This window comes from Amborella trichopoda, chromosome 10 (genome assembly GCF_054954075.1).
Source record: "Amborella trichopoda isolate Santa Cruz 75 chromosome 10, AtrichopodaSantaCruz75HAP2 v2.0, whole genome shotgun sequence".
In the NCBI taxonomy this organism is placed as follows: Eukaryota; Viridiplantae; Streptophyta; class Magnoliopsida; order Amborellales; family Amborellaceae; genus Amborella; species Amborella trichopoda.
Window position 1 is genome coordinate 12,787,087 of NC_142345.1, and position 72,089 is coordinate 12,859,175.

Consider the following 72,089-nt stretch of genomic DNA (forward strand, 5'->3'; position numbering starts at 1 on the left):
GAGGAGAGAGAAAACCCCCACCCATTGTTGAGAATGAAAGAAGAGGAGAGAGAAACCCCACCCAGCATTGAGAATGAAAGAAGAGGAGAGGAAAGCCACTCGGTGCTGGGTACCCAACACTGAAAATGAAAGAAGATGAGAGAGAAAAATTCAACTGGTACTAAGCTTCACCGACTGTGACAGAAGAGAGGAGATTGGTTGGAGGTAGAGATGAGAGAGGAGAGAACAAGAGATGGAGATGAGAAGAAGAGAGAGAAAGAGATAGAGATGAGAAGAGAGGAGGAGAGAGAAGAGAGAAAGAAGAGAGAGATAGAGATGAGAAAGAAGGGAGGAGACATAAAGAAGGGAGGGGAGTAAAGAGGAGGGGAGGAGAGAGAAAGTTACCTACCCGAAAGGTACCGACCGTTTTCTTCTCCCTCCTCTCTCTCTCCAAGACGTACCCACAAGCTCAAGCAAAAATCAGAATTTTATTGATTGATCTAAGAAGAATGAATCCTTCTTTTGTATAATGAGGCAGTGCTTGTTTCTATAGAATTGGGCTAAAACATGTGTGTATGCTAGAAAACTACCTAGAATTGAAGATAATTCTAATTTTATTGAATTTAAAGAAATCCTAAAAATGGGTGCAAAATGAATGTTTTTCCCTTGCCTAACAATATGTAAAATTTTAGAACATCCCTCTTACTGCACGAGAACTTGCATGATCTTCCGTGGCTGACCCGAGGTCGTTTTGATGCCTATTTGATCGAAAGATTATTGTTTTCTTGTAGGACTCGGCATGACGATCATTTTGATACCAACTTTGAGCCTTGAATAATTTTTTTGAGCCATGATCATGAGACTTGAATCTTGGATGAATCTTGAAAATTTCGGATCGATTGTGTACTCGTTCCTTGATGTTTCTTCTTGATTTCTTCATTGAATCACACTAAGCATGCTATCACGATTATATTGCAACGAACGTAGCTTGATTTCATGTCCGGATGAAGATTTTGTTGTCTTGAGTTTTGCCGAAATCTTGAAATTCATTGGCTGGAATTTACAGAAGTTTTGACGCTTCGTGTGTGAAATCCAACCATTCATCATACGCGACGTTCGGACTAAAGATAGCCTCAGACCTCACGCACCTAGTGCAATTTGTTTCGTGCCAATCGAGTACATGAGCGTCATGATCTGGCTGCTCGAATGAGGGGTTCTGCTGCAGACTTTTCTACAACTTCCTTCATGGATCAACGACTTTCATTTAGTTTTTCTCTCTGCTAGGGCGTCGTCACGGGGCGTACCATATATTAAATTGTTCGTCTTGATGAGATGAACACACTCACCAAAGTTGGGAGCGATCCATCTTGGAACGAGTGAGATACATGCCCCAAAATTGACTGCTTGTGACTATGAAAACAGCCACCTTTAATGGTGTTTTAGTGCAGGGTGGCCACACAGAAATAGTGTGCGGCCTCCCCCTTTTTGGTATTTTACCTATAACTTTGTCTTGGAGTGCCCGATTAAGCCGAAACATGACCCATATGAGTTTTCTAATGGTGGTGGTCCCACAGCTATTTAACACACCAAAAGTATGGTTCTAGTTACAGGGTTTATTTCAGGGTGCTAGACACCAATTTTTCAGAAATTGTTTCTTTGTGTTCACTGCGTTAGACATGTTTGATCATGATGAAACTCGATAGGTGGTCTTTTGAAGTGTTGATGACAATGCTAACCAATTTTGGGGCCATTCTGAGACTGTGGAGAATTTCCACTGTTTTGTAGACTTTATTGACCTGCTTCCTACCTGGGACCAAGGTGCTGAAAAATACGTTCAAACATGAAGCGCTAGAGAGAGAAAGTGAGAGTTGAGAAAGTTGAGAGAATGAGGGAGGCAGCAGCACGAAGGGAGGGAGAGGGCTAAACTACTCAAGGGTTAGGTGAAGGTCACTATAGCAGACGTGTACGGTTCTGACAAGCACGGCGCTGACACGTACGGCACTGACAAATGCGGCCCTGGCAGCAGTCATATCTTTCTTTTTCACGTGCGACAACTCTTTTCTACCTTCATCCGCGGTAATATCTTCATTCACACGCAGCGATAGCCCCTTGCGCTTGCGGCGATAGTCGCTTACACACGAGGTGATAGTCTCTTATGCGCGAAGTGATAGTCTCTTACACACTTGGCGATACCTTCCTTCGTGTGTGGCAATAGTCCTTTACGCACTCGATGATACCTTCCTTCGCATGTGGTGATAGTCCTTTACGCACGTGACGATAGTTTCTTACGTGCGCGGCTATAGTCTCTTATGCTCGTGGCGATAGTCCTTTACGTGTGCGGCGATAGTTTTTTATGCGCACGGTGATAGTCTCTTAAGCATCCAGCGATAGTCTCTTATGCGCATGATGATAGTCTCTTACGCGCGTGGCAATACTTCCTTCGCACGCTGTGATAGTCCTTTACGCGTGCGACGATACCTTCCTTCGAGCGCAGCAATAGTCCTTTACGCGCACCATGATAGTTTCTTATGCGCGCAGCGATAGTCTCTTACGTTAGCGCCGGGTGCGTTCCTACACTACTACACACACGATGCTGACCCTCTACTGACGCTATCACCATGAGCGCCACATGACCAGGGAAAATTTGTGGTCCTTACAAATCAGGTATTGATTTTGATGAGATTTTTTTCTCTTATTGTGCGTATGTCCATTATTAGAGTTGTTTTAGCTATGGTTATTGTTCTAGATTTAAAGTTGGAACAATTAGATGTAAAAACTACATTTTTGCATGATGACTGAAATGAAGAAATTTATATGACCCAACCTGAGGGTTTTATTACGGAAGGTAAAGAGAATTTAGTTGGTAGGCTCAAGAAATCATTGTACTGGTTGAACAGGTATCGAGGTGTTAGTATAAATGATTTAACTCTTTCATGTTGAGCTTGAATTTTCGTATATGTGAAGCTAACCATTGTGCCTATTTTCGTGGCTATGGTAATGGAAGTTTTAATATCTTGTTATTATATGTCAATGACATAATTTTTGTAAGACCGAACAAGGAGAATATTGCAACACTTAAAGCTCAGTTGGCTTGGGTATTTGAGATGAAAGAATTGGGAGTCGTTAACTGAATTCTTGGGATGAGTATACTTAGAGACAGGAAGAACAAGAATATCTGGTTAACTCAAAAGAGTTATGTGGAGAGGATTTTGTGGTGCTTCAATATGAAGAATGCCAAACCAGTTAGTACCCCATTTCTCGTGCATATGGAGTTGTCTTCGAAACAATATCCTAGCACCGAAGCAGGGAAGACACAGATGTCACGAGTAACGTATTCATCTGCAGTAGGGAGCCTCATGTTTGTTGTGGCTAGTATCAGACCTGACATAGCATAAGCAGTAGGAGTTATGAGCACATATATAGCAAATCCTGACCATGATCACTGGACCGCTGTGAAATAGATCCTTCGATATTTGAAGGGAACATGCGATGCTATTATTTGTTACAGTAGAATTGATTGGAAAGTCATTGGTTATGTTGATGCAGACTTTGCAAGTGACTAGGATAAAAGAAGGTCTACTACCAGGTATTTTTTTTCTTTAGGAGGTGGTGCAGTTAGTTGGTTATCTGTGGTGGCGTTGTCTTTTACATAAGCTGAGTATATGTCACTTATTCATGCATCTAAAGAAGCAATTTGGCTTAACAGTTTACTTGGTGAGTTTCGAGTTGTGCAAGATGATATTTTGCTTCATTGTGATAACCAGAGTGCCTTGTTTCTAGCAAGGAATTCAGCCTTCATAGAAGGACTAAACATATTGGTGTTCAATAGCACTTTATTAGCGATGTGGTACAAAATGGAAAATTCTATTGCAAAAAATTCATACTAATGACAATCTAGCGGATATGTTGACTAAGCTCATTGGAAAATGGAAGTTTGTTATAGGGTATTTCTCGACACTTGTATCCTTGGTCTTAATAAGGAGGAAGCTATTTGCAACCTAGGCCCCCGGGTTCCAAAACACCTATGGACTACGGAAGCACTGATAAAATAAACCCTAATCTGGAGTGAATTTTGAAGGGTGATGGATTTTCCCCAAAACTCATGTGAGAGTAGCATTTGGCTCCCTAAGAACACCTGTCAGTTTCTTCACAATCCGACAAAGTTAAGGTAGATCAGATGGAAAACCAATTTTCAAATTCGTCTCCTAACATGCTAAAAAAGATCCTCATAACTGCAGCCCTATCATCGGTGTCTCGTATGATGACCAGACTACTTCCGTTGGATTCAAATGGTTTGGAAGCCCCCAGATATAAAATTTCAGCTCATTCTGATACTTCTGAACTATTCTGGGGTCAACTTACCCAAAAAGAGTAGGTTATACACTATTCCGGTGCACCCTCGGTGAACCGCTTTCCATTTATGGAAATTGTGCCTTATGATTTCAATATCATCTTTCAAAAGATATAACTTCTCCGTTTTAAGCCTAATCAAGCTCAAATTTCAAGAGGTTCTTCGTCTTGTCAATGCGCGCGTTTTGATATATCGCACGACCCACGAAACGGCCCGAGACGTAAGAAATTCTAGAGAGAAGTTACTCAAGAAAACTCATGTATTGCAAATTTTTTGCAAGAAGGAGATCCCCTCGATGAAACGGTGATATCAAGAAGCCCCGACCTCGAATCGTCTCAAAAATGGGTATGTTGCGACCATGATATCAAGGGCTTCGGTTTGAAGTAAGCATCACATGTGATGAAAGATCAAAAGTACTGTATTTTGAGGTTGCAAAAAGAGGCATTTTCCAGCAATCGGAATCCATATTCCAGTAATTTCCCCAATTCAGAAAGTGATGATCAGGTCACCAAATCGAGCCATTTTTGTCGCAAAATTATCATGGCAACTTCCTCGTCATTCTATGGCAAAAAGATCGAACCAAAACGTCAAGGAATGGGCAAGATCTAGAATTCAAGATTACAAGTTTCTCATCTTTCATCGGATTTCAAGAAAGGCTTAAAACCTCGATTCACAGATCAAATAATATGTCAGAACGATTGCCTCATCGAGACTATCACAGTTACGATAATATTTTTGATAAAATTTTTCCAAATGGACCCAAAGTGAGCCCCGAACGATCACCATAGCCCATGGTACCTTTTTGGGGACCATTTCACCATTTCCAATATTGTGGGTAGGGGCAAAATGGTCATTTTGCCATTTTTCCAGGATTTAATTTTAAATCTTAGAAAATGTAATTTTTGACAATTAGTTTTAGTTTTGAGCAACCACCCTTGTTTTAACAACATTTTATATAAGCATCACATGATCATTTGTGAAAAAAGGTTGGAAAAAAACTTGATGTAAGTTGCAAATTAATGAGATTCATTGAGCTTCCCCTTTGCTAGTGTGTTTTGCCTCTACGCCTTTACCTCAAAGGGAGGAGAGAGAAAACATTCCCTCATAGGGGACTACCCCTAGAACTTCTCACTCCCAACCTAACACCCTTCACTCCCAACTTAGAATTTTCCACTCTCAACCTAACCCCCGGCCCGGACTCAAGGGTCACACTAGGTAATCACTCACACTCTCTCTCCATCTTTCTCTCTCCTCTTCTTGTCTTTCTCTCTTTCTTTCTCTCTCTCTCTCTCTCACTCTCTCTCTCACTCTCTCTCTCTCTCTCTCTCTCTCTCTCTCTCTCTCTCGATCAGACCGACGGCTAAGTTGCATGTCCCCTCTCTTTTCCTCTCTTTCTTTCTCTTTCTCTTTCTCTCTCTTTCTTGATTAGTTGTCGGTCCCTCTCTTCTCCTCTCTCTCTCTCTCTCTTGGTTGGACCGATGGCTAGGCCGTCAGTCCCCTCTCTTTCTCATGTTCCCTCTCTCTGTCTCTGTCTCTCTCTCTCTCTCTCTCTTTCTCTCTCGATCGAACTGGCAGCTAAGCCACGGGTCTCATCTCCTTTCCTCTCTCTCTCTCTCTCTCTCTCTCTCTCTCTCTCTCTCTCTCAGTTGGACCAACAGCTAAGCCATCGGTCCCCTCTCTTTTCCTCTCTCTCTCCCTCTTTCTCTCTCTCTTTCTCTCCCTCTCATCCAGACCGGTGACTAAGCTGCCAGTCCCCTCTCTTTTTCATTCTTTTCTCTCTCCCTCTCTCACTCTCTCTCCCATTCTCTCTCTTTCGGTCTGACAGGATGCAAAGCTGCTGATCCTTTATCTTTTCCTCTCTTTCTCTCTTTCTCTCTCTTTTTCTCTCCCCCCTCTCTTTTCCTCTCTTTCCCTCTCTCCCTATAGGGTTCGAGACTTTTCTGGCTTGAGAATGCGCATGGCAGTAAGAAGAGAGCACGCACGGTAGTAAGAAGCAAGCACGCATGGTAGTAAGAAGAGAACATGCATGGTAGTAAGAAGAGAACACGCGCGACAGTAAGAAGAGAGCGCGCGCGGAAGTAAGAAGAGAGCGCGTGCAGTAGGAAGAAGAGAACGAGTGCGGTAGTAAGAAGAGAACGTGCGGCAGCAAGAAGAGAACGCGTGTGGCAATATGAAGAGAACGTCATCGCGCACCACTTGTAGAGACGCCGTCATGCACGATAGGGATTTCATGCCACCATGCGTGACTTGGACAGAGAGGAAGTCATCGTGCGTGCAAGGGATGTCGTCATGCGTGACATGGACAGAAAGGAAGCCGTCGTGCATGCAAGGGATGCCACCGTGCGTGACTTAGATAGAGAGGAAGCCATCATGGGTGCAAGGGATTCCGTCATTCGTGACTTGGACAAAAAGAGAATTCGTCCGAGCATGACCTTGTCGTGCGTGTTACTATTGACCATGGATGCCTAGGGAGCGTTTGTGCATGTCTGCCACTTGAACACCACAGTAAGCCACCTGGATGCCACTGAATGCCACTTGTAAGCCCTTGCTTGCCACTTGCCTGCTGCCTTCCCCTCTTGGTCTATAAATACTACCCCTCTCACCCCTCCAAGAACCTTTGCTCTCTCTGTCTCTCACGAGACCCCTTTCCAAACACTTAGAATCTCTACCTCTTGAAGCCTTTTGGGAGCTTGGGAACTTAGCTTGTGTGGGGATTTTGTGACACTTTTGAGTGCATGTAAGTAGAACTAACATTCATGTCTCCATAGTTTTGGCTATAAGTTTGATTTCTTAATAGGGATGTGGTTGCATGGCATAAAATTTATGTCAGATATATCTGTTTTTTCATGATTGTGATTCTTATTAGCATAATGAATTGAGCATTAAAATCAATTCTGTTGGCTATGAAAATTGGTGGGAAGGAACCATTGTAAATCTATTAATGCTTATTTTTGGTTTGGAAGTTATTATTCTTTCCTTAAAGTATGTCAAAACTTGGACATGAATTTCCTGAAACTTTGTACTGAAATTTTCATTGACCAAATCATGTCCAAATTAGCTCAAACTAGTTTTAAATTAAATATGGGTATGTCTACTTCAATTTTGGTTTTGGAACCATGTTGAAATTCTTGATGGTTTGAGAATTATACCCCTATTTGTACGACTATGTCATTGTTACGAGTTGCAGTGAATTTCAAGGATTTTATATGTACTGTACTAAATTGTTTACTTACCAAATAATGTCCAAATGAACTCAACTTTAAATCAAATATGGGTTTGTCTACTTCAAATTTAGTTATACAACCATGTTAAAATTCTTGATGGTTTGAGAATTATACCCCAGTTTGTATGACTATGTCACTGTTGCGAGTTACAGTGAATTTCCATACTTTGAATGTTTTGTATTGAACTGTTTACTGGCCAAACGGTGTCCAAATGAACTCAAACTAGTTTTAAATGAAACATGGATATATCTACTTCAAATATATTTTTTGAACCATCTTTTAAATTCTTGATGGTTTGAGAATTATGCCCCTGTATGTATGACTTTATCACTGTTGCGAGTTGCACTGAATTTGCAAAAACTTTATATGTTTTATGGGAGATTGTTCACTGACCACTATGTCCCTGATTAACACTAAACCACATCTAAATAAAAGGTGGATGAATCTATTTTCAAATATGTTTTGGGACCATGAAAAAACTCTCTATGGACTGGAAGTTAGGACAAATTCTCTAAGAGCTTATTAGACTGAAAACTCTGCTCTGTGTGAATTATGAAATATGCATATTTGAAATGAGGCATGCTTATGATATACACTTGAATAATTGTGATGAGTCATGCTTGAGCATGAACGAATGAATTCTTATGAAATATACATGTGCATACTTGTAATAAGGCATGCCTATGATAAGAATGTGATATGAAAACACTACGCAATGGGACCCATTGGTGGTGGATCTGATATGATAAGACTGTGATCTAGAAACACTATGCAATGGGGCATCCATTGGTGATGGATCTGATATGATAGGATTGTGCTATGAAACATTGTACAATGGGACATCCATTGGTAGTGTGATATAAGATTCTGAGCCTACTGAATGAGGCACTACGCAATGGGTCATCCATTGGTAGTGTAGTCTATTCTGATATAATAAGAATGTTATGCCGGTAGCTTCTTAACTCCCTATAAAAAGAGGGGAGCTAAGAGGAGTGTATTGGGAGGGTCGCACGCCTCGAAAATTCTGTGAAATATAAAAGGCAGAATATCGGGTCTTGCAAGGCATGAGCCTATCAAAAGCCCCAAAGCGCGTTGTGGACTATGTGTATGCGTATGAAGGCATTACGAAGTGGTTCACCCACTTGTCATTGCCTTTCCTCCTAAGTCGGGGTAGAAGTCCTAAGAAACAGGGTTAGCTTGACCTGATTGATAGGACTTCTACTTCGGGAGTAGGCGATACTAGGATTGCTTGTATGCACTATGTGTTCTGCCTAAATTGCTAATCTGCTATTTTAAATGAAAAGATGTGGTAAACTGTTAGTTCATGCGATGTATGATATTCTGACATTTGATTTACACTTCTTCCACCATTACTAAAGAATTGTGATACATGACTCTATGTTATGACACCTGCATTAATCTTGGGGGATGTTTATGAATAGCATTGTATAGGCTGGAATACATGATGTTTGATCTGTTTACTGGGCTTTATAACTCATTCCGCTGATTTTCTATGTGTTGAGTGATAGCCTGTGGTTTTTGAGAACTGACGGCTAGGCACTCGTGGCTGGTGGTTGAAGATCCGAGCTTGACAAGAAAAGTTTTATTCTAATAGTAGGTGTCTGTTGATGGTGACCTTATAGTTGTTTTGTTGAAGTCTTGTATTTTTGTTGTTGCGCCTGTAGTGCCTTGAACATGATTGTATTAAATTTTTAGATCTTGTATATATAAATTGGTTTTATTTTGTCTAGTTCTTTGTATCCTTGTGCTTGGGTTTTTTGTTTTCTTTCGTGCTTTGCTTTGATTCGGTCTTTCTAAAATCGTTGAGCGCACTCTCACCTGAGTGGTGTTCGCTACCTCTGATCATGGTCCCACACTTGGTTACCCTCCGGCGGGTACGGTAGGGGTCAAGGGGTGGGGTCGTGACACTCCCTCTCTCTCTCTCTCTCTCTCTCTCTCTCTCTCTCTCTCTCTCTCTCTCTCTTTCTCTCTCTCCCTCTCAATTGGACCGGTGGCTAGGCCACGGGTCCCCTCTCTTTACTCTCTCCCTCTCTCTCCCTCTCTCTCTCTTTCTCTCTTCCTCTGTCTCTCGGTTGGACCGGTGGCCGTCTATTCCCTGTCTTTTCCTCTCTTTCACTATCCCTCTTTTCCTATCTTTCTCTCTTCCCTCTCTCGGTCTAAGCAACGGCTAGTCCTCTCTCTCTCTCTCTCTCTCTCTCTCTCTCTCTCTCTCTCTCTCTCTCTCTCTCTCTCTCTCTCTCTCTCTCTCTTGATCGAATCAACGACTAAGTCGTCGGTCCCCTCTCTTTTCCTCTCTTTTTTGCTCTCCCTCTCTCTCTCTTTCTCTCCCTCTTGGTAGGATCAGACTCTCTCTCACTCTCTCGATCGGACCAACGGTTAAGTTGTCGATCCCCTCTCTCTCTCTCTCTCTCTCTCTCTCTCTCTGACAGGCTTTGCTCTTTCCCTCTCGCTCACTCTCTCTCTTTCTCTCATCCTCAATCAGACCGGTGGCTCCCCTCCTTTCTCTCCTTCTCTTTTCTTCTTTCACTTTCTCTCTCTCTCACCCATTGGTCGGATCGACAGCTAAGCGTCGGTCCCCACCTATCTCTCCTTTCCTCTTCCTCTCTCTCTTTCTTTCTCTCCTTCTCACCCTCAGTCGAACCGAAGGTTAAGCCACCAGTCCCCTCCTTTCTCTCTTTCTTTCTTCCTCTCTCTCTTTCTTTTCTCTGTCACCTCTCTTTCTCCCTTTCTTTCTCTCTTTCTCTCTCTTTGTTTTCTCTCCCTCTTTCTTTCTCTTTCTCTCTCTTGATTTCTTTCTATTTTTCTCTCTATCTCACTCTTTCTGTCTCAATTCCTCTCTATCCTAATTTCCTCTTGCTCTGTCTTTCTTAATTTCTCTCTCTCTCTCTCTCTCTCTCTCTCTCTCTCTCTCTCTCTCTCTCTCTCTCTCTCTCTCTCTCTCTTAATGTTCTCATGCTCTCTCTCTTTCTCGATATTTCTCATTCTTTTCTCTTTCATCATTGCATTTTTCTTTTACTTACGCACATCATCACCTTCTCTCTCTTTACTCCTTCCATGAGATATTTTATTTACTATTATTATTATAAGTTTGTTTGTTGAGATGACACCGAAAGGCCGTCAAATTAATAAATAGTCCTTCATTCTCTCATTTATCCCCTTCACTTCCCCCCATTACACTCTCGATAAATTTCCCATCTAACAGCAAGTTAGGGTCTTCCGACCCACTTGTCTGGCCATCTTATGCATGTGTGTTCATAAGGCGTAATGTGCAGTAAGGGAGCTAGAGTCGAACCAGCCTCGGGCTGGGGGGCTTTTCGTCGTGATCTAAGAGGGTATCCCCGCACACCCAAGCATGTCATGAACCCACCGTAAGGTAGGTCCCACCTCACACCCTATAATTCTCTCTCCCTAGTTGGCACCTACCTGCACATGTACCACATGCATTGTGGTTTCCAAGAGAGCAATCTTGGGCCGGACCCCACATCTAGGTCCCCGCTCATGATCCCCAGACCCAATGAGATCGAGGCCCAACCAAAGTTCACTTGGTGCAGGACTTCCTTGGGGCTTGTGGTTACTTGATGATTAGTAACTGGTGGACAACAATTTCTTGAAGCAGACTAATCAGAATGAAAACATGTCTTCAAGTAAAAGGATGTTGGATATGTGAATCCATTGTTTCCTATTTCAGGGAACCATACGTGATGTATTTTGAGTCAATATCATCTCTTATATTGTAGGAGAGAGAATATGATAAGCTATATTTCCTAGAAATGTGGCGTGCCCAATCTTTATAGAGTAAATTCCTTATGAACTTGGGAAATCTTGAGCCTATTATTTAGGTAAACCAATCAAGATACAGATAGATCTCACATGGTAGGATATGGGAAATAGGAGTCCAATTCAAATTAGGAATACAGAGTAAATTCCTTATGAACTTGGCAAATCTTGAGCCTATTATTTAGGTAAACCGATCAAGATACAGATAGATCTCACATGGTAGGATATGGGAAATAGAAGTCCAAGTCAAATTAGGAATACGAGAGAGATGATCACATGATTGCTATTGGGTTTCCTTTTTACAAGTAGTATCTTGTAGAGAGAGAAATGACATATGGAATGTATGCAAGGAAAAATCTAGAGAGAGAAGAAGGTTAGTTCTTTAGTCCTTGGGTGGTTATTCTAGTGAGAGAATACCATGTTTTAGGACTTGAGAGAGAGCTTGCAATCCCTTATATACTCCATGGTTGCATGGTGTTTTTCTGATTAGTGGAAGAGAAATGTGTTGCCATGTAGATGTAGGCAACTTGCAGAACCACGTAAATATTTGTCTCTGTTCTTTTATTTTTCTACACCATTTTTTTTCATTTATTTTTGTCAAACCTTGGTTTTTATCCTCTATAAGACCCTCCCACTCGCCAGTGGACTGAGACCCCATCGTTGGCCATTGGATTTCGATGGGTTCTCAAGTAAATAAAAACTTTACGACCCCGTAAACTGGTAAGCGCAATGCCCAATAAATTGAAACTTCTTCCTTGGTCTGTATTCTTTTTCTATCTCATCTTTTCTCTTTTGCTCTTCCTCTCTCTCTTGTACTTTTTTTTCGTTTTCTATCCCATCTTTACCTCCCCCTTTCATGTTTCTCTTTCTCGTTTCAAATACCCAAAAATGAAACCGACTTGTTTTTTCTTCTTTATTGCACTTCTATCTTCCCCTTTTTATCTTTCCTTCACTTCTCAATGAACCCATTTAGGAGAAAAGAATTGACATTTAAAAGCAAACTGGTCAGTGATGAGTTTGAGTGAACATGTGAGTGAGAGAATGGAGAGTGGGCGAGAATCTCATAGGAGAAAGAGAGACATGGAAGATTGGTATTTAGAGGGGGAGAGAGTGAGAGGAGTAGGAGCCTTAGAAAAGAGAAAAAATGAACCAGAAAAGAGATGGGTAGGGCCAATTTGGATGCATGATATAAATTTCTCCTAATAAATAAAAAAGCTTACAAGTTTAGTCACTCTTAATTGAAAATTCTTGCTACTTTATTTTGGATGTGGTTAGCATGCAGCTAAGCCCGTACATGTAGAAATGCAGGGTTGGCAATAAATATGTTTTTTAAATATAATTTGATCTTAAATTTTAGAGAATATATAATCTTTAACATGGAGATCATGTATATAAAAAAAAAAAAAATGAAAACTAAAAATAATAATTATACTAAAAAAACAGTTGGACTATTAGTTACAATTATTTTTAGATGGACCACGTATTTGCATCCATCTTTAAGATGGATTGTTTATACCTCTGAACCACATATGGTAGAAATGCGGACCAGACCACATGAAACAATTGTTCTTTTCTTTTATTGAGTACCATAGCCTGTTTGGGTCTCATAGAAATCGAAAATTGTTTCATGCGAGCTGGACCACATTTCTACAATATGTGTTCCAAAGGTATAAAGCATCCATCTTAAAGATGGATGCAAATAAGTGGTCTATCTAAAACAATTGTAACTAATGGTCCAAATATTATCTTATTATAATTATTGTTTCTAGTTTTCTATTTTTTACTTTTTTTTCATATTCATGATTTCCATTTTAAAGATTATATATTTTAAAAAATTAGGATCAAATTATACTTAAAAATATATTTATTACCAAGCCCGCATTTCTACAATATGAGGGCTGGCCGCATAGAAACCGTATCCCATAGACATTTACTCACTCTTTTCTGAACTTTTTCATTCTTATCTTGTCTTCAATCCTAGGAAGTAAAGAGAAACTCAACATTCCAAAAAACAAAAAAAAAACATAGATAAGAAGAAATCTCATGCCCCTTGCACTCTCTGTTGCCTAGTGAGAGATCCCTAATTCCTCTCTAAATGCTTTTCCGTTTTTTAGAAGAAGCAGTTGTTCTCTATATAAACATGTTGAAATTGCAATAAAAGAAATAGAGAAAAGAGAAAGATAAAATAGATTTGACACGACATATACGTGGTTTAGCAATGGTGTATGCGTCCATAGAGGATAAAACAGTTAAAGAAGTTGTTCTCTACATCTCTCTCCAAGTTCTTCTCTACATTTCTCTCCCCCCATTGAAGGTGCATTTCGACCGCCTTTGATTTAGCATCTCTATTTCATCTTGTGAGTAGAAAGACCTATGATTGAGCATGATTGAGAGATGGGACCGAGAAGTCCATCCTTTGTTGAGATTCTGTGTTCTCCTCGGGAACCCATCTTCGCATAAATCCTATCATGATTGTTAGTCATGATATCATCAAAGAATGGGAAAAAAACATACTTCTTACAGTGACAATCACGTTTAAGAATGAGTTTGATGAGATTGATGCTTTTCAGAAGTGGGTGGACAAGACTTGAGCACCTATTTCTAGTCTTTGGCGATCAGTCCTAAGAGGTAAACTTATGTGCTTTCTTGAATCTTCTGAAGAAGCCAGTAAAGTAGTTTCACAACGTTTTTGGAAGTAAAGAGGTTTAGATCTTGTCGCTAAAAAGTGGGTCCCTGCTTTAGAGACCTCTTTGATCAAGTCAATATCTGCTTGGTTTTCTGTGTCCAGTATTCCAATCATCACATGGTCAACAAAAGTTTTTGGAGAGGTGTCTAATCTATGTGGTCACCTTATCAAAATAGATTGGAACTTGATAAACTATCACTCTCTTGTCGTTTTGGTGGAATTGAGAGGTTTGGATCATCCAAAACATGGTACCCTTAAATTAGGGGGCTTTAATTTTAAATTATCCTTTAAAGAGATATGTGTTCTTAATGGCCGAATTGTTGTCCCACCACATGTAGAGACTCAGATTCCAAGTCAGGAGTACAATCAAAGGACCAAAAGAGATGATCGTCAAAGGACCAAAAGAGATGATCAACCAGTACTTTCATATTCGTATAGCAACAATGGTGTGTTGCACAGAGAGAAATGACTACACCACCGTAGATCTCGAAACTCAAGGAAATCTAACAGTTATTCTAATTCCAAGTCTACATTCCAAAAAAAACGGATCATAAAAAAGTGGATGGTAACCTATGGTGGCAATAAAAGTTTGAATTCAAAATTGAAATATCCCGTCTCAGAAGTTATGCCCATCCCTAGTCATAATAGATACACAACTCCTGAGGAAACGCCTTTTCCCCCTTGACCACATGTTTTGATGTATATTCTTTAAAGAATTACTTTAACAAAACATCTCCTCATCACAAGCCTATTCCTCCCCCTGTCTCTACTCCCTCTCAACATTGTACCACCACTGGTGCTTCATCCTTAAAGCTATCACAAAGAGAAAGCATAGTGAGAAGGAAGAAGAGATGAAAAGACTTCTCACAAAAAGGGCTGCTTCAAAATCTTTAAGAGAGCTGAAGAAAGGTAAAAACTTGAAGATTCCAGTTATGATTTTTTACGGAGAAGAAATTCATATGAGGAAGATTATGTCGTTTTCCCTACTCACATGGAGGATTTTTTGTTAAAGAATAGTCCATCAGCTCCTGAAGGGGAAAACTTTAATCTGAATGAGAACGAGATCATCAATGAACCAGGGAGTATATTTATCGGTGAGCCTCTCGGTGTTCCTTCTATCTCCATGCAACGTCCAGATGAGGCTCGAGAAGTTAATTCTTTCACAAAAGAGCTTGTTGAGTCTATAAGAGATGTTCCTATTGTAGATGATTTTGATGATAATGATAAGGAACTGGCCCTAATAATTCATCCAATGAAAGTGGGAAAGGTTTTGGATGCTATACAAGTCAACTACGATGATTCCTTAGACAACATTACGAATGCCCTGAAACTGAAAAATAAGGAAGAAATCGAAAAAAGATTGTGTCAGAGCAAGGGGAAGAAGAGCAAAAAGAAAGGTCAAGCTCAAAGGGAGCTTGATAATCTCGTAAGCAGTATTAACTATGATAGAGGGGAGATAAACTCTACACTTCGTACTCATTCTGAGCCAGTTAGTTCTATGTCTGCTGATTGGTTTAACATCAACAAACATAGAGAGGGACACTTGATGGAATGAATATCCTTTGTTGGAACGTCAGGGGTCTCAATATTGTTTCCCACAAGACAGAAGTTCTTTCTTGTTGCAAAAAAGAAAGACCGAATCTCTTGTTACATCAGGAAACCAAATTGGAGGCTCTGAGTGCCACTTCTGCTCGTCTGGTTTGGGGTAACAGATTTTTGGATTTTTTGGGAGTGGATGCTTTAGGTGTATCTGGTGGCATACGGTTGCTTCGAGACCCTTCTTTTTTGGTAGCTTCTCAGCATTTTATTACTCAAAGACACATTTCAATTGTTTTTGCAAGGACCTTTGGATAACTTTTCTTGGTGTTTATCTGTGGTTTATGGCCCTAATAGATCAGATGAAAGATGTGCTTTTTTTATGAACTCTGTGCTGCTATTCGTACATTCAATTTGTCATGGTATGTTTGTGGTGATTTTAAAGTGCCCATGTTCTTACTAGACTGGATAGATTTTTACTTACATCTGAGTTTATTAATCTATTTCCAAAGTTAAGGGTGAAAGCCTTACTTAAAATTGTCTCAAATCATAAACCTCTAATCCTAAATTCGGATGGTTTTTCTTTTGGTCCTGCCCCCTTTAGATTTGAGTTGACTTGGCTTTCAGAGCATTCTCTTATTTATTTAGTTGAAGAATTTTGGAAACATACAATAGTAGATGGTTGGAAAGGTTTTCAATTGACCAAAATATTACAAATGCTGAAAGAAAGAACAATTTGTTGGAGAAAACCTGTGTGGGGAAATTTGCTGTCTAAAATTGGTGAGACGAGAGGTCACATTGAGGATATGGACAATTTGCAGTTTATGAGAAACTTCTTAAACCAAGAACAAATCAGTAAGAGAAGTTTATGGGCGGCTAAGTGCAAGGAATTACTCAGGTTGGAAGAGATTCATTAGTGACAGAGATCTTGGGTAAAATGGTTGAAGGAAGTGGATAAAAATATGAAATTCTCCATGCTATCGCTAATGCTAGAAGAATGAGCAATTCTATCCAAATCTGAAAGTTCAAGGGGTAGAATGTGAAGGTGGACCAGCATAGACAATGCTTTGGTAAGTCATTTTAAGGAGGCTTTCTTGGCTAATAATGGGATAAATATATCTATTCAACATTTACCGTTCGTGAAACAAAGCAATTTGGCTAAGAAGAAAATTTGAGGAACAAGAAATTAGGGAGGTAGTTTTTGGTCTTGGGAGAGACAAAGCCCCGGGACCTAATGGTTTTCCCTTAGCCTTCTTTCAAACATTTAGGGATCTCCTGAAAGACGAAGTGGTTCAATTATTAGAGGAATTCTATTGAAGAGGTAGAATTAATGTAGCAATGAATTCCACCTCATTGCCCCTATTCTTAAAAAAAAAGGTAATTGAGGATGTGAAAGATGTCCGCCCCATCAGCTTATTGGGTAGTCTTTATAAAATTATTGCAAAGATAATTTCTAATATATTACAAAAGGTGATCGACTTGGTTATTCGAGGTCCTTAATATACGTTCCTAAAAGATAGACAAATTATGGATAGCATTCTGGTAGCTCAATAATGTATTCATTTCAGAATCAAAGAGAAAAACCTTGATCATCTTTGTAAGATAGATTTTAATTTTAAAAAAGTCTATGATAAGGTGGATTGGAAAGTGTTTCAAATTATCATGGGCAGCATGGGTTTTAGATCGAGATGGAGGATCTAGATTGAGGGATGTCTTTCATCTTCTCACTTCTCGTGAATGGTGAGGCAACTGGTTTCTTTAAGAGTTCTAGAGGCCTCAAACAAGGAGATCCCCTATCACCCTTCTTATATACATTTGTGGCAAAAATTTTCAGTGTTATGCTAAGAGGTGTTTCTTCACAGGGTCTTATTTCAGGCATTGTGGTTGGGAATAATGGTGTGACTGTATCGCACTTACAGTATACAGATGATACTATAATTTTTTGTGATCCAAATGTAATGAAAATCGGTAGATTATGGATATTTCTAAAGAGTGTTAAAATGACAACTAGGCTGAAAGTAAATCTCTCTAAAACCAAATTGGTCGTGATTGGATGTCCTCAAAACATAGTGTCAAGGATGGATGGACTACTAGGATGTGGTGATGAGAAGACGCCTTGAAAATCTATTTGGGATCCAGTGGAAGAGAGATTAAATAAGAAATTAAATTTGTGGAAGGCAGAGACTTTGTCTCTAGGGGGTCGATATACATTTATCAAATCTACTCTATCTAACCTTCTAGTCTATTATGTCTTTATTTATAACACCTACGCAGATGTTAGCATTCTAGAGAGATTTATGAGGAACTTTTTGTGGGGAGATGATGAAAACATGAAAAGGCTTCATTTGGTTAGTTGGGCCAAGGTGTGTGGATCTATAAAAGAATGTGGTTTGGGAATTCGTAGATTGAAAAAATATGAACTCTGCATTACTCTTAAAATGGTGGTGGAGAATACATACCCACCAACATTCCTTTTGCAAGGAAATTTTGAGAGAAAAGGGCCAAGGAATAAGGCCACTCTTTCCCATATTTGGAAGGAGACCTATATATCTTTGTCATTTTCAGAAAGTAATAGGTAATGGAGAATCTACACTTTTTTGGTATGATAAATGGTTTGGTGACTACCCTCTCAGATATCTTTTCCATGATGTGTTCTCTAAAATCTCAAACCCACTAGCTACAGTAAATGAGGCTAGTGGGGATGCTCATACTAATATAGTTTGGTCTATTCATTGCAGGTACAAGATAATGACTGATACTTTTATCCATGAGTATCAAACCTTGTTGGACATGTTAAACAATGCCCAACTTTTCCCTAATCTACAGGATGATGTGATCTAGGACCTTACTACCTCGGGTGATTTATCGGTTAAATCTGCATATGCTCTTATCTTTTGCGATCGATGTAGACAATTGGATCCAGACCTTTACCAAATAAAGCAACTTCATGTTCCACTTAAAGTTCAGCTATTTCTATGGATACTTTGTCAAAATAAGCTAGCCATTGTGGATAACTTAAGGAAGCGAGGCTTCATTATATCCAATGTCTGCATTTTGTGCAAAGCTGACGATGAGAGCGCCCCAACGTTTATCCATCTTTTGCCCTTTCATTTATGATCTTTGGAATTGGGTTCGCCAATGTTTTAACTCATCCATTCCAATTCCAGAATTTTGCAGACTGCTTATCACTCAATGGTTATCCCCTGGTATTCCAAAGGTGGGTAATATATTTGGTGCTCTTTATGGGTAAGTATCTTTTGGGGTGTGTGGAAGGAGAGAAACCGAAGAGTGTTTGAAAGAATCTCTACTAATTTTGTTATTCTAAAGTCTGACATTTTAGCCTTAGCAGCAAATTGGTCTTCCTCTCACAAAGATAGTGGCTCTACACCAAAGAGTACTATCATTAACATCCCCTTAGTAGTCGCGACCTTGGGCAATATGAGATCTAGTCGAAGAGCTGTTGCTTAGTCCCCTCCTCCTTTATACTTAATCAAACTGAACTTTGATTGAAGCAACTTTGACAATCCAGAGGCAGCTGGATATGGTGGGTTGATAAGAAATTATTTGGGTCATATATTGTGCTCATAGTCATGTCCATGTGGTATTGCTTCTACAAATGAAGCGGACGCTAGAGGCCTCCTAAAGGGTTTGAAACTTCTTTCACAATGAGAAGGGCTAAAGATTACTGAAGGAGATTAGGAAAGTGTCATAGCTTGGAGCTGTGAAGAACTCAATATTCCCTGGAGCCTTTGAGTATTATTTGATGAGATTAAGAATGTCCTTTCTTATATCAATGCCAATTTGCATCATTTCTTTCGTGAGGCGAATGAGGAGGCAGATGCCTTAGCCAAAAGAGGAGCAAACTCCACTTCTCTGTTTGTTAATTTTTTATAATGCTTCCTCTTCTTTACTTCTTGTATATCTTGTATTTTGTAACTCTTTTAGATTTAATGAAAACGTTGTGTCAATTTCAAAAAAAGATGGTTCATTCTTAGGGATTTGAAGAAAAACAAGCAAAATATTACAGCAAATTTGGTTTTTATGGGAGAGGTGATTGGCCTTCGAAAAGGAGCATACCACACAAATTTTGATTTTTCAGAGAGATTGTTCCATTTCTCAAGGTCCAAAGCTGATTTTGATGAGAAGGAAAAACATTGATGCCGTGATTCTATTCAAAGGGTTTTGGATGAGAGCAAAAGAGTTTATCTTCCATGTTTTCATTTCTAAAAGAGAAGTTTCCTTTCTTCCTCTAGCATTTAGGGAACGAAAAATCCGACATAATTTTCATAAGGAGACGTAAGACATCTCCACATTGGGTATTTTTCTTTCAAATAGCCCTAAAAGCCTTACCAGATTCAGACCATTTCCATTAGGACACGATTTCTATGAGTCCATGTAGAAATGAGTCACATCTTAAAAATCTATTTTTGAGATAGACTTTTTACTTAATTTTAAATACATGTAATTTCTGAAATGGAGATCATGAATATGAAAAAATAAATAAATTTTGAAAATTAGAAATAATAATTCTATTAAGAAAATATATGAACCACCTATTTGCATCCATCTTTAAGATGGATGTTTATACCTTGGAACCGCAAATTGTAGTAATGTAGTCCAGCCTGAAACAACTTTCTTTCCATTATTTTCTCTTTAAAAATCCCGCTGATTCAAACCCATTCATTCTTTGGGGGAACAACCCATTCCTAATTATCTCTCATTAGAGGTCCAATCCATTTCATGTTTTGGAGAAAAACCCCAAGGTCATTTTTCTCTTATTGCAAGAAAACCCAAAGTAACAAGCGTGCCCCAAAAGCTCAAAAATGAGAAAACATAACAAATTCATTTTTCTGTTAAATTCGCAACTATGGGGATCCAATTCCTGGTATTAGGAAAAGGATTCATCGCCCATCAGTGGATGAATCCTTATATGAAAGATATGGGGAGAGAGGTTGTTAGGTGAGTGTGGCCATGAAAGGCCAGTGCTTGTAAAATAAAATGATATCATGGAACATGAACTCAGTGGGAGTGTGGTCCCTTGTGGATCATACTATGCAAATGATGTTTGCTGATACCAGACTGAGCTTGACGAGCTAGGCCAATCGGTTGGAAAAAACCTATATTACCTGGGAAACGAAAACTATTCGATAAGGGTTCTAATAGGTCATCCCTTGATGATGTCGAAGTATGTGATATCGGACTGAGCTTGAAAAGCTAGACCAGTTGATTGGAAAAAACCTATATTACCTGGGTAATGAAAACTATCTGATAAGGGTTCTAATAGGTCATCTCTTGATGAAGTCGGAGTATGCCGGGATGAGTGAGCCTAGGGACTGTATTACCCTTGTGTGTGATGGTGACCTTCAGAGACAGGAGCCAAAGCCTCGTTCTTGAGTCATCACATAGCATGCATAATGATAGCAATTTCATAAAAACAAATCACCTTTTGGGGTGAAGCTTATACATGTGCGAGAGATACCCCTATGTGCCATAAGAGCTGTGGTCGCATCCGGTCAATGTGACCTTGGTATGTCTCTAGGGGATAAAGGTTCTAGCACCTTCCATAATGTTGATGGCCCATCTATGGAATGGAGGGCTCAAATCTCTCACCCTACAAGTCACCCAAGATCAATGGTTCATATTCAATCTCATAAGAAGAGGCAAGCAAAAGAAAAGCCTAATAAATCCTAATCTTGTTCAAAGCCTATAAAAACGAATTGTCTTTATCCAAAATCTCTATACCTTATCTTTCTATCTCTTAAGAAAGAGATTGTCTCTACCCAAAATCTATGCACCTTATCTTTCTATCTCTCTCTCTCTCTTAAGAAAGTTTCTTTCTCTCTCATGAAAGCTCAAAGGGGGCATGCCCCACTCTCTCTCATCTTTGAAATCTCTCTCTCTCCCACATTGTGAAAGAACATAAGGGGTTAAGGCTTTTGAGAGTTGTCATCTCTCTCATGGTGTCTTTCATGATCTCACATCTCTCATTGGGGTTTTAGACTACAAGGTTGTGACGGAAAAAAGATGTATTTCTCTCAAAGTAGGTTTGCTAAGGGGATTCATCTAAGGGTTTGAGATTTGTAATAAATGAGTTCATAGTTCTATTAGAGGTTTTGGCTTAAACTTGTTTTCTTGGTTGAGATTGAAGGTTGATCGTTGATCCCGCGTCATTGGATGTTGGTGACTCGGTGTGTGAGATGTAATAAGCCCGATTGAGGTAATCTCCGACACTCTCTTTTTATTTCTTATCATATTTAATTATATTGTCTTTATATTCTCAAGCATAAGAATTGTGGATATTTTCTTTGTTTAAAAAAAATTGGTTTAATGGCATCCTGGTTTTTAAGATTTTGGATTTGTTAATTTTATTTTCTTTGAAGCAAAAGTTATTGTAATAAAAGTATTTGTAAATGATCTTTGCTAAAAGAAAAGAAAATGAATGAAAAAAAGAAAAATAAAAAGTACATGCCCCTACAAGATCGCATTAATCTTTCTTTCAGAGGCATGGATGAAGCTGGTTGAGAGAAAGGACTTAAAGATAATGGGTGCAGTAGGAGAGAGACTTGATGTATGGGAGCAGCAGGTTGAGAGAGATTTCGATGAACGGGGTGGAGGGAAGGCAGTAAAAGAGAGTTCATGCCTATACGACTTGAACATTTTTGGAAAGGGTTTTAGGCCTGTGCACAAAAGGCTTTTTATCTTGCGATCTAAAATGCAGGCGGTTGTCGACATTCTACAAGATATTTACATGACGATACAAATATATTTCATTTTTTACCTGAACGTGTGGTTCACCAGTTCGCCGGGTAGCATCTCATCTGCTTGATAGCTATTTGCAATTTGACGGCTTAGGATTGGGGTCCTATTCGTTTCGTTTGGGGTGAGTGACGGTCTCACGGGATCATTACCTGGAAGACCACAACAATGGGTTGGGATCGTTTCACACAAAACTCCTTTGGGCAACTATGAAACGATTGGGGTACCCAGGTTACTCTGCAACATTTTAGCCTTTTAGGGCATGTTTGATAGCAATCAAATTTCTTGATATTCCAAAATAATATAGAATCGAATATGATTTTAATTATAAAAGTTGGTGGACACGTTTGAAAGGCTTAAATCGTAGTAGTTGGTGGACATTTATATCTAAATAACTATCCAATATTTGAATTTCTAAAAATTCAACTCGAAGTTGAATTTTATAAGAAACAAGTTTATACAAGGATGCTACCTTAAAATGTAGAACTACTGATGCCCCTCAAAAATCCATCGAAAAAGGAAGTTTTAATATTAAAAAACCTTTTGATAGATCATCTCAACGTCGAGATGTATGACTATAAAAAATAAAAAAAATTTAAACCTCAAAAATAGTACATTTTACAACGTATTATCTACATCGTCCATTTTCAAGATTTTAATATGTTTATAAATCTACTTGATTTTAACTATTTTTTAAATTCAAAATTTTAGATTTTTAGATAAACGTAAGAACATCAAAACTATATACCACGACAAAATTTGAAGGTGCACCTTACGGAGATGCATCTGTATGCAACCTGCACCCTTTTGTGAGATTCAGGATTTAGATTCTCACTCGCTTTCTCTCACCTCGCCCTTTCTTCACACCCAAGACACCCCTCTCTCTCTCTACAAGCCCTTTCAGCCACTAAGAACACAATTCGTGGGCGTGAAGCTTTTTGGCGCTGCAAGATGCATTTCTTCAAAACTCTCTCACTTGGATAAAAAGCCCCTTATCAATCCATTAGACTCTGAATTTCTATTTTAGTTTCATAGTAAAGAAAAGGAATATGAGGAACACATGTCAAAGCATAATTTTGATTAGAGTCGCATCCTAAGGAATCGCAAGAGAAATTCCTCAGTTTTAGTTGAAAGGGCGAATATCCTCCCTTAACTAGAAAGAACAGAAGAATTTAGAGGAGAACCATTCCAGGGGTTTGCAGATGGGTCATAGCCTACATCAGATATCTCTCTCTTTCCTTACAGCTCCATACTTCCATCGACAACCAACAGTGGAGATTTTGTAAGGCCGCCCTAAAGCCCAGTACACCGGACCATCAGAATCCTTGCTCCAAAAAACTCCTGGGCATAGGATTGACAGCCATTGGAACATTAGAGGCATCCTTAGGAACTTGTGTGTGTTTATGAGATGCCATTTGCTAATGGAACTGATTTCACCATGCAGAGAGAGAGAGAAACGGGGAAAATGAGGGATAAATGAGAAAGAGAGAGATTTTGGGCAGCCATCAAGCCCTTTTTTGAGAAAGCGGGTTGGGGTACGAGTATAAAAAGAGCTAAGGAATAAAATATCAAAATACCACCATGTGAGGGACTCTATGATCATTACTCTTTCTAACTTAAATAATGATCATTACTCAGAACTTAGTATTGTGGATGATCATAAATAAGCATTTTATTGATCACCCACCAAATTGGTACATTATAACATTGATAAGCATTGGATTATTACAGGCATCATATGTGAACATGTTACTTGAGGTGGGGCTGCCACTCACTACGTGATTATAGATTGATAAATTTGTTAGGTAACTTGGCAGAGATTATTATACATGGATTCATCTCGTAAGTTTATAAGATTTTTTAGCTCTCACAACAGCACAATCCTTAAACCCAACTCATGGGAATTTAATTCTATGTTTTTAACCTTGTAGAAAATTGCAACATAACACAAATAGGCTCCTCGAACTCCTCCAGTAACATAGAATTTCATGGAGCTCCTCCAACAACATACAATTTGTGAATGCATTTCATTTATCATTTGTGTTTTAATCATGAATCTATATCATTCGATGTTGATCAAAACATTGTTAAGTGCATTTGCAAACTACATTTTTTCATGATGAGAAACTTGCTTTCAAACAAAATGAATTCACAATTTTGAAATAATTAGAATCAAAGTCTTGCACAGATAGAATCGCAATGTTGTATAGCTAAGAATCACAAAGCCTGCGATATAAAATATTGATTTCAGGCATCCAAGAACCAAGATTCATATACTAAATTGAATCTCATTTCGAGAAACTTAAAAACATGATTCCTTTCTTCCATGATCAAGTTTCATCATGGAAAACACATAATCAAGATTTTGAAACGGAGTCACCACCTCAGTTGGTTATTCGGGGTACTATAAGCTGAACTTTAACAATGAATAGCTTGTGAAACAAACTTATGGGCGAAACCCCTTTCTAGTTAATATTTGCAGCCAAGTTGCTTTTTGCCAAGTGATGCAATAAAGGGCAAGAATGTTTTTTGGGTACTCAAAACTATGAAAAACCAAAGAGGCACCCATGTCCACACCTTAATTTCATCCTACGGTGAAATCCTATCCTACTCGCACCTTTATAACCAGGTCAGAATTAGCCAGCATAATGGCGATTACGTTCGTCACTTGGGTTTTGTAAATCATGCTTTGCACTTGGGGCCCTAAATTGAGTTGCATTGGAAGTGACTCTTGAGATTACCATGGCAGGGAAGCAAGATTGAAATGCCTTCTCTTTCTCTCTCCAATACACTGTGGACACCCAAGTGCTGTAATTACCATCTAGATTATGCAGGTGCTTCACATATGGATGGTTTGGTAGATACAAAAAATATTACAGGGAACAGGATGCAGAACTACAGCACCAGATCATAATGAGCTCACAAACTAACAAAGGAAAACTAAATGGAGCTTGTTTCTCACCCCCAAGATGCAGCCATGAGATTTAAATTTGGATATCATTGAATTATCAATCATTGACTGGAACAGGATGCAGAACTACAGCACCAGATCCATACTGACCTGAGAAGCTAACAAAGGAAAACTAAATGGAGCTTGTTTCTCAGCCCCAAGACGCAGTCCCGAGATTTAGATTTAGAAATCATTGAATTATAATTCATTAACTCTGCTAAACACATACAAAATCCAGCCGAAGATTTGATCACATCAACTAAGCACTAGACTCGCGAGCTTCAGCAGCATAAATTTCAGAATCAACAGTTGCTATGAGTTGTTGAATCAAATGTTTGGCAACAGAAACCATGTCAATGATAATGCTGGGGTCGAGGCCTGCTCCCCCTCGCTTGGTGAGCCCACAGACGTCTCCTTGCCTGTTCACAGACATCGAAACTGCCGAGCTCATTTGTGATTCTTCTTCTATAGTCGCATCAACAACGTAATGCCTCCCAACCTGAGGAAACAACTCATGTTAGAGAGAGAGACATATGCCTACCAAACTGAGAACCACCGTGTGTGTGCGTGTGTGGGAGAGAGAGAGATAGAGAGACTGCTGAATCCCCACCTGTGGAACGCCTTGAGAGCAAGAAAGCAAGACTGCAATGCTTCCAAACCTAAGGAATGGTTGTATGCGTGTGTGTGCATGAGAGAGAGAGATATATTCGTTTGATAGGTAAAACAAGCTGGATTTAAACCAGGGAAGAGAGTAGGGGGTGCATTATAAAGGAAGACAAATTCTACTAAACAAGAGCTCCACCAACAGCGAGAGAGAGAGAGAGAGAGATAAGTCTATGACAAGAAAGTAGGAAATAGTGAGTATTTAACAAGTGGTCCACGAGATAACTCTATGACAAGAAAGTACGAAATAGTGAGTATTTAACAATTGGGCCATTAACTAGGAATTTAGCAATCACCTTAGTAAGAGTCACGATGATGGGAACCTTCGATGAGTCTAAACGAGTGAACTCATCATCGCTGATGTCAATCTCAGGTTCCTCTTCTGCAGAGGTGCCAGGCATTGCTTCAACTTTTGGTATGCCTGTATTGCTCAAGGCAGCCTATTAAAAGAAATGAACATAGTCCTATATCAGAAAATGCAATTGGAAATAATCTTTGTCGAAAAAATACTAATATGGGCACTAAACTTTTGATTATTGATGGAAGCACACAAGGAAAAGAGAAAAAAAAAAAAAAAGCATATTTTTATTCAAATACACTTGGCCTCAATAGGCTCTTACAACTATCAATTTTCTCTCTCTAGAACTCTGTGGAACAATGGCCTCTCTGTTCGTCTCTCTCTCTAATGTACAATGGCATCTCTCTCTCCCTCTCTCTCTCTTTCTCTCTCTCAACTTTCTCTCGTCTACATATACCTCTACCAGGACTTCATGTGACTATTAACTACATATCCCCTAAAAAACATAATCCTAACTTACCTTGCAAGTTAAGTTCTTTCCAATCTTGCTAATACCCAAAAATCAAGATATTCCAAAACAACGTAATATATTCTAGAACTCAATTGATTTTGATTGGATACTTCCCAAAACTCAATAGACTACACATACCTCCTAATTCCATACAAAAATCCCACCTAATTTTCCTATTCAAATAAAGACAACTTGGTAATGTACCATTTTAACACCCTCCTTCATTGCCAAGTAGTTCCAAGTTCCAACATCTTTTATAACCAAGGCTTTGCTTGAACCTATCTTTTTATCATTCTATGATTTGGTGAAGATATCAACCACCTGTTCATTGCTTGGCAGGTATATCAAGTCAACCTCCTCACTTGACACCTTCTCATGAACAAAGTGATTGTCCACCTCAATGTGCTTTGACTAGATTTCATAATAACATGATTGAATTGTTGTTGCTACGAATTGGGACTGTGTTGGCCATAACCTCTCCAAACTCTTTGGGTAACTAGGTCAACCACCCAGCATTGCTCCTCTATGTTCTACTTTTGTGAATGATAATGCTACGTCAGTTGCTTCTTGCTTGTGCATAATACCCTTCCAAATCACAAACTAAAATTGTATCTGGATGTCAAGCAATGGTTGGTCGCCTACCCAATTTGCATCACAGTGACCTACTAGCTTGATAGGAATTTTTTGCTCCTAGAGCACTGCCCCAACAATGATGGTCTTCACATACCTCAATATCAGTTTCACTACATCCATATATGGCTTCCTTTGCTCTTGCTTGGACTGACTTATGATCCCAAGTAGATAAGCTAAATCTGGTCAGCTTTTAGTCAACTACATCGGGCTACTTACCATCTCTCTAATGGCCCGTTATTATCTATGAGATCCACAACATTTTTTGACAACTTGTGGTTTACATGGGCATTCGGCCTTAATTTTGCATAGCACTTTTTGACAACCTGAATTTTGATAGTACTGCCCCATTCATTTCTTGTAATTTCAAATCCAAGAAAATATTCAAGTTCTCCCAAATCTTTGGTAGAGAAAATCCTTTATTCTTTCAAGTTCTTAGGTTGTTGCCTGTAATGATTAGATCAAAATAAAATGAATGCCTTGTAAAGAGAACAAATCCTTGTAATAGAAAAAACTCGCATTAACTTGTCAAGCCATGCTCTAGGTGTTTGTTGCAAGCAATATAGAACTTTCTTTAATTAGCACACATATGGAGACTTAACATGGTTTTCATACTCCTTACACTAATGCATATAAACTCTGTCACTCTCTCCATCCAAGAAGGCATTTTTCATGTGCATCTTATGGAGCCTCCAATCCTTTACTGCAGCCAAGGCGAATATCACACACACTTTGAATCTTTGCAATTGAGCTAAATGTCCGCTCATATCCCCATATGTTTGAGAAAACCTTTTAGCCACCAACCACGCTTATAACACAAACTACTCCATTGGATTAACGTTTTATTTTGTAACTTGCAACCAGTTGCTTTCTATCCTTCTCGCACAAGAACCAAGTCCCTCATTTGGTTCTATGAAAGTGCACTCATCTCTTGTTCCATGGCATGTTTGCCACATTGGATTGCCCGCTACTTCTTAAAAGCTCTTTGGTTCCTGCTCATTTATGGAATGCATGATGCATAATTGATATTAACCGGGTAATTCAACATTTGTGGACAATGCTTAATCCATTCATGAGTCAAAAACTTGAGAGCGCAACTTCCTTTTCTTTTGATGATCTGGGAATGGACGGGTTCAAGGGAGACTCTAAATCCTCAATGGGTGTCAAATACCCCTTTACTTCTCCAACTTCATCTAAAGCTTGATGCCATTGTGCCTGCTCATCAAACTTCACATCTCTACTTTCGTGGGTCCAGATGTACAGGATCAATGCATCAGTATGCTTTCTTTCCAATGAATACCCAACGAAAATGTACTTTATAGCTTTGCCATCAAGTTTTTCACAATCCTCATCACCATGCTCGCATAGGTTATACGCCAACAACATGAAGATGTGCATAAACGGATTTCTTATTATAGAGAAGCAGATATAGCACCTTCATTCCTTCTCTTAACATCATGTGACTGAGTACATATTACCTCAAACCAACATACTTTCAGCAAGTTCCTTCAATTCACAAGATTGTATGAGTGACTTATGTGATATGTCGACTCTTCCTCTCATCAATCCCATTTTGTTGAGCCGTCCCAACACACGTTAGCTAACTCTTGATCCCATTCTTTTTAAGAAATTATCAAATTCCTAACAAAAACCTTTCCACTATCATCTGTCCTGAAATCTTATCTTTAATAGAATCCATTCTCTATTAGTGTTTCAAATTCTTTTAAGTACCCAATTATTCCATTTTATTTCGCATTAAGTAAATCCATGTGTACATGAAATAATCTTCAATGAAAATAACATAATACCCTATGTGTCTGCGTGATTCCACTGGACTTGGACCCAGTCAACACCATGGACAATCTACAATAGGTACTTTACACTGTGGTGGACTTGACAAATCGAAGTTTTATGGCCTTTACAAATGCACATGCATTGCAATGTGATTCGCATCAAATTGAATCAAGGGGCATTCCAGTAACTGGCCTCTTCCTTGCCATATCTCTTAGCCTAGGAAGATTGTAATGACCTAATGTATTTTTCCATAAGTAGGTAAATCCATGTTCATAGCAAATATTATGACCTACTCTTTTTGCACGAGCGACAATTCTCCATCTTCGATTGACAGGAATTCAGAACCTCTTTCACCAATAACAACATGGATGCCTAATCTGACGATTGCCTAGAGATTTTTTTCTAAATTTCAGAACATGGACATTTGAAAGATTGGTGATATTTCATTGGCCACTTGCAATGTAATATTTACTGTTACCTTTTACATCAAGCGTGGTATTGTCCCCTGTCATGACACTTAACAAGTCATACAATGGTTCTTTGGTGGTGAAGAGATCGCATTGTGGTGCCATATGGCTTAAACATGTTGAATCTATGTACAATTGGTCTTTGCTCTCATATGCATCAATGATACAAAGTTCCTCCTGTTTTCTCCACACAAGCTTCTTTTTCCTCAAGTTTTCCCTTGATAACATAATTTCATTGGATATGCCAACAATCTTTGGCGTGATCTCCAACTTCCCCACAAGTATAGCTGGAACGTTTCCTTAATCTAAAGGCATTATGAGGCTTGCCTTGCTCATTATTATGATGTTGCAGTTGTGACCCTTTATTATTTAAGGACCCTTCCCAAACACTGTAACCTCTTATACCATAAGATTTCCCACGAGTGTTAGTAAATAAGGCCTCTTTCAGGTACCCTATCTTCTTCGAATTATTGTTTGACCCCAAATTTCAATGAGTGCTTCCTCTTGAACAATAGGCTTATGGCATTCCATGGATGGCCCGGATTTTTTAATGAAAACCCTGATGGCATCAAACACGGTCCTTAGGTTTTCCAAGATAATTGCAACTTAGGTGTCATTCTACATCTTAACACATATCCGTCCCAATTGATCTCAAAGATCCTTCACTTTACAAGAAAATTCAGCAATTGAGTCATTGTGTAGACCTACTTCTAAGAAGTCCTTTCTTGCACCACTTCACATTGGCCAACTGAAACCAGGCTACTTTCATCATTCTACATCCCTCAAATGAATAATATATCTGATCCACATGAAATTTCGATTGTGCATAGAGCCTTGCCATTCTGCTTTTTCCATGTCATGAACTATCTTGGGCAGTGGGTCTAGGATCTATCTCATCAACTACATCCCATAGGCCTTGCCCTATTAAGTAGTGCTTCAGCCACACCTTCCAATTTTCATATTTCTTGTTAGTGAGGATTTATAAAACTATAGCAATTCATGCTTCAGTTTTCTATCATGGAATTTGGGGCTAAATGTAGTCCACTGAGTTGTGGAAAGCATCTAATTAAAAATCAATTAGTTTCTATTTCTAAAATATATTAGGTTTTAGAATGTCTTTTTGGCTTTAGGTATTAACCAAATTGGAAAGAACTTAACTTGAAAGCCAAGCTAGGATATAATCTTTGGAGTTTATTGAGTCTATGAATAGTTAGAGGTCATGTAAACTCTTGGTAGAGGCATATGTGAGCAAGAGAAATAGTTTGAGGAAGTGTGAGAGAGGCTATCATGTCTGGTTAGAGACAAAACATTGAGTTATAGAGTTCTAGAGAGAAAATTGAGAGTTGTAAAGAGCCCATCTTCCAACCCAGATCACCAAAAGGCTCGTTTTCTTCCTTTTGTGGTTTTACTAAATTCGAATATCGTCTAATCTCATCCTTAATAGCTTCAGGAACTTTTTTACAAGAAGCAGCATTCAAACCTTTTTACAATAAGCAACATTCCCTTTAAGATTAGCTAGGTGTTTCTTGAATTAGTCAATACCCCCATTGGTATCTTTTTCACAAAAATTACACCTTATACAATTTTTATCATTTGGTTTCAGGTTATACCTACACTTCCAACCTGGATCACCACTTCTAAAAGAACCAGAAATAGACTTATCCAAATGACAAGGCTTTTTGTTCTTGTTTGTGTTTTACCGAACTCATATATTGCTTAATCTCCTCTCTAATAGCTTCAGGTACATTTTTACAAGAGGCAACATTCTACCTAATACCGGTAACATATTTTTTGAACTGCTTTATACCCCCATTAGTATTTTTTTGCATTAATTACAACTTATACTATTTTTAACATTTGGATTTGTGCTATAAGTATATCCAACCCGGATCATCACTTCTAGAAGAACCCTAAAAAGACATTGAAATAACAAATAAAATCTAAAATATGAAGATTTTTCACTAAACCTTTTTGCTCGATCTTCTATCTTCAATGTTTGAGATGTTTCTCAATCTCAAATACTTCCCAAGGGCCCTCTAATAAGACTTAAAAAAATCATCAAAAGCAAATCCAAACAAAAAAGATGATGTTTCATCGATTTTTCAAAACTCTGAAATACCCGATCAATCTCTTAGAAACAATGTTTTAAAAAACAAACTACCCAGCACTAAGGAGGCCGCAAAGGCAATCCAGAAGGCCTGGTGCATCGCCTAGGCCTAGGCACCAAAAAACACGGAATCCCTGGGCGACCACCCAGGGTCTACACCCTGCCCAGGGGCGAAAAAGCCACTCATTGGGGCATTTGTGTTTTTTTTTTTTTAATAGTAAAGGGCGAAAATTGTGGGTTTTAGGTTCATTTGAAACCTAAAACACATTACAGCCTATTTTAGAGAGAGAAAACTCCCAAAAAACTAGTTTTTGGTAATTTCTATAGGATCGAAGGGCTTCTCAAAGTTGAGAGATTGATCAAAACATCACTTATTGATATTGGATTTAATTTTGGATGTTTTATAAATCTATTAGATGGTTTTTTAGAAGATTTTGAGTCCTTAGAAACATTTTAGAGGTAGAAGTTTGAAGATCGAGCAATCAAAGTAAGTGATTTTTTTTATTGCTTATATATAAATTTTATTATTTTTAGATGTCTTCTTCGGGATCTAATCGAAATAGTGATCTGGGTTGAAAATATGATTACAACCCAAATCCTTTGAATAAAAATTACATAAGATGCAAGTTTTGTGAAAAGGATACAAAAGGGGGGATAAACCGGTTCAAGAAACATCTTGTCGGTGTCAGGAGAGATCTTGCCCCGGGTAAAAAAACTCATGATATTGTTAAAGAGGAAATAAACAATTTTTTGAGTCGTGTAAAAATGAAAATTGATGAGAGACGTGCCTCCATAATAGAGATTAGGTCTGGGGTTCGGGTCAGTTATGAAGATGATGACAGTCATGAGGACGGGGAGGGATGTCAAGAGGTAGAACAATCCATTATTAGGGAGAATGGAAAGGGAGTTGTAATTGCTTTTGGGAGTTCGGTGCCTAATAAGCCTTGGGTTAGAAGCCCTATGGATTGTTTTGTCACAGTCTGACCCTAACGTTGCAAAAGAGAAAACAAACAACCAAACCACCATTGAAAATAGAATCCAGAAGGAAGAGAGAGATAGAGTTGTTTTTTTGTTGCTACATGGTTTTATGAGGCAAGCATTCCTTTCAATAATGCTCGCCTAAGCAGCTTCTACGCCTTGGTAGAGGCAATTGGCCAATTTGGGCCTCGGATGAAACCCCCAACCCTATATAAGCTTTCAGAGCATCTTTTGAAAAAAGCGGTGAGCATCAAGAAAGATGTTGAAGTTCAGAAGGATACATGGGCTCAATATGGAGTTTCTATTATGAATGATGCTTGGAGTGATAGGAAGAGAAGAAGTGAGATGAATTTGTTGGTGAATTGTCCTTTAGGGACGGTTTTTTTATGTCCATTGATGTCTCTGATCATATCCATGATGCCCCAAGTTATAGAGAAGGGAAGCAAGGAGGTAGGGGAGCAGCTTGTTCTACAAGTTGTCACAGACAATGCTGCTCCTAATATTGTTGCTGCTAATTTGTTGCGCATAACTTATCCTAGAATCTTTTGGACACCATGTGCAGCACATTACATAGACCTCATGCTTGAGGCTCTTGACGGTTTAAGCGAGATTTCAAGTGTAGTGAAGAAGGCAAAGTCAGTTACGAATTTCATTTATAGCCACACTCTCACCCTCAGCATGATGCGTAGGTTTACAAAGAAGAAAGAGATTATGAGGCCTGGGTCACGAGATTTGCAACCTGGTACTTATGCCTAGATAGCATACACTCGAGGAGAGTCTAGTTGAGGCGGACGTTTACCTCGGATGACTAGACAGCATGCAAGTGGTCCAAGGATCAGGTTGGGAAGGTGAGAGAAATTATCCTTTCTAAGGCTTTTTGGCAAAGGGTGAAGGGCGCTCTTAAGGTATTTTTTCATCTTATCAAAGTCGTTCGAATGGTTGATAGTGACAAGGCTTCTACGGGCTACATATATGAGCTATGGAGAGATGCAACAGAGAGAGCCCAAAATTTAGATGATGATGATGAGAACCGCTATTAGCCTTTTTTGGAGATTATTGATGAGAAGTGGGATAGGCAACTACATCGGCCATTGTATGCAGCTGGTTATTATTTGAACCCAGCTTTTTTTTTATGTTGATAAGGATATACACACAAATGACACAATTATGATTGGATTTAATAAGTGTGTAGATGTGCTAGTCCCTGATCCAGATATCCAGGATATTATATGTGTTGATGAGCTGATAAATTACAAGTGTGCATTAAAGTCTTTTGGGAGTCCACTGGCGCTGACGCAAAAGACCAAAATTGATCCAAGTAATAATATTCTTAAGTTCATCAAGTTCAAGTAATCAAGTTTCATTTCTATAATTCTATTATTTATTTATGATTTTATTCTATATCTTTGCAGCCAATTAGTGGAGCCAACATGGGTGTAGTGATCCAAATTTACAAAAATTGGCCATTCGGATCTTAAACCTAATCACTACCTCGTCCGGCAGTGAGCGGAATTGGAGTACTTTTGAAGGGGTAAGGGTAATTTGTATTAGTAATTTAGTACTTTAGTAGTTATTAGTTTTGATTGTTTTGTAGAATTACTATTATATATTTAATTATTTATATTAATTAGTTTCATTTGATTTTGTTAGATTCTTACAAAAAAAAAGAACAAACTTGAATCAAAGAGGCTCAATGACCTAGTCTATGTCAAGTATAATCAATTCTTGAATGACAATTTTGCAACGAGAGACCCCCTTTGATAAAAAAATATGGACAATGCTATGGAGTAGTTGGTTGATGATGATCAGGTCAAGAGGCATGAAGGATTGACATGGGATATGGTCATGGATGCTTCAAGGACATCAACCGACCCTCCTAAGGCCACTAGATCTTCTGCAAAGAGGACGAGGGTGGAGCAAGGGGAGGAAGCAGAGGCAGATTCAAAAGAGACAGAGAAGGATGACCATTATGTCGAGGAGGGGGATGATGACAATGATGATGGCATTGACTAGATGCATATGCAGCTGACCCTACTTTTTCTGATGATGAATGATGAATGCTTATTGAACTTTCAACATTGAAGACTCTTTTGAGTTTTTAAGTGTTTCTTTCATTTTTGTTTTCCTCCTCTTGGTTGTGTATTGTGTGGATAGTGGATTTGTGGTTCCATTGGTTTGGTATTTGGTAACTTTGGTAATTTGATTGGTAAATTTTAAGTTTTAACTATGTGTGGAATGTGGATTGTGGAGTGTGGACTATCAATCAAACTATGGATAATTCATAATTGGATACGGACTTATGGTCATGGTCTTATGGAGTGTGTGCTCCTATGTGTTGTGTAGTATACTTTTGAATTTTGATGTATCTTAAATCCATAATTCTTATGTTTTATACAGATATACTTATACTGTTAAAGACTATAAAGACATTTTTCTTTCTACTGGACCGCCTAGGTTTGGGTGCCCACTTAGGTGTTGGGTGGCCTGAACCCCCCAAGCCGCCTAGGACCCGCCTAGCACCTTTTGAAACGCATCTTAGAAATGTAAAAAAGTGATTATTTTTTAAAAAATATCCACTCTAAAGGTAAACAAAGCGGTTTAGCCGTTTTGGTCACACAATAACTTAAACCCGCCCCCTTTCCCCCTTGGGTAAAAAAGATGAAACTACCCCTCAATGAGGAGGATTTTCACCCATAAGTGGGGAGCTAGCCCTAGGCGGCCACCCAAGGTTGGGCACTGGGCAACCACCTAGGCAGGGTCCCAGGCGCTAGGCAGCTACCCAGGATGCTTGCCCAGACTTGAGCGATGCGCCCTGGCCTGACTAGGCGCTAGGCGGGCTGCTTTTCAAACATTGACCATGAGGATATCTGTGGCCATGGCATTTAGATATTCTTTCATAAAGCATGAGGGGCTTATGTTCTAGTTCATCCTCGCATTCAAGTCACAAGCTATGCTGATGAATCTGCAGATTAAAATAAATAAACTACCACATATGTGTTAATATTAGAATGAAAATAGGGAGAGCATGACATACCGCAAGCTTCAACAAAACCCTTAATATCAGACAGTGGATTGTTTGTTGTTTTCTTCTTAATGATGTTCAGATAAAAAAAGAAAGAAGATTCAAAATTTTGGGCCACTAATAACTTGGTTTAGCTCAGTGAGTGCTTCACAAAATTCTTTACAATTTCCCCAAGCAAATTAATGTGTAAGTACTACGAATATTTTTGTACGCATCTAAATTCCAAAATAAACAAACAAGCCAAAATAAACCGATGTCACAAACTAAAGGACAAGATGATGGCCAGATGAAAACTAGAAAAGATACATAATCAGAAGAGCAGTAAATTTTGTGAAGATGTACCCAAGAAATTTACCTTGATTGCAATACCCAATGCATCCAATAGATTCCCATCCGAACTAATAACAAGCCCGTCAATGTATAGATCCCAACACATCTTGCCCTCCACAATTTTCAAAGAAGAGAGATCGATTCCAGCACCTGAAATAAATCGATTGAGGATGATGTAATCCAGATCACCATAAATAAAGACCAACAGCTCCATCACATTAGATCCAGTCAAGACCCATGATTAGAACACAACCTAAGAAATGCAGGTAAGTGGTACATACCTGACCCACTTTTACCACCCAATAAACATCTCTCCAATGCAACTGAGAGCTCTGTTGAGAGTTCATCCCCTCCCCTACCCTACATACCAGACAACAATAAATTTAAATGATGAGAGGAATAAACTGAACTGCCCATATGTTACTAACTCAGCCTAATGCCGTGAGCCAACCTCATCAAAACGTGAGATCCTGGAAATCTGGATTCACGTTATACAAGCTTGTGGATTATGTCATTGTGAAATAATAATACCATGAAAACTCCAATAATATACAGTTTTAAATATAGAAGCATTAACAAGGTGTAATAGAGTACTGATCCAAAGTAATGGTATCGTTACAAACTAGAGAGGGGATATGATAAAAATAAGAAATAACTAAGTTACAATAGATATATCTTTTCCAATATGTGCATGATAGATAGAGTCCATTAGGAGTATAGCCACATTTCAAAAAAAATAGGTTATGAACTGCTAGCAAGGGGTGGAATCAAATACTCTCATGATATTGGTCAAAATAGTGAACAAAGATGGATCTTATAATGTGAAAATAGGGCAATGTGAATGTTTTCGTTTACCCATTTTGGGCATTTTATCCATCATAGGAAAGAGTAGGTTGGCCCAACAATGTCATCACTCTTCAGTCTTCACACAGCTTACAGCTCAACTCACCTCTTCGACATTACTGTAATAGAGTCAGAATTTCAACCAACATTTGCAAGACTTCAAACAAAACATAAAATCGGAAATTACAAATGTATCCCCTTAAACAAATACATGTCCCTCTTTCATATCATGTTGCCTTTCAATTCTCATAGAGTAATACGGGGGTTCTCTACCAACATCATGTGTTTTCACTTTTGAGAAACCGCGAGACATGAAATCTCCATAGAGAATACCAATTTATCTCATGGAAAAGAGTTTTCTTTTCAAATGAAAAGATATGCATAAAACATCAGTAAACAACTCAGACATCTGATTCATTTCATACATTTAAATATCAGTTCATAAGCTCTTTTTTCTCTTCTTTAGCTGTTTTTTTTTTCTTCGAAAAGTTGATTGTCTTAAATGGAGTTTAATAATCCACATAGTTTGAGACAGTGTTCCAAAACATGCCGGGCCGCACCTAGGCGCCCGAGGGGGTCTAGGCCGCCCAACACCTAGGCGGCCACCCAGAACCTGAGCAGCCAAGGTTCAAAAGGGGACACGGGGTGCTCAGTAATCCTGTTTTAGGTCCTAATTTTGTATAAAAGATGCATATTCATCCATATTTTATAATCCAAACAAAAAAAAAAAAACCAAAAATACCGTACCCGATGGGTATTTTTACACCTAGGCGGGTGCAGTCCCCTGACGCTTGCCCAGGTACCCCGGGCATCCGCCTAGACGGGTACTTGACCAGGCGCCTAAGGTCCCTAGGCGGGCGCCAAGGGACAACCCGCCAAGATCGTCCGCCCCAGCTGCCCTAGCCCGCCAAGGCGCTCGACGGACCGCTTTTTTAATCAATGGTTTGAGGACCAAGCACTACATCAAAATGTGTCTACCCAACTTAGTCTTTACACTTGTTACATTCCTTCATATAACTTTCACTAAATAGAATTCACATCCCTTTCATGGTATTCACTGCATAGCATTCACATTCACTAATTGAATATCATATAACATTCACTAAATAGCATTCATACTTGAGCATGCACAATTTCTGAAAAGTTCTGTCAATAGTGACCCAATCCCTGTAAAATGGGCGTAGCTTTCAATCTAGGCGGTTTTTCACGAAGCCAATAAGAGAAAAAGGTCGTTGGCAGTAAGAGAAGGGAGAAGGGAGTTGGCAATAAGAGAAGAAGGTCGTCATATTAGTACAACATACAGAGTATCAAACCAAATTTTAGCTCATTGTTCCTACCAATGGTTTAAAAATCAGTGAGTCGTAACAGACTCGCTCGAGTCGGCACTAGAATCGGTGACCCCATGCCGATTTTTGTGTAAAACCGAGAATCGCTCAGTTCTAGAGTAGAATCGCCGGTTTTGAGCAGTGAACCGCCCTCATGACATCATAAACCGACAGTTCTCGCCAGTATGATGTCACAAGATCTGTTGTGGCTGACGTCACCATGCTCCACGCGTGTGAATACATCTCGCATGTGTCGCACATGTGAATACATCTCGTGTGCGTCGCGCGTATGCAAAAATCTTACGCGCACCGCACGTGGTTCCCATCCCAGCATATCATTTGGAATAGCTGATCATTCAATTGTTTATATGCCCAAGGTATGTCCCACCTCTGCTCGATGTGGGACAATTCTCAATGCCCAACGTTGAGATGTTAAATCAATATATTGATTTATTATAGCATAATATGCTAAATGTGGTGCAACGGGAAGTTGGCTATCACGTTGGATTTCTATACAGGAGGTCTCAGGTTTGAACCTCCATGGTGTTAACCTTTTTCCTTTTGTCAAATGTCATAAAAAATAGTTTTTCTTTTGTCAAATAATCTCACAAAAAAAAACGTGTTTTACTTTTGTGTTTTATTTTTGTCTTAAATAATATCATAAAAAATAATATCAAGGAAGAAAATAATGTCATAAAAAAAAAAAAAAAAGCGTTCCATTTTTATCTTCTCAAAAAAATATAAGGCAAAAAATAATATCATCAAAAAAATTGAAGGAAAAAAATAATATAAATGAAGAAAATAATATCATGAAAAAAAATAAAGAGGAAGAAAATAATGTCATAAAAAAAGAAAAAAAAAAGCGTTTTATTTTTATCTTCCAAAAAAAAATAAAAGGAAAATAATATCATCAAAAAAATAAAAGGAAAAAATTGAAATAAAAGATAATACAACAAGCATTTCTTGTCAAAAAACAATTTATCTTCTAAAAAAAATAAAAGGAAGAAAATAATGTCATCAAAAAAATAAAAGGAAAAAATAAAATAAAAGATAATACAATAATTCAAGATTTTAGTGGCCATTTTTTCATCTATTTAATCCATTCTTTATTGTAGTCCATGCATCATTATATATTTTATCAATGATGATTCTATGATTTTTCTTGTATGTAATGCAAATTTAATGGTTAACATAAGTTCAAACAGAGAAATAACACCCTAATATTGGCAAATTGATGAAAAAAAAAATGAAATGATAATGTAGTACCCCTATTTCTTATTGGATTGTTAAAAAACAACATTTATAATGGATTTTAATAATTTTTTCGGATTTTTTTTACGGCTTAATCAGACCGATTCCGCCGATTCCCGATCCAAATCGCCGATTCACCGATCCAAGTGGGTTTTTGAGGTGCCCGATCCGTTTTTTAAACCACTGGTTCCTACTCTTTGCCAATGAATCATTCTTGGAATTTGCTTTTAAACGTAAGGCCCCTTATTGCTTCTCAATATAGGACTAGAATATTAACATGAAAACATTGTAGACTGTCCAGACTCCAGAGGATAAAATCAATCTAAAACTTGCCGAAAAAATTATCATGCAAACTAGAAGCTGACAACAATCACAATTTTATAGTAAGAACAAGAAAAATCTCACAATAAAGATTTCAGAATATGAATATAGACAAAGCAGGATGAGAAAAGACCCCCCAAAACTCACATTTCCTCTATCAACATTTACACATAAGTCGTTGTAACTTGATGTATACTATTCTCATTAAATGAACTTTCAATTACTTAAAAAAGGATATGAAAAGAAAAATGGAAATCATAAAGAAGACAAACTAAATTGAGGTGCAATATACTTTAACTAGCGTTTGCCAGAGGACAAACTAAATCATTCGATAATAGTTGCATATGTCAAATTTTTTTTTTCCCCGCTAAGTTCAAATAAGAAGTTACTAAAAGCAAATGGTAGGTTTGAATATAGGATGAAAATGTGCATGAAATATATACAAAACATCAAAGCATATCACAAGAACTCTTTCTTATAATATTTTTTGTGGATCTTTTTTCTCGACCTCGACTGTTTTTTTAAGGTCATTTAAAACATGCAACTATTACTTTGTCTCTCTTTCAATAAACTCCTAAAGTTAAAAAGTGTGGTTCTGTTACAGGCAGTGTTCTAACTATCGAACCGGTAAAGTTCCTGGGTCTGAGTAACCAGTAAATCGGCCGGCAATTCCCGACCGGTCCAAAAAGTGTTAGAAAAACAAAAAAATCCCAAATAATATGAAAAGTATATTTAAAGCATAATTAAACAAGCACATCCAAATGAAGTTGAAAAGTTGAGAAAGGATTTTAAAAAATCGATTTGTGCCCAAGGGTATTTCCAAAATTTTCCAAAAAGGAAGGGAAAATGTAAAAATAAGTATCCATGGCCAAAACACTATCCAGTCTTTGCCAATATGATAAAAACATTAAAAAATACATTACAAACAAATCCCTTATTTTATGGGGTTTTATATATTCTTTTTTTTTAAAAAAAAATAACAGGCCGGATCACTAAATCCGGATCGGCCCATGCCCGGATCCGGTTTGACCGGCAGGTTCCGAGTTGGAGAAGCCGAGTTTGTGAACAATGGTTACAGACTTTCAGCAAGTGCACTTTATCACTAAACGTAAACCATTTCTTATAACCAAGGAAGACATTGTTGCGCGACATTCCATATTTTAGAAAAGATAACAACGACATATCTATCAATCAGTATCTGTCTCCAAATGCAAAACAAGAAAATCTTCTAAGTAACTAAAATAAAGAAAATTTATAATGGTTGTTTTACTGCAAATGATATAATACCAATTAAAGCATTAATTTTTGCAAACCTCAAACATTGGTGCTGCCGTAGGACTACAATCAACAAAAATTGAAACTTTCCCACAATCATGTCGATATGAACTAGGCTTTCCAAGTTCAGCCTGCAATCACAATAAAATCATCTGAAGCCTTGAAACCAATTATCACTCAAAAAAAAAACTGGGATTGTATCTTCCATCCTAAAACATCTAAAAGAAGCAGTAAGTATTATGGGTAACAGATACGTTTTGATTTGTTAATGAAGCTCAGAGATTATTAGGAGTGAGTTTATTCCCATTCAGATTAAACCCATATCCACAATGGAAGGTTAACCATCATTTATCAGGTAAACCCTGTGGAAATTGAGAGGTATGAAGATACCTTCACACTAGCAATAACATCAGTTGAACCCATTCTGACTCTTGCAGAACCATTTGCCTGTCAAGAAGCTCACAGTTGTATCGAATTTAGAGATAAAGCTCAATAGAAGAAGCAATAAAAATAAGTTTCTTTGTGATGGAAGGAACCAGGAAAAATGCTAAGTTCCACTAACTATTCCTTATAGAAATGCACCTCAAAATGACTACTAATGTTAATGCATGTCAAAGACTTTAGATGATAAAATAAGCAAAAAAATTGCCAAAATCCACCTGAGGAATGACTCCAGTATCAATGGCAATTGATCTGTAATCTAATCTCCTACGACCATCACACCGAAGATCATCCGCAATCCCACCCTTTATGTAATTCTTCTCTCCAAGAGACAGACCCATCATGCCTACAAACAATAGCTAGCACTCATATACTAGCTAGCATTCATATACAAGATAAAACGACAATATACCAGAAGTACAGAAACCCGGCAAACTCCTCAGACGGTCAGACCATAACTATATGCCAATCAGTATCAATGAAAACTACAAGGAAATATGGTAAATAAATGGGCTCAACTTAGTGAGTGGAAAGAGGACAGATAAGGTAAAAGGAAAAAAGAAAACCTTTGGGGTCATAAAAGATATTATCACTCTTAGTTACAAGAACATATGACAGCATTTTGAAACTGGGTGATTAGGGCTCTGAGCCACCCAAGTCAATCAGACCTGGCGTGCTACCAAATCTGCTTCAGAAACCTTAAGACTCTCCTGAGTCTCACAGGTATGGACCGCAACTATGTTAATTTCACAGGAACTCAGCCAGGTTGTACAGCTAACTTGGGGACGGGACCCAGAAACTTTGACCCTGAGTCGGGGTTTGAATAAATGATTTATGAATATGCACCCTTCCAAAATAAAAAAATGAAGTCCTTTCCAAGTATACTCAGCAAGGAGAGCAGAATAACTCCATGTCTAAATGTCAATTGAACAACTAATACAATGCAAATATAAATAAAGTGACGATGTCTTAGGATACTCTACAAACAAATAGACCACAAAAATCTTAAATTTCTGTACTTGTCTTAACAAGAAACCACCAAAACTTCCTCTCTACTCCTCTAGCTTCATCACTTTCTACTCCAGCCTTTAATATATACTTTAAATAGAGCAACAATTGATAAAGAGAGAAAACATTTCTCATTATGATGCCATAGGAAACGACCTCCATATATTTGAATATCTTATACACATTTACTTATATGTTTCCTCCACTGAATATCTTCCTGAGATGGTTCTTTATAGTATCAAATCCAAATATACTTCATGCAAGACTAGTTGTTAATAATAAAAATTGACATTTTTAGATATTGATTTTCTTTTTATCAATCCAATATTTTAATCATGTCAAACCCCAGAAAAACTGCACGAATCACACACGCACCCACGTACAAATGCGAATGTACACACGCGCACAAACACACATGCACGCACATACACACGTGCGCACATGCATACACACGCAAGCGCTCACATGCGCGCACGCAGAACAAGCAAGAGAGAGAGAGAGAGATTATGATAACATGTAACAGTTTGTAAACTACAAGTAGGCACAATCTGAACAACCCCAGAACAAATTTGTCCAAGGAAACTATAACTTAATGGAAACATATGAAACATGATTAGAGTTCCCACTAAGGAGTCGAACTCAAGCCAGCAAATAACAAAAATCCCCAATTCTCCCTCTTAAAAATCTATTTCAAAATACTATAACTGTAATCTCTTGGGCTGAACAGAAACCCTTTCCTTAATAAATAGAAACCAAGCCAAACTTCAGTAACAAATCCATGGAGGATAATGCTTATACAGCAAAATTTGGGTTAATGCAATCTTATAGGTTATGAAATCTTATTCTCAAACAATAGAGATTTTCATAAAACAAGAACCCCAAGAAAGAAATGCCTGAATTATTAACAGCTGCAGAATTTATATCAAAAAATTTATTAAAGAAAGCACAATTCCAAAAAGTAAAGATTACATCATTGCATTTGATAAATGTAAGAAAGGAAATGTTATACAACAATTTCCACCATTCCCCTCCCAATTTCATCAATAAATCTAAAGAGATGAATACAAGTTGCATTCTATCCAATTTCACTCAAAAAACTCTTTTCAGTTGGGGGGTGGGGGCGGGGGGGGGAGGGGGGAGGGGGGGAACTATTTTTTGTGAAGCAAATGGAACAATGAGTAGTAGACCCTATTCTTCAAGAACCAATATGTGTTCTTTTCAGACTGCAAAACCCAAAAAAAGTGGATCGACCTTTGTATCTTTGATGATGAGATCCACTTTGTGCGAGAAATTGACTCGATCTTCCGTAAACTCAATGCTAAATGACATCTCCAAAAACCAACCTTGTAGTTCCTAAGGAACTATTCCAAATTCTCTCAAAAAAGAAAAACTTCGAAAGCAAAGACCTATTAGCTTGTGTCTATTTCTTCATTCTATCAAACTCACTCCACCATACAAAGACAACAAGCCATTTCGTTTCCTATCCATTTGGGTACTCAATTGTTTTTTGAGGCTGATACATCCAAATCTGTGGAGGACCACAATTTAGAATCAACAGAGACTCCGAGTCTAGCTGTTTCCCAAAACCCATCTAGAAACAAAACCCGGACTATGGGGTTAAAACTGAAGCTTACACATGATTGATACTTCAAAATGAGAGAATGATAACCCAGGTTTGGCTATACCTTATGCATAAAAATGGCTTCAACGTTCCTAGGTTTTTTGATATTACAAGTAGTAACATCGAAATTTGAAGAATAAGGAAGAAATCAAAGGGGTTTAGAGAGAAGAAGAAGAGAATATACCTATCTGAGTCCGCTTGCGTGAAGAAAGATTTTAGAATTGGTGTGTGATAAATAGGAAGATATCTTTCAGTTACCACACCAGCACTTTAAACCATTAAGCAAGAGACTCCACTGGAAGATCACAAATCCAAAACCCTAGACCAAAGGAAGGTCAAGGAGTTGCAAAGGTGCAGAAAGAGATGGGTTTAGGGCTCATTTGGTTCATGCATAACAGTTTGCATATGTAAAACAGTTTTCTGTAAACAGTTCCCTGTGCAAGAATTTTCCAATCCTATTTATTCCCATGTTTGGTTCTCACATGTCTGGAATTCATGTGTACCCAGTTTCTTATGTTTGGTAACCCATTGGTAAACTATCTCCCAAAATCTGGATTAATACCTACTTTTAACTGTTCTATAGCAATATAGATGATTTGATATCGACGTCCATCCAATTAAGATGTGGACTCTTCTCAAAAAAAAAAGGATGATTTTTCTTAAAACTTTCAATCTATATTATGCTTAAAAACACGGATGGTTTAGATCATAAGTTTGGTTCACTTTATTAAATAAAATATGGTGGTGCTATAAGGTGTAAGCCATGACTACAGATGCATTGAAAAGAGAAGAACGGTCCCCAAGCATCTAACGAGAATGGAAACCATGATTATTAACAAGAAACATGCCAACTAAGTTCAGCTTCCCTTTTCAAATATTACCAAAGTAACCTACATAGGATGGGGCCCCAACACCTCCCCCAAGAACAACAAGGATGACCTCGAACATACAGGATGAAAATATACTTCCTTCTGGTGCAAGCTATTAACAATATTCAAAATAGAATCTACGATGTCCTAGTCTGTGTGTGTGTATATATATATATATATATACCCATAACATCAGAATGTCAAAGCAATCAGTCACAAATCACAGGGAAGAGTGTGAACTTAATCTGAAACGAGTCACAAATCACAGGGAAGAGTGTGAACTTAATCTGAAACGCAAGTACATTACTTTTTCTATGGGAGTACATGATATCAATCAAAAGAAAATATTGAAAGTGAAATTTAACATAATAATTAAATTTCATCAGAAAGTTAGAGCATTTCAAACTCATCAATTTTTCAAACATCAAATATTGAGAGCATTTTGAACTCTCTGATAGGGCCTTCGCATCAAAACTCATCAAATTTTCAAACTTCAAAATTAATAAATTTTCTGAAATCCGTCAAATAAAAGAAATAAAATCAAGGCTAAAATTATCAGAAATCTCTCAAAAATAGAAAGACAGTAAACCAATTAGTTACCAAAATTTTCTCTGTAGAAAATGAGGATTTCACTGATATTGCTGAAAAAGATCAACTGCACTGAAATTTCAAAAGTGAAAGTTTTAAGGTATAAAATTCATAACCAAAGGGACATGAAATTGACCTGTAAGCTTTGGACCATAGGCTATGGCGAAGAAAACAGCGCTTGGAGCTTCAAAAAAATGACAGACTTGGAATGAGCTTTTCTTCCATAAATTGCAGAAACAATGGGAGTCGCTCTCTCTCTCTTGCTCTCTCTTTTTCTCTCTACTATAGGCTTCCGCATGGGTACTATATAGCGCAAATTTTTCTTCTATACAACAAAAAACCAGCAAGCAATAAAAAATAAAAAAAAGAAAAGAAAAACAGAAAAACAGAAAAAACACACAAAAAAGAAGCCCATACCCACATTTTTCTACTGAGAAAAGTGTGCTCCTATCCTCAATAAAATAAGTCAAAAATAAAAAAGTAACAAATTTCCATGGGAAATCATAGAAAAAAAAATGTTTGCATTAGTACTTAAAAAAATCAACACCATCTAAAGGAAAAAACCAGGAAAATCACAAGAATAAAACCTCATACCCTTGTTGAAGAAGATGAGGTAATTTCTATGAGGGTTCGTATGAGGGAAACGCTACTTTGGTGAAGAATCTTTACACTATGATGAACAAAAACCAGTAAAAAATAAAATAAAAGAACACCAGGCAAAAAAAACCTTACCTTGTTGAAGAAGATGAAATCTTGCGAATTGATCCTCGCTTGTGGGTTTGTGAGAGAGAGGACGCAACGGGTTGAGAGAGAGTAGCGAGGAACGCTTTGTGAGAGAGCAGTCGAGGAGAGTGAGAGAGTAGAGAGGGTTTTTGCGAGAGAGGCCCCTTCCCATTTGTTCGCCATTTTATTTTGGACACGGTTTCTATACGGCCAGCTCACATGATGTAGAAATGCGGGCTTTTGGCAATAAACATATTTTTTAAAATAATTTGATCTAATTTTTGGAGAATATATAATCTTTAATATATGAATAAAAAAATTGAAAATTAAAAATAATAATTATATCCCAAAAATATTTGAATCGTTAGTTACAATTGTTTATAAATAAAACACCTATTTGCATTCATCTTGGATGCTTGATCGAATATAGTAGAAATGCATACCAGCCCGAAACAATTTTCTTTTTATATTTATTTTTTGTTTGCGCTCCATAAACTCAAACGGAATCCTATTTCGGCCCGTGCGCATGATGCATTTCCGAGGAACATACTTCCCACCATGTGAGGTGGGAGTTTTGATTCTAAAACTTTGCTCTATGGCTTTACGTACGAACCTATAAGTTTATATTTTATACGAAAATTGTTTCCTATTACAAGCTTTCATACGAATCAAACGAGCCCTTAGGGTTTCGGTTACTTAGGTAGATCTTTGAGAGATATGGGTTGGAGAGAGAGAGACAGAGGAGAGGTTTTGGAGGGTTTTGGCAAGGTGAACGGACAGTCACGTTCCAGGAACGGGTGTGGGGTTTGTTGCCGCCCTTTGCAACGTCCCACGTTCGATTCACGCCTCTCATTTACCCAAAATCAAAAATAAATAAATAAATAAAAAGTTCATAGTTGCAATTTAAAACAGGAGCTGTTTGTATAGAGCCTAGGCTCTAAACAATCAAATTAGAGCCTACCTTCAAATAGTATCGAGAAATGTGATTTCATTATTGGAAATCTTTGTTATAGCCTTAAAATATATTTTCATCTTTATTTATAAACTTTAAAGCTTAAAAAATAGTGTCGATCGATAGATATATGAAAACTTGAAAATCTTGAAAATTGACGGTAAAAAAATGCATTACAAAATGCACTATTTCCAAAACTTGAAATCCATTTTTTACTCATGTCCTTGTATCTTGATGTTGAGATGATCAATTTGAGGATATTTGGGCATCAAAACCACCTCTTCTAATGAAATTTTTGAGGTAGGCTCAAATCTGATTGTTTAAGCCTCAGCTCTATATAAACCTTTCCCATTTAAAAAATATAGAAATAAGGCGCACCTCAAAAAACCATGAGAAATTTGAGGTTGGAAAACCCTCTAATTGATCATGTATGAATATATTTAAAAAAAAAAAAGATTTTGAGTTTCAAAAATAGTGCATCTTGTAACATACTATCTAGACCATCCATTTTCAACATCATGTGTTTATAGATCTATTTTATTTGAACCACTTTTAAAATTTAAAATTTTATAATTAGAAATGAAAATGGATTACCAGGTTATACTAATAATTTTTTACAACAAAATTGCTTCTTATGATAAAGTTTAGAGGTGCACCTTACTTTGATTGTGTAAGGTTGCAACCTTATACAAACCACACTCACAAAATAATTGTTTATGTTAGAAAAATGTTTTGATAGGGCTGCAGCCCTATCAAATTAAGCAAAGGCTCACCTCAAAACTCACCAAAAAAATTCAAATTTGGCATAAGAAAACATTCAAGTCGATCATCTCGAGCCCTAACCATAATGGTTATGAAAAAAATTTTGGGTTTCAAATCCTAAAAATAGTGTATATTGTAACACAATATCTAGACTGTCCATTTCTCTCCAAAATAAGTGCTCACTGATCTACAAGATTTGCACTTTTTTTTTTTTTTTTTTTTCTTTCTTTCCAAATTTCATAGTTGATGTTGAAAATTGGGTTTAGAGTTATCATGGGGATTTATGATGTCCAAATTGCTTTCTAGAAGAGGATTCATGATGAGGCTTTACTTTGTTTTCATATAGCCTAGGCCTTATAGAAACTGCATCTTTTATATTATGGAGCACGTATATTATGTTCCTGCGACAGCACATTGTACATATATCCCCTCAGTCAAAAGACCTATTTAAGATTATTTTTTATCAAATGAAATTCAAGTGAACAAAGTGGAGTTTGGAAAAAAAATATTATTGAGCTTAGTCGATCGGTTGAAGAGGTTACATCCTCAAAATCTACTCATAAAATAACTTCTAGGTTGGGTTTTACCCAAGGGAGTAACTCTCCAGCAGACTAGTGTTTTAAAACTTACGTCAGGGCCAAATTGGTCACCCAGTGGACTGATCTAGAATGCCGATCTGCACCAAATCAAACTGATTCTCTAGGATGGAAACTGGTCTTAAATGGATTTAGATAATAATTTTAGATTTGAAAATATTAAAAATTTTAAAAAATGAAATAGATGGAAACGGGGCGATTCAGTTAATCCAGATCGCCTTATTCCCTGATTGACTGGCAGAGGGCGAGTCAATCAAAATTAGATCGATTTATAGTTCTGGTGAGGAAGAAAGTCAGTCCCCATTTATTCCCAATCCAAATCAATGGTTTTAAAAGATTGTGGTGGAGTATGAAGTTTTTTGGATATATTATGTACTCATGGCCATATGGGAGGATACCATGTGGATACTGAAAGTTGGACATGGTAATCTAATACATTACATATAATTTTAAATTTTAAATTTTTTATATCAGCTAAAACACTACAGATGTCCAAATACAATTAAATCAATTCAGATGTCCAAATACAATTAAATCAATTCAAAAGAAAACAAAACCAATTACATAAGAGGTTCTCACTTACTGCCACTGATAAAACTTCTTTTATTCAATAAACAATAATCACATAATATTCATGGGAACAAGAAAAAACATACGACTGCAAACCATAAAGAATATTTGCTAAAAAATTACCTTAACTAGATTTTACAAACCCTAATCAGGGTCTCCTCTTCTAATGGCGCACAGAATCAATGGTCTATATCAGATCTTCAAAATATGGGAAACTTTAGGCTACAACCCTTACTCAAATACAGAGCAATAGTAGAATGACTGGGCCTCAATGCCTACAAGGTGTGGGGCGTGCCCTCTCTTATGCTAGGATATCTCTAATATTTTCTAACCTTAGAGAGGCTATGAGAGATCGAGAGAGATCAAATATAAAGAGGGTGGCATGCCACTTGTAGGCGAGAGAGAGGGATTATATGTGTGGAGAATGAGAGAAGACTCCCCCAATTTATAAACTTTTTTGGATTCGGGTTTTTTAAGATTACCCATCTTTAATAAGATTAGATCTAGACCATTGATCATAGGAGACCTTGGGGTGAGATATTTGAGCCATACAATCCTTAGATTAGCCATCACGGTTCAAATGAATGTGCTAGAACCTTATCCTTCAGCTTCCTTAACCTAATCGTATCGAATATATAAAATATGAAAAATATATCATACTTTCTTATCTCTTCCGTAATTATCTTACACATAGTTAAATTTGAAGATTAAATCTCCTTAATTCTCAAACTTTCCCTTTTCTCTTAATTGATTGCGTAGCTTGATTGTCAATCTCACAAAACAGGAAGCCCCCCAGAGTGGGCCCAGGACGGTGGGCAGCTCTCTAAAACAATTCAAATTAGTAAAAACATTATCTGAATATTTCAAGAAATAAAAAATCTAGGACTTTTGACTGAATGTAGAGCCTTGGATCGAATTGATCAAATTTCAACCATGACCCTACTTCAACCTATAAGTACCCCTTACAAAAATCCCACAAAAACACATGAAACTATACTGAAACTACACCAAAAATCCATAGAAAATAAAAAAATTAAAAAAATTCCTTGAAATTAGTAGATAAATCCTAGAAATTCGGACAAACCTTTAGAAAAATCCTATTAAATTAAAAAAAAGAAGAAGAAGGAAATACCATTTCCTTAAAAACTATAAAATATCTTAAAATTCGAATTAGAAAATAGGAGCCCCAAAATCCCTTAAAAAAATTAGAGAAAATCTTCTCCTAACATTAGAAAAAACATAAGCAAAAGACAAGATAGTATCATAAGAAGAGCGGCTAATCCAAGCCCAAAATTCCGGGTTTCAGATCCTTAAAGGTAAGTATTTCTTCCCTTCTTTTAATTTAGTTTATTTTTTCTTTAATTTAGTCTATTTTCTCTGCAATTTTTGTTATCCTAAGTTGATAAAATTTTAGGAGTATCTTAAGGTTAGATTTTAAAGTTGGTGTTGTCAGTAGACTCATAAAAAGAACCAGATCTGTATAGATTTGCAATATTTCTGAGCCTATAATTTATGTGATCCCACTCTCTTTTACTATTTGACAAATTTAACTCATTTAGCATGATATTTTAGTTGATCTCACTTTGAGATCGACGCAAATTCGAGCGTAAACAGATCTCAAAAGATCATCTCTCTCTAGGAACCACCGGTAGCATCAGCTTGAAATCGCACAAAAAAATCGAAAAAGAAACCTAAAAAAAAGGAAAGAAAACAAAAGAAATAAATAACTCAATTTATTAAACAAAAGAAATTGGAAAAGAGAAATTTACTTGAGAAAGCTAGAGTTAGGACACGTTCCAGGATTGCGGGTTGATTTATATTTTTGGTTCCTTTTCTTTCTCTTAAAGAATTCTCTTTAAAGCTTTCAAAAGATTTTGGAGATGTAGAGAATTTGGTTAGAATTTTGAAGAAATTTACTTAGGGTTTTAACCTAGGGTCTTTTTATGGGTTTCTTAGATATAGTGTTTCCGCTAATATGAGGGAATTGTTTTGGTATTTTTTTAGGATTTTCCTATAATTCTTGATTCCAAATTAAAATGGGGTTTTAGTCTTAAAATTTTCCAAGCAATTTCTATGATTATTGGATGATTTAATTATGGGATGTTGGGGATGTATATAGGCTATAGGTCTAGGGAATATTTGGAGAATGTTCTTGTTAGGATTGGGATTCGTAGACTTATCTGCATACTCTAAAATCTTTTGGGATTAGGATTACTTGGGTTTAGATAGGGGTCAAATCGAAGTCAAAAGTTTTTAGAAGATTCGATAAATGTGTCAATCAAAATTATGATGTTTTTTGGAATTTTCTAGAGCTGAAAATGGGCCCCCTGGGCCTAATGACGCGTTCTCGCGGATTGAATTGGAATTTGTGTATTCTATCTTGATGCATACCTCATTCAGTTGTAACTGAGTTCTAAGGATCTCATTTGGGACTTTTTAAGGATTGTGGGCTACATGTTAGGGTGTCCTTAGGTTCACCAGGCTAGTGTGTTAGTATGTTTTAGGGTTGTAGGTTTTAGGGAATTCTCGTTGCCAATATTTTTAGCGGTTGTCTACCGATATGTGTTGCTAGATCAGATTTGGCCCAAAATTTTTCAGGTGGTGCTGTAACTCCTGCTTATCCCTTTGGTACTCTTATTTGGATTTGAGGTGTTTAGAGGTTTAGTTTGGGTGTTTTTTTTTTTATTATCTTTCGAAGACCCTTTCGGTTGTTCTTTATAAGCTTAAAACAATCAAAATATCTCTAGATAGATCATTGATTTGATTGGATTAAGGAAGATTTACCTATGGTGGTTTTCCTAGGGATTATGTATTACAACGTATGGTGTACTAGGCTAGTAATGTCCCTATGGTTCAAGATCGCGGGATTCTTAGAATTCCCGCGAGATGGTTGCCTAAAGTTTCTCCCTTTAGCACCTCACATTCTTCGATAAACAGGCGGGTGGCAAAGGAATGTGATGTACTATAATTGAAAAAGTTACAGGGTTATTCACTCGAATGCGGGTTTTGGAGAATGCCGATATTGAGACCTGTTTGATTTTAACCCACCAGCGCGTCAAGGTGGTGGTCCGTCTTTAATTAAGAGTTCCTTGACAATCCCTCGTTATGCCACCAATCTGAGGAGGTGCTCATTTCAGCTGGCCCAAATTGCTACGATTTCGAGGTGATAGCCAACCGTTGCTAGTTCACTTGGGCCACATCATTGCCCTTGAACTGCTAAAACTTTGAGGCATTAGTCAATTGTTCCCCGTACACTATGATTTTGGGTATTTAACTTTCATTTCAACATATGAATTTGAATAGAGATATTTATGGAAAAAAAAAAATAGCTAATGAATTTCCATTCACACCATTTAGCTCTATGGTTGCGGAATTTAATGGTCGGCTCTTCCATAATGGGTTTAGCAAGGGTTTTATTTACCTTTGATTGATACTTCTCTAATTCAAGCAAACCTCTAGGATCTGGGATTGATCTTCTAGTGCTAATGGTTTCTCAGTCAAATAACCTTGGGTGAATCCTCCAAGTCCTTCATTTTCGAAAAATATTTTAACTGAAATTTTTTAAAAAAGGAAAAACTTTAACTAAGAAATTAAGGTTTTTAAAATTACAAGACAAAATATTTTTAATGCGTCCAACTTGGAATTGTTCTCAAGATGGAGTTTTAAACAGAAATTAGAAACTTTTGAAGAGAGGGAGATTTTTTTAAAACGGTAAGGCCAGCAGCTTAACCCATGCCACTATAGAGTATTTTATGAAAACTTTTAAAAACAATTTTGAAAAGTTTCGAAAAGAAGATACCTTTTTTAAAATATTTTTTTAAGGAAATATGGTTCTTACAATTTAACCATTTTGTAATCCCTTTAACAACCTATAAGTTTTGCCAACTTTGACAAATATTAGAAGAACAAGGAATCATCAAGTACTCCTCATCTTCCAATTGTATTAGAATGAGGAATCATCAAGTACTCCTTCATCTTCCAATTGTAGCCTTCATGTCGCAATTCAGGGAAGAGCTTTCGAAGTCTTTGAACAAACCAGTGTCTTTAGATAATGTAGATTATTACTCCTAAATGCTTAGGATCTCATTAGACTTACCTTTTCATTCCTCCAGTTTCACTTGGAGAGTTCCTTAACCATGATCTCTTAGGCTAATACCCTTGAATGTTTTCAACTGGACTAACTTTGACTTTGCGTTTTTGACACTTTTTTATTTTCTTTGAGATACTAGACCCGCTTTTCTTTATTTAGGGAATAATTGGAGCATCTTTCACTTTGCTTCATGTTGGTAAGCCTCCTTTAAATTTGGGATTTTTTCTTTTCGTTTTTTTTTTTTCCCACTTTCAAAGGCTCCTTTCAGATTTTTAGCCTGGCAGTTTTTTTTTTTTTCCTGATGCTCGGGATTTCATTTGTCTTCTCAGCTCAACAATGTTTTTTTTACCTTTTTTTTTGTTTGGCCCCCTATGTGATTTGACTTTGATGGATGGCTAATGTTTTAAATTTTTTAGCGGCGTTCGTTTTTTTTTGACCTTTTTTGCTTGAAGCTGGGTAGTTGAGGCTTAAAAATGACACAGAAAATAAAACTTTTTAATTTCAAGTTCAAAAAGCTCCTCAAAATTGGAATCTCAATTTCTCTGATTTTAACTTTTGATCTAACAAATTTTTATAGTGGTTTGTAAGAGGACTTTAAGGGCACGTTTGTTTTTCTGAAAGATATCTTCTGGAAAGTTTCATGTTTTTAAATTTTTTGAAAAGTTGAATATTTTGTTTTGGAAGGTTTAAATAAATTCTGGGTACTGCGCTTGATAACTTGCTAGAATGTTAAGAAAGTTTTGGGTACTGTATTTGGTAACATATACATACTAACCATACAAATATAATATAAATATATAACATAATATAATATAATATATAATATGATATAATAGTATAAATTATAATATTATATTATAATAATATTATATTATATTATATCATATTAATAAATACTAATATTATGTATTTATATTATGCATAGTGAATAGTGATCAACAAAAAAGTTATGAAAGATAAAGTTCCTACCTCTCCCCTTAGGAACTTCATCTTTCACATTGTAACAAAGGAATGAGAACTTTTGTTGAAAAATTAGTTTCTAAACTTTTCATGGCAAGTGTGAAACAAACGTGAATCGTTTTCAAAATCTGAAAGAGTACTTTCTGAAATAATAGTTTCAGAAAAACAAACATGCTCTAAGTGGGACAAAATTCAAATTATTTCGTCAAAAAATGAGAGAAAACAAATGTGTAGACACATCCTCAAAATTCTGGCAAAAGGAGCTCCAAAAAACCTCGATTCTTAGCCCAAAGGATCACATAAACCTTGGTAGATCATAGACAATCTAAATCCGATATAATTATCTCAAAACTACCTAAGCCTATTTCAAGTCGATGTAGACTCCAAGAGCTTTCCAATGGCTCAAGAATCGCCTAAATCGGACCTATGGATAAAAGATCAAAAAAATGACCAATATGTCCCTGCCTAATAAGCCCAGGGTGACCCGTCTGGGGCGCATCAGGCAGCCTGACATGAGCTTGTCGGGCAGACCCGCCCGACACGCGGCATAAAGGGCATGCCCCCAAAGCTCGTGATAGGCCTAGTTTGGCCCGATGATGGAGTAAAAATGCATTTTCTTGATGATAAAGCCAAAAAATTCAAGATAAACTCGAAAATATCCAGAAAAAATCCAAACAAAATCAGAAAAAAATACAAATTGAGCCCTATAAATATCCCTCTCCATAACAAAAAAGATAGATGAATAAATCCGTAGAAATTCTCGAAATTAGAAAACTAGCCCTAAAGATAGCCCAGAGAATACCTGAAAATAGGAAAACCCTTTAGAAAATTCCAAATAAATTAGGAAAAATCTCAAATTCAGATTTAAGCTTACGAGTATTCAAAAACCTTAGAAAACTAAAGAAAAACCATTCTAAAACCTCAAAAATCCTAAGTAAACACTACACAAATTCTTAAGCTTTTCCCTCGAACTCATGAACCTTAGATCTAGGTAAAAATACCTTAGATTTATTGATTCCAGCAAATGTAGTCATCTAAAAGGAGATGGTGGTGCAAATCAGAAGGGCAGCCTGATCCAAGCTCGAAACTCCGGGTTCAAGATCCCCATAAGTAAGTTCCCTTCTCTTCTTCAATTTTAGTTAATTTTCCCATTTAATTTAGTTTTATCTTTTGTATTTTCTATTATTTTTTGGTTTATAAAGTTTTTAAAAAGTTTTTAATACAAAATACATATATCTAGAAGTTGGTGCTGCCAGTGGACCAACGAAAGGATCATATCTGAATAGATCTGTACATTCTTAGGCCCATAATTTGAGCGATCTCACTCTCTCTATTTTTCTAAACTAATTAAGTTTTTACTAAGATTTGAGCAGATCTCATTTCGAGATAGGCCCGAATCGGAGCATAAACAGTATGACACCCACCGTGAGGCATCTTAAGCTTCCAAATCTGTGTTTTTTGCATTAAAAAAAAAACAAAAACAAAAAACTGTTTGAAAATTTTACAGTCCCTGTTTTCCAAAAAACATATAGTAAAAAATCTAAAAAAACACAAAAAAACTGTAAAACATCACGAGACCTCGGAATTTTGATTCGGGGTCCACTGCTTTGCCTGACATGCCCTGTGTCGTGCACCCCGACACGCCCTGTGTCGTGCATAGTGTCCTGCCACTCCCCATGTCGTGCAACAAACTACTTCCCAGAAAGATTTCTGACAGCCCGTCATCAATTTTCCCACCTCTTTTGATGATTTTGGTGTGCTTAGTCTCCATGTTTTTGCCATCTTTAAAATCCGAAACATTTATGAAAAATTACAAAAAAAAAAAAAGATATGAAAAAATAGATCTTCTTTCCTAGGCTAGATTTTATCATCTCTATCTTTTAACCCATCTTTTTCTTTTCAGATTAATATTTAGGGAAAATGACTTCTAACCCCCTCCCGGAAATTTCTATTTCTATTAACCCCCTGGGTTAACCAAAATCCTTTGTACCCCCTCAAGTTTTAAACTTTAGGACCATTAGCCCTTTAATTATATTTTCTTTTGTTCTTTTTACAAATTTAATCTATTTGTTTTACAAAATGCCAAACCCATACATTAGTCATCCATATTTTTTTGTGACTTGATATATAAATTTTATTCATGATAATAATTTATAATTATTATAATTAAGTAATAATTATAATAATAACAACAATAATATATTAATCGTTAAATATTTCATGTCTTATAAGTATTTTGATAAAGTTTTTAATAAATAAATAATAATAACCATTAACAATAGTAACAAATATCTTAATTAATCATTTTTCAAGTTCAAACGATATTGATATAATTGTAAAATAGGTCATAATGTTAAAGAAAAATTCATGTTTTTTTTCATGTCTAAATTTATAGAGTGGGATCCACGGAGGTAAGATTGGTTTTAGATAGTAGAAGAGAAAGGGAAGGGAAAATTTTTAAAAGATCAAATTTATAATAATAATAATAATAAAATAAAAAAAATAAAAAAAACAAAGAAAAACACAATTAGGGGGCTAATAGTTCCAAAATTTTAAATTTGATGAGGTACAAGGGATTTTGGTGAACCGAAAGAGCAAATAGGGATGAAAGTTTCGGGGAGGGTATCTCCTTAGATTTATTTTCATCTCTTTAGAGCATATTTATCACTTTAGATTCATTCTCATCTCTTTATACATATTTATCTATTTAGATTCATCTCCGTCTTTTTAGAGTATATTCATCTCTTTAGATTCATTCTTATCTTTTTAGAGCATATTTATATCTCTAGATTCATTCTCATATCTGTAGAGTATATTTATCTCTTTAGATTCATTCTCATCTGTTTAGAGCATTTTTATCTCTTTAAGTTCATATCCTTCTTTAGCATATTTATCTCTTTATATTCATTCTCATCTCTTTAGATTCATCTCCATCTTTTAGGGCATGTTCATCTCTTTAGATTTATATATTTTTGGATTCAACTTTATCATCTCTACATTTATCTTTATCATTTTTTGATATCCATCCTTATCTTTTAAATCATCATTATCTATATAATTTGTCTTTATCTTCTCTTCTCAAATTGATAGAAATTAAAAAAAAAAAAAAACATAAGATTTTTTCTTACTTTATCTCGATAGATTAGAGTTTATCTTACTTGTTTTAAATCTTGCTTTGATTTTATCTGCTAGTTTAGATTTCTTTTGATCATATCTTGATTAAACTAATCTTTTTCATGCTTATCTTTATTAGATTTTGGGTCGTCTTTTGCATGTGTCTCTTGGACCACTCATTGCACACACACCACTGAGTGTTGCTTTTACACACCAATCACACATGCATCAAACATACCAAAATCTTCAAAGTTTTCGAAAAACCCTACACTGACCAAGAGTCGTGCGGGAACCTAGCTTCGTGCGTAGGGCATTGGGGTGCTCTAACGATGAAGCAATGCATCTCTCTATGGAAATGAACACAAATGCAAACCCACTTTAAGTAGGACCGGCCTCTCCAATCACTGTAGTCAAACCTTATGTGGGCACTTATATAAGCCAAACTCATTTCAACATTTTCTTTAGTTAGGAACACAAACTTGGCCTAACCTACCCATAGTGAAATTAGCTAAAAAAGAGTCTTTTAAATCTATTTCGAGTGCTTCTTGTGTTGCATAGTCATGTCTGTAGTCCATGGTGACTTGGATACCGAGTCCACCATCTTGTCTAGACCCCTTAGGATGACTGGACCCAAGGGACCTTATGGCTTAGTTCCCTAGGCCTACCCTGCTCCAAATCACTTTAGATCGAGTTCTAGTGGGTCCATTGTCCCACACCCAAGGTTAAACATAGCGAGCCCGTCTGTGAGTCATCCAAGCCGTGTAGTCCAGTACGTCTGCATGGCCCGAGGCACCCTCAATAGTTAAGGTATTCGACCCGTGGCTAAAGAACCAGTGTTGAACCCACCTTCATCTTCTAGGTCTAAGTCTAGGGGGGACCCTACCCAATCAGGTCTACACTTCCACAAGAATCTGGCTGTAGGAGACATGCTGCCCAACTAGGGTCGCATCACCTACAAATGCTCAACTCTAAGGGAAGTGCCACCCAACCGGCAACTCATCGCACATTGTCATCCAAGTCTAAGAGTGATGCTGGTCAACTAGGGGCACACCATTCACATCTATCTAGCTTTACAGTTGACGCTACCCAACTAGGGACGTGCCATCCACCTCTACAAAAGTCCAATTTTAAGGGAGGTGACTATCGCCAACACCCCAGCTCCTCTTAACTCGCCTGACCCACAGGGTCAAGTGGACCCGAGTCTACATCCTCAAGGTGGGGGTCTAATCTAGTCATGTCGGGATCCTTATAAGGGCTCTAATAGTCAGAATCCGAGCCACCATAGTTCAGCCAACAGGGGCATGCACCCTGTGTTTCCCCAAGTTGAACTGGAACTCCCCAAATTTTATGATACATTTTCATTTGAGAGGCTCAAGAACTTGCGTTCATTCAAGGCCTTCTTGAGGCGTGTTGGCCCTGTCGAGCTGTATACCCCACCTAAGGCATCGAGTCATTAGTCGAGTCAGAATCTGAGGACCCTTTTAGCCTCTGACCAACAAAGGCATGTGAGTTCCACCCCATCGGTGAGCCGGCATTGCCAATCTTCTCGTCCTCCAATCCTGTAGATCCGACTCGACCACAGGACCATCCATCCCATAGTCAGCCCAGATCTGACCCTCCTCAGGTCATGTATAGTCACCCACCAGTGCAACCTCTTCAGGCTGCCCTAGTTCCATATCATCAGTCAAGAACAGCCTATTGAGCCCCTGTTCTAACTCAGTATCCCTCAAGTCAGCCATACTAGTTGGCTCCATACTCTCATGTTGCAGTCCCGGCCTCTAATCACCCTCACCCTGAATATTCTATGCGCCAAGCCCCCGCTATCCATTTCTAGGTCCCTGTACCGGCTTATCAGCCTTTGACTCCTCCAGTCAAGGTCCCTCCTTAGACCTACCCATACTATCCTTCAACTCAGGCACCTCCACCTACGTCAGTCCAATACTAGGCTTTGGCTGCCCTGGCCTTGGCACCTCCGCCTATGCCGGTCTCATGTCAGGCTCTGACCGCCCCGGCTCAAGCCTCCTCACCTGTGTTGGTTCTTAATGCAGCTGTAGCCATCTAGCAGGCTCAACCTGGTCGAAGTCCGATGAATCTCATATCAGCTGCATCTCTTGCACCACAAATTGTGCCATCAGCTCTGGGCAACCAATCGCCTCTTGAGTCAATTGAACTCGCCTAGCTGAAAGGCGAATTAAATACATTTGAAGAGATCCTGGCTAATATAAGAGTTCCAAATATACTCCCTCCACGATTTTATGTCAAGGATGTTCTTGGGGATGTCGAACCCGTCCTTCGGATTTCATATTCTCAAAGTTTGAAAACAAGTTCAGCGGGAAGGGTGACCATGATAATCACGTCACCGCTTACTTGTTGATTGTTCCAACATTAGAAGACAAACCGCGTCGTCTGAAGGCGATATTTTAATACACTCTCTCGGGACCACCTCTAACGTGGTTCCAAGAATTGATCTCTAAGTACCTTGAGAAGACTCCTAATGAATTGTTTCAGCGATTTGACAAACAATATCAAGGGACCAAGCAACAACCAATGACCCTCGGGGAGTTGGTTGTGACCAAACAAAACATTGGCGAGTCGTTCGCTAACTTTTCTAATCGATTTCAAGAATCAGCATCAAAGGTCATTGATTACGCACTTCCCAAAACCTCCAAGATGAGCAAGTGCTCGAAAAATGCTCTACCAGAGTACATGAATTTCTTCAGTCACGGGTTGCGACCTTCTCATTCCAACAAATGATAGATCAAGTTGCCTTTTACAAAAGGTCGAAGGTCACTGCTGCTAGTGCAAAAACTGAAAACCCAACAGTGGTCGTTCTGTCACATGCCAAACCAATGGGCAATTATAATAATAACAACAAGGAGAACAATGTTGTTGCACAGGTAGACCACATCGTCGTGGCACTAGTTCCACCCCAAGCTTCTAAGATAAATAATCAGCCTAAGGGCACCGGTAGGAACAATAACTTCAACTTCAATAATAATGGGAACACTGAAAATAGGTGGCCCTTTTCAGAAGTTAACCGCCCACCACTGCAGAAACCTCTTTCTACAATATTAACAAAGATCCTATAAGCGCGGCTCATCATTCTTCTAGACCATGTTCAACTGAAGTACAAAGTTAAGGACAAGTCCAAATAGTGTGGATACCATAGAAATCACACCCATAGCACTGAAGACTGCTATCACTTGAAGCGCACCATCTAGGAATTCCTAGTTAAGGGTGTTATCAACAATACTCCCACCGATGCACCAGTGGAGCCATCTAATCAAAAGATGGGGATATTTGTCAATCCACTCCTGGATAACAGTAAGAAAGTTGAAATAAAACCCCCTAAGGAAGCTGGACCAAGCTCAATTGTCATCATGATGATTGAGGATAAGCCACTCAAGGGAGATTCTGAAGTTTAAAACTATAAGGATACCCGAGAAAACCTCCTAGTTTCCCCTTGGGATCACATCATCTTCAAAAGCACGAGAACTGTAGTCGACTGAGATCCACGTATAAACATGATTTCAATTAATCGAGACTACACTCCACCACAAGACGTGAAAGCAGAAAATCCAGGAGACTCTAAACTATGCATCATCGTTGTGGCTAATAAAACCCTCAAGAGGTTGACCACCTCACGAGGAGAGGAAGCCACTTCAAGCCACCACAATTGATGGTTGACACTCTAAAAGAAAGGCTTGGGAACCCTCCTAAAGCCAACCAAACCCCCACTGTGTCTAATGAAAAAATAAATGAACAAGAAACAGACACAACTAAGCCTACCACAAATTACAACTTGCCAGCTCATCTCAGTAAGATTTCGGCATCCATTTCCATCATGGATTGCTAAAGAATTCCCCCATTCATGAGGCCCAAATCAAGGAAATATTGGGAAAGACTGGCCTAAAGAATTGAGCAGTATGATCCTCTTAATGGAACCAACCCCTATCACATTCACCGACAATGATATACCCCGGGGATTCGACCGCTTCCACACTCATCCACTTTATATCACCTTTTTCATGAGCATATACGAAATTAGGAGAGTGATAGTTGACAATGGGGCATCTCTGAATATCTGCCCTTTGAAAACTAATCTAAGAGTAGAGTTATCTCAAACAGGCCTTAAGGCTTCAAACATCTTAGTTGCCGCCTATGATGGGGCTCAGAGAGAAACCTTAGGGATCAACCCTCTAACTTTTAAGATTGGACCAATGGTCAAAATAGTGAGGTTTTATGTCATTAACATTGAACCCTCCTTTAACCTACTCATTGGTAGGCCATGGCTACATGAAAATCTTGATGTGGCTTCCACTTTGCACCAATGCTTGAAGTTCCCAACCACCGAAGGTGTGGCTCGGGTACGTTCAAATGCTATCAAAGAGGCAAAGGAGGAGTTCTCTAAAAATTTGAAAATCTGAGAGATCCTGCTTCTAACGTATAAAGAGAATTGTGCCATGATCCATATAGCATAGAAATAATCATCTTCCTAGACAATTGATTACTATAAACTGTATGAGAAACTGAAAGATTGTTGTGCTCGTGACGACTTCGGTTCGTACACGACATGACATACGATACTAGCCTAGGTGTTCTGCCTAGGCTCTAGCCTTGGAAAAAATGAGCAAGGTGTTGCTAAGGTAATCACTCATTCCTTTCAAGCCAAAATAGACACCAAGGATTGAAGAGGGTTGGGTTGCACACTTTCTATACTTCAATGCAAGCTCAAGCCTCCTAGGAATCCTGGCTTCATTCTTTGAGGAATTCAGGGCCTTGAACATACCAAGATTGAATCTCTTCCAAAACCAAAAGTCATAATTGAATCTCCCTCAGAAGAAAATTCGCTAGAACGGCAATTTTCTCGGTTTACACTCGGAGTCAACACTGTGACTACCACTTCCTCGACCCCTAGGCAAACTAGGGTAACTACTAAAAACTGGAGTGTCACTCCCCTATCCATTGAAACCATCAAGGGGGTACAACGACATTTTCAAGTACTTGTGCCAAAAAAAGGGTTACCGCATGCAAAGCTCCTTCGGCACCATTATAGAGAATGTGGTCAAGACCCTTGACAAACCCAACGAAAGCTTGGGTTAAGTCAAGGAAGAAAATAAAAAACAAAACGAGGACTCACCTGCTAATGAAAATTTTGACATGGATGAAGGACCTCCATCAGAGGAACTCATGTTCCAAGATGAGCAGTTTAAGACAAGATTCGATGGTAGGCCTAGTGCTATTGTTGAAGAAACCTTGGACATCAACTTAGGAACTGAGGAAAATCCAAAAATTTAAAAAAATAGGAATCTCCCTATCACTAGAAGAGCAATGCAAGATGATCTCCCTCTTAAAGGAATATATGGACATCTTTGCATGGTCCTATGATGACATGCCTGGTCTTAACCTTGAATTGGTACAACACCATCTTGTATTTCATAGAGGGGCAGGGGCCGTGAAACAAAAATTGCACCAACAAAAGCCTCACTTGGAAATGAAAGTAAAAGAAGAGATTGACAAGCTTTTGAAGGCAAATTTCATCTTACATGTGGACTATCCATATTGATTAGCCAATATTGTGGTCGACCTAAGAAAGATAGAAGAATCAGAGTTTGTGTCCACTGCAGGGATCTAAGCAAAGCATGTCCTAAGGACAACTTTCCTCTTCCAACCATAGATGCCCTAGTTGACAGCACTGCTGGGCACCAGACGCTATCCTTCATGGACGGTTTCTCTGGTTACAATAAGCTCCTTATGGTGAAAGAAGACCAAAAGAAGACTTCCTTCATCACACAATGGGGAACATACTGCTAGAGGGTCATACCTTTCGGTCTCAAAAATGTTGAGGCAACCTATCAGAGGGCCATGGCTGGTATATTTCAGGACTTGATGCAGAGCATAATGGAAGACTATGTGGATGATATCCTAGTCAAATCCAAAATAATGATGCCCATCTCAACAATTTAAAGATCATATTTAATGACCAGCTTCGAGAGCACCGGCTAAAATTGAATCCTCAAAAGTGCACCTTTGGTGTAGGGTCTGGCAAGTTGTTTGGATTTATTGTGAGCCAAAGAGGTATAGAAGTAGACCCAATGAAAATTTGGGCTATCTCAGAAATGCCACTCCAAAAAATATAAGCGCAAGACGTGGGTTGCAAGGCAGGATCCAAGCTATCCGGAGATTCATCTCCTAGTTAGCTGAGAAATGTGATCCATTCAATCACCTTCTAAAGAACGACACTCCATTCATCTGGGATGAGGCATGTCAACAAGCCTTTGACTAAATAAGGGAGTGCCTTTTTAACCCACCAATCTTGAGTCCACCTGATCCCAACAAACCCATGTTCCTTTACCTTATTATTATAGACAAGACAATGTGGGCGACGCTAGGGCAGTACGATGATCAATGAAAAAAGAAGACCATCTATTAGATCAGTAAGACAACGGTCGATTATGAAACGCGGTACTCTAATGTGGAAAATCAATGTCTAACCTTGGTGTGGGTAACTCAAAAGTTGAGGCATTATGTGATGTCTCATATCTAAGATGGCTCCACTAAAGTACTTGTTAGAAAGGCCAGTTCTTAATGGGTGACTAGCCAAGTGGAGGATGCTCTTAAGTGAATTTGACATCGAATATGTCACTCAAAAATCAATCAAGGGGCAAGGAATTGCCAATCACTTAGCCGAACATGCCTTATCTGACTGTGTTCCCATCAAAACAAATCTCCCTGATGAGGACCTCTTTGCCGTTGAGGATCCCACTTTGGAGCTATACTTTAACAGGGCTTGGAATGAATATGGCATTGGTGTCGGAGTCGGAGTCATCCTATCCTCTCTAGAGAAAATAATGTTTCCAACCGCTATAAGGCTCAATTTTCCTTGCACCAACAACATTGCATAATACGAAGCATTAATAGCCGGTCTCGAGAATGCCCATGAACTCCAAATTGAAAAATTACAGGTCATCAGCAATTCTCTGCTTGTAATAAATCAAACCAACAGGGAATGGAAGGTTAGAGACAAAAAGCTCTAGTCCTACCAAGACTTAGTTGAAAAGCTATCAAAATGCTTCAAAGAAGTAACCTTTAAGCATGTGACTAGGGAAAACAACCGGTTCCCTGATACCATAGCCACTCTCGCATCAATGGTATACATTCCTCCCCAAATGAGTATCCAACCATTCTACATGATGCATCAGTCGTACTCAAAGATAGAACTTATCTTGAAGGAGCCTCAAAGAGAGATCTGGACACCCCAAGAAGATTCTCAATCAACTTCTTGATCAAAGACGATATCCTCTACAAGAAGTCCTTCGAAGGAATCCTCCTAAGGTGTATTGATCAACCAAAAATCGACACGGTGCTCAAAGAACTACACGACGAAGGAGGATATGCAGAGGCCGCACTCTTAGCTCAAAAAGTCAAAAGACAAGGACACTACTGGACTACCATGGCCGAAGACTGCTGAAAATGTGTGAAAAGATGTCCTAAATGTCAAGTTTACGGAGATCTCATGCATGCTCCTTTCATATCGCTCAACTCAACACCTCCAATCTGGCCATTCTCTATGTGGGCCCTAAACATAATTGAGATGATCACGTCAAGAGCTTTTAATGGACAAATATTTATTCTCACTGCTATTGAATATTTCACAAAATGAGTCGAGACCACCTCATTCACAAAAATAGAAGGACAGTATGTGGCTTGGTTCATTACCAGCAACATCATCTATAGATTTGGAGTCCCCAAAATAATCATTACCGATAATGGGGCCAATCTCAAAAATGAAAAAGTAGCAAGGATGTTCAAAAAATTTGGGATAGAGCAAAAATTCTCTTTACCATATTATTCTCAAGGAAATGGTCAAGCAGAAGCAACTAACAAGACTCTCATAAAGATCATCGAGCGAACTATAGAAGGTGGCAAGGATTGGCATGAAAAGCTACAAGCTACACTCTGGGCCTATAGAACCATTGAGAAAATAGCTTCAGGGATGACTCCCTTCTCGTTGGTCTATGGCATGGAGGCAGTACTTCCAATTGAGGTAGAAATAACCTCTCTTAAGATACTTGCTCATAAGGAATCAGATTACAAGCAACAGGTTGAAGCCCGACTAGCCACTCTCGAAACACTGGACAAGAGACAACTCCGAGCAGTTGAAAAAATGATCTTCTACCATCACATAATCGAGCGAGCATACCAGAAGAAGGTGATACCCTAAGAATTCAAAGTTGGGCATCTAGTTCTAAAGAAAATATTTCATTCAACAGTGAATCCTCACCTTTTAAGAAAATTCAAGCCTAATTGGGAAGGACCATATGCCATGATCCAGACTAATCCAGGTAATCCCTACAAACTCAGAAACCTTGAAAGATAGGAATTGAATGATCCTATTAATGCAATGTACCTCAAGAAATACTACTTCTGAGACAAAGAAAAGAAAAAAAGAGGGTTGATCCCATGTCTGCTTAGGGAGCCCCCTAAAAAAAAGAGAAAAAGAATATATAGAATGAAGGGAACTGAACCCAAGTGCTCTTAGGAACCTAAATTAAACAAAAAACAAAAAAGAATGATGAGCTCAAAGAAGAAAATGAAAAAAAGAAGAAGAAGAAGAAAAAGAGAGATGTCGATCCCAAGAATGCTTAGGGATTCAAAAAAAAAAGATACAACCATGCACAGATGGAAACCAAGAAAATGTATATATCTAAAGGTTTTTCGTACATCATGAACAAAAAAAAGGAGTTCTCATGAAAGATACAAATGAAGGGACTCAATCCCCATCTCTCGAAATTGACTGGAAGTCACTCAAGGCCTCCTGCTCGCTCGCTCTAGAGCATACTCTACACCCACTGCTGCCTCTCAAAGATGCAGTAGAAGCAGAGACTGGTGGCCTCAAAACTATCTTCTGGCCTTTAGTTGCTTGTGCCGGGTCGCCACCAGCCTGCTCTAGTGCCAAAGTCATCAATGCAAGTTGGCGAGTCATCTCATATGCTCCAATTAAAGCATCCCCAATTGCCACTTATATGAATCCTGAAAAAGAAGAAAAGAGTTAGAATCCAAAATCATAGGGAAGAATGTGACAAATAAAAGAAAAGAAATCAAGCAAAGGGGAAGAGTACGTACTCGCTCGCCTCTCACCCGTATGAGATTCACTTGCAATGGGTCCATCCCTCAATTCGCAGCCTGCGAAGGTCCTGCACCTGCAGACTGGGCCCTGCTGTGGGTAACACGCAACAACTCTAGCTCAGCCTAAGCTCGATCTCTCTCAGATCTCAGCAAAGTACACCGCCTCACAGCTGACCAACTTGTTGGGGCCACCCATGGCCAATCTCTCCATGATCTCCTAAGCATGTGAAGATATGTACATGATTTCCCTCATAAAAGCCTGATATCTCTCTCCATACACCACTAGAGGCACCATGACATCCTCCTCACTCAGCTCATATATGAGAGCATGCATGTCCTCCCACTTTGTTGAATAGGGAGCCATATCCAATAAATACTCCACCTCATAATCGACTATGATCATAGGAGGCACCCATTTTGGAGTGAAAAGGTAATGATCAGTAAGATGTCCAAACTGTCGCAATACACGATTAGGGTTGTAAACCTCTACCACATCCAAGAAAATCAAATGAGCATGCATAAGGAAAACATGCGTTGGGTCCTCATATCCTCTACAGGTACAATCCAAGTATTCTGAAAGAACAGAAACATGTGGTAAAGTGACCCAGGAGAATTTCTCAAAGAATAAAAGAAAAGGAAATCTAGACTATATTGGAGAATGTTTCTAACTTGGTTCAAAATAAAAATAAGTTATGTGATTTACCCAAGACTAGATGTCTTAAGGTGGATGACAAATCATCTCTGAAAAAGATAGAAGAGAAAAAAAAATTAAAAACATGCACTCCCCAGATCATCCTAGGGAGACATTCAGCCCAACCTTGAGGCAAGAGCAGTTTGGTTATTTTTTCATATTCGTTCAAGACGAGTTGTCCTGGGGTGAGTATGTGCTACCATTGATAAAATCATCATGAAAGTGAATCCAAAACTAAGTTTACGAGTCACAACTTCACGTGATCGAGGCTCCCCTACTGGAATTTTTACATGCGAAATCATAGCAAGAAGCCTACTTTCACGACATGAGAAAAAGTAACAAACATGCTCGGAATTCTCCAAAACGGAACAAAACATGAATTCAACATGGAAAACGATCACGATACAGTCTTAGAACGGAAAAATCAGTCAGGAAAAAATAGAAAAGAAGGAGGGAAAAAAAAAAGAGAGAAAAAAAGCCAAGACTCAAAAAAACAAGGGCACGAGCAAATTTGTCTTGGGATCCAAAAAATTCAGAAAGATGAATAATCAAATATTCGACACACAGAAGGGAATGAAATTTGTTTCGAAAGAAGTCCGGAGCAGTAAGAGCAACTTCTCCACTGCGACCGATGCATCAAAGATTCTCAAACACCTGAAACAATCGATACTGGAATTGGAATTTCCTGGAATTGGCATTTTTTGAAATATGATGTATGATGTTTGGATTGCATATGGTGAAAACCAGGACAATGCAAACTCACTGTTTGGATTGCCTTAAGTATCTTTTTCCTGGAAATGCAAATCCTCTCTCTCTATTGTTTCCGCCATGCAATGTTAACAAATGGGTCTTCCTCCTTTTTAAAACATCAAGCCAGCTGTGCGTCTCTCTCTCTCTCTAGAATAACACCAATGGTAACTAGAGAATCTCTCTTTCTCTCTCTCTCTTCAACATAACGTCCACAAATATTTGCAAATGACCATCAACTCTTGAACACTTCCGTTCTAAGACAAATCTTCACTCAAGTAAGAGAGAGAAACAAGTATCCATCCAAAGAAAGGAAGAAAAACAAGTGATGCAAGACATGTTTCCCTCTACTAAAAAGAGTGAAAAGTTTAAAGGAGAGAACACAATGCACAAACCAAAAAACCCAATCTCAATTTGTTACAATATACATTCCCTTTAGCAAAGAGATAGAAAATTATTAGGACATGTTTGGATAGGAGTAAATTAGGAATTTTGGATATTTGAAATCCAAGAAAATCTATGGATTTTCAATATCAAGTATTCTTGTCATGGATTTCTCAAATCTCTTGTTTGGATATACAATACAAAGTTCATTGATTCTCTATAATCATTATCATATCTATTGTTTGGTAACGGAGTTTGATATGCTTTCTCATTCTAAAACTCAAAATTTAAAATAGTTTTTCTCTCTCTCTCTTTCTAAAATTTGAGATAGTTTCTCTCTCTAAAATTTGATAAGGTTTTTTCTCTAAAATTTTAATATACTTTCTCTTTCAAAAACTTAAAATTTGAAATAGTATTTCTCTCTAAAAATTTTGAGATAGTTTTTCTTGCTAAAAATTTTAGATATTTTTTCTCTAAATTTGATATAGTTTCTCTTTCTAAAATGTGAAATACATTGCCTCTCGAAAACTTAAATTTGAAATAATTTCTCTCTATAAAATTTTGAAATAGTTTCTCTCTCTAAAAAATTTAAGGTAGTTTCTCTCTCTAAAATATAATATAGTTTTCCCACTAAAATTTTAAGGTACTTTCTCTATCTAAAACTTAAAATTTGAGATAGTTTCTTTCAAAAAATTTTGAGATAGTTTCTCTCTCTAAGAAATTTTAGGTACTTCTCTCTCTAAATTTTGATATAGTTACTCACTCTAAAATTTTAAGATGCTTTCACTCTCTAAAACTTAAATTTTGGGATAGTTTCTTTCTAAAATTTTCAGGTAGTTTATTTCTCTAAAGTTTTAATATACTTTCTCTATTTAAAATATAAAATTTAAGATAGTTTCTCTATCTAAAATATTTGAAATAGTTGCTCTATCTAAAAAATTTAGGTATTTTCTCTCTCTAAATTTTGATATAGTTTCTCTCTCTAAAGTTTTAAAATATTTTCTCTCTAAAACTTAAAATTTGAGATAGTTTCTCTGTCTAAAAATTTTCAGGTAGTTTCTCTATCGAAAATTTGAGATAGTCTCTCTATCCAAAAGTTTTGAGATATTTCTCTCGAAAAAATTTGAAGTAGTTCATCTATATAAAATTTAAAGATACTTTCTCTCTCTAAAACTTAAGAGTTGAAATAGTTTCTCTCTCTAAAAGTTTAAGAAGCTCTCTCTAAAATTTTAAATTTGAAATAGTTTTTCTCTCTAATAAATTTCATGTATTCTGCCTTTTTAAAATATTTTATGTACTTTCTTTCTCTAAAATTTGATATAGTTTCTCTCTCTAAATTTTAATCTCTAAAATTTATATAGTTTCCCTCTCTAAAATTTTAATATGTTTTCATTCTTTAGCAGCAGATGGCAGAGGTTCTCAGTGCCCCTAGGGTTTCATTTTCATTCATAGATGAAAGGTCCTCAATCACTAGGGTTGGAGAAGTCTACGGATCTCAAAAAATTTATTCAATCTAACTTACTGCAGGGCAGTGACGGGTCTGTGAAAAAATGGGTTGTTTCCATGAAATGTCAATTTCGACTATTTTGGTGGAATTGAGATTTCCAAAATTTAGGCTTAAAATAAGCATTCAAGAATCCCATTGAAATCTCAATTCCAACAGAAATGTCAACTCTAAGTGAACCAAACACAATTGGCCCAGCTTTTTCTAAAAAAGTGACTCCTAAAAATCTGAATCCAAAGAACCAAATGCCCTTAGAGAAATAAGAAAAGGGCTACTTATCAAGCAAAATGCTCGATTTCATTAAGATTATGTATTTTAACAGTTTAATATCGAATTTTATAAAGAACTATTTTTTTTATTAAAACAAAGAAATTTTATTGCTTATAAAAAGAGAATACAAGCTAAAAGTAGAGAAAAGAATTAAGGCAGAATGTCATTCATCAAAAGGAGCCGTTTCAAAGCAGTCTCCCTAGCAATAGCAATGTCTAAAGTTGATGTCCTCAAATACGTAGCAAGATCGATCACAATCTCCATGGGACACGTTGTTCACACCATTCAACAATCCCCTTTGGCAATACCAACAAACCGTTTTAAAAGAAGTTTAATACCCTACAATAAATAACACAATTCAAAACAAGTTGCAATAAAGAACACAATTCGGCCAAGTTCACCACAAGGTCCCAAATAAGAGACCCTCTTAATTGCGCGCCACACAACGAATAAAACCACATCCTTTCTTTTCCTAGATCAGAAGAAGAAAAAGAATGGGTATTTTCAGTGTTTGTAAAATCGGGCGGTTTAAATAAGAACATGTAATTGGCTTCGGTTTCCCTTGCTTTTTGGTGACCCGGTCAAGTATTTTAAAAAAAATTATATAAAATTCCAAAAAAGTAAGGGATTTATTTGGAATGAGTTTTTTTTAATGTTTTTCATCTTTTTAGCAAAAATTGGAATGTGTTTTGGTCATTAATACTTACTGAAAAAAGTTTATATAAGGTTGCAACCTTACAATGTAGAATTACACATGCATCTCAAAAATCCATCGAAAAAAGTTGTTTTTATGTTTAAAAAACCTCTAATTGATCATATCGACATTGAGATGTATGCATATGGAAATAATAATAATAATTTGTGTCCTAGAGATAGTGCATCTTGCAATACATTATCTAGACCGTCCATTTTCAAGATTTTCATACATTTATAGATGTATTTGATTTTAACCATTTTTAGAGTTTAAAATTTATAATCAGATATGAAAATAGATTTTGAGATAATCCTAAGAATTCTTTTCACCAAAATTACATGTCATGATAAAATTTGGATGTGCGTTTTAATTGGATTGTTTAAGGTTGCAACCATATAGAAATCACACCCATAGTTATTTTTACATTTTTCCATCTTTTTTTAAAATATTTCATAAGTACCCCTAGGCACAAATCGATTTTTTAAAATCCATTTTTTTCTCTTCATTTGGATGTGCTTTGTTTAATTATAATTTAAATATATTTTTTATATTTTTTTAGATTTTTATTTGTTTTTTATTTTTTTAAACACTTTTTTGACCGACCAAGACTTTGCCCAATTAAGCTGGTTGAACCAGCTATTTTACCGGTTACCAGCCTTGCTTGGTTTCCGAGGCCAGTTCGATTTTTTGAACCCTGATATATAGAAAAATAATGGAATTTATTTGAAAGATAATAAGTACATTAAATAATTCATATTTAGATTGCGACAGGCCTAAATAAAGTGGTTTAGATAGTTTTCACCTGAGAGTACAGAACTTCCAATGAGAAATATTCATTTCCAAGTCTATTCTAATTAGGGGAGCTGCTCATATATTTGTTGCAAACTTGAAATACGAAGATTCAATGAGAATTCATTATCACTGTAAGGACCCAGGGACAAGCGCGCGGCGATCGTAAGCGTGCAGCTGTAGAAGAGAGCGCGGCAGTGTGCGCGCGGCGATGGTGAGTGCACAGCGATGGTGAGCGCGCGGTGATGGTGAGTGCGCGACGATGGTGAGCGCACGACGATGGTGAGTGCGCAGCGATGGTGAGCGCGCAGCGATAGTAAGCGCGCAGCAGCAGAAGAGAGCGCGCAGTATGCGCACGGGAGCGAGAACGCAACGCCATGAGTGATCAAGGGGCATCGCCGTGTGTATAGCGCAGGTTGCGCAACACCGGCTGCAGCACTGTCATGCATGATTAAGTGTTCACCACTTGCCCGCTACATCGGAGTTGGTTGC

General features: G+C 37.6%; 1 protein-coding gene across 6 annotated transcripts; it reads right to left on the reverse strand.

The window, feature by feature from the left end:
• Positions 1–25,308: 25,308 nt before the first annotated feature.
• Positions 25,309–46,543, reverse strand: LOC18438727 (3'-5'-exoribonuclease family protein). Of its 6 annotated transcripts, XM_088850093.1 has the most exons (9): positions 46,355–46,503; positions 45,759–45,806; positions 41,755–41,882; positions 41,486–41,542; positions 41,134–41,226; positions 36,362–36,440; positions 36,106–36,230; positions 26,240–26,383; positions 25,309–25,779 (listed from the first exon to the last, which is right to left on the reverse strand). In XM_088850093.1, the coding sequence occupies exons 3-9, from the start codon at positions 41,878–41,880 to the stop codon at positions 25,540–25,542; spliced, it is 864 nt and encodes a 287-aa protein (XP_088706219.1). In that variant the 5' UTR covers positions 41,881–41,882; positions 45,759–45,806; positions 46,355–46,503; the 3' UTR covers positions 25,309–25,539. The 6 variants fall into 6 exon arrangements, with proteins under 6 accessions (XP_088706219.1, XP_006848982.3, XP_088706220.1 ...); XM_006848919.4 differs by lacking the exon at positions 45,759–45,806; XM_088850094.1 differs by lacking the exons at positions 41,755–41,882; positions 45,759–45,806.
• Between the last annotated feature and the right edge of the window lie 25,546 nt (positions 46,544–72,089).

Coding starts and splice junctions, on each gene's coding strand:
- LOC18438727 (XM_006848919.4), bottom strand. CDS start 41,880: ATGATGGGTCTGTCTCTTGGAGAGAAGAATTACATAAAGGGTGGGATT. Junction 41,227..41,485: donor ATGTTATTGCTAGTGTGAAG/GTATCTTCATAC, acceptor TTGTGATTGCAG/GCTGAACTTGGAAAGCCTAG. Junction 36,231..36,361: donor GGGTGGTAAAAGTGGGTCAG/GTATGTACCACT, acceptor GATTTATTTCAG/GTGCTGGAATCGATCTCTCT.